Here is a 72,089-nt window from a genome sequence, read left to right on the forward strand (position 1 = left end):
CGGATAATGTCAATGTTAGTCAATGCAACAACAATTTCAGTAGTCCGTACGAAAATAATATTGGGTGTGATTGCAAAAATAATTGTGAATAGTCCGTTATATTTAATCATCACGGGATGGTTCAGTGGTTAGAAATGAATTTTAAGTTCGTATTCAACACGTTTTGGGTTTAATTTCTTGCGCTGGTGAATCGCACGATAGTGACTAGAGGGAGACTAAAATACTTGTGTGAGTCTCTTCTACCCTAAAAAAATGCACTGTCACTACGAAACCACCAATTGATTTTTTTTCTAAAAATAATAATAATAGTCAGTCATTCTTGTAGGGAATGCAACAACAATTATCCAAGAGTCAGGCCTGAGCTTTTAAAGGCTCGAGGCAACACCAAAAAGAAGGTCCTAGTATAAGTTTACATGTAAAAGTTATTTATATCATATTATCATATATGTGCATATTTATATATAAAACTGTTGGTTAGTGTTCATTAACAGTAAAATGGCGAAACTGCCCCTCTAAATTTTCGTCCTCTTCGTTTTAATTATGCGTTTCTACCCTTATATGACTGTTTTGCCCTTTTGGTTCTACGTGTCTTTCATCACTCGGTGCTTTGGCTTTGACTGTTTGGATTGTTCAAGCTTCTTCTTTGTTGTCCAGGCCGCCCACGCGTCGATCATCCTCGACTTCGAGCAAGTCCACCGTTGGACATTGCTCGAGGGACAGGCGACAGGAAATGGCCCAAGGGCCAGTGGGTTCGGCTCCAGCGTTGGGCAGCCTGAGTGAGGGTGGGAGCCCGAGGGTCAGGCCCGTGAGGGATTGACAGCCCTTTAGCCCGAGGGGTGTGACACCAGGCTGACGTCATGCCTCACGTCGGTGGTGGACTATGTAGCCTGTACAGGCTGTAGCATGACGATGACGACCTCGATTTTAATCCGTACGTACTGTCCGACTTGGAAGAAGAAACCCACCACTCAATTCGGAAGAACTGGAACTAGAATGCATCAGGAACTCTTTCTAAAGCTGCATCTCGAATTTTTCATCTCGAAACCTGGCATGGAATATCGTCGAATACGAAGTTCTCGACGGTGGGTTCGTCAATGGAACTGTAAATGGAGTCAAGAAGGGTGGAAGAGAGATGGGTTGTCTCTGCTGTGTCCTTTGGAGTGTTCGTCTCTATTTTCTGGGAGTGATTTGATATCCCATATCTCCATTTTTGTCTGGTTTTGTAGTGGTTCAAAATAGAGAAATGGGAAATAGATGTTCTGGGTTTTTCATGATGTTAAATTATGGAGCTCTCCTTGTTATGTTTGCTAGACCATTTTCATGATGTTAAAAAAAGAAAAAATAGTTTTAAAATTAAGAAAAGTTACCGTTGTGACACGTGGCATAATCTGAAGTGTTGGAATTTAATTTTTTTTTAAATCTAACGGCAGAGATTAATTATCCGAAATTATAAATAAATTTATTTAGTATTATTTTGTAAAAAAAAATTAATAATATTTTATTACCTATTGTCAGGGCTATTCAAGTGCAACGATGAGGATGTAAAATTCAGTTACTGTTTATTACGGCAGTTACTGTGTTCATAGGTGGATTGAATAGTAGATTGCGTGGAGGACTCCAAGGATGGAGTTGTTCTTCTAGATACTTCCTTTCCATTTCACTTCTATCTCTCTCACAATTCTCGGCTTATGTCATTCTGAATCCTGGATTTCTTTCACTCCCAAACGCTGATGTTCACGACTTGGCCATTGATTTGAACGCCACCAGCTTCAATGCAGTCCTTGGAGACACCCTGCCTCATTTGCCATAGTCGAATTCTTCGCTCACTGGTCAGCTTTTCTAATTTCTATGTAAACTATTGATTTTATTTGGGAAATAAATGGAACCTCTTATGTTTTTTTTCTTCTTAAAGTATTGATGTTTGAGTGTTACTCAGTAGATCATGGGTTTAATTTTGTTTGGGATTTAGTTTCAAGTCTTTAGCAGTATCGAATCCTTTATTGTTAGGCGTTTTGTTCTCATCTTGCGATCGCCGGGGCAGCAGCTTTAAGGTAAGTTTGTTTTTAATGATTTATCCTCATTTTACGATGTCTGGGCTAACAAATTTCAGGTCTTTATTTTTCTTTTTGTTGCGGATCTGCAGGTTTTGACAAGTTTTTTGTGAAATTGGTGGCTAATGGTATACTGCCTCTTCAGATTATTGGCAAACAAATTATACTGAGCTTGGGTATGTTTAAAACAACTGTCTAGTTTTCGATTCTAAGTTTGTTGCTTCAATTTCCATATAAAGTTACCATTTTTCATTATTTCTTGAATTTGGGTTTTAAACAATGAAAATACTGCTAGATTCTTATCATTATGTGCAAATTACTGGTGATTTGGATTGGTGCCTGAGATTCAGAGAATGGCTCGTAGCATTAATTTCTTTTTCCTTCATTATTATTGTTTTCAAAATTTTTATTGCTGGGTATTGATAATTTGTAGTCTGTGAGGGCTTCAATATGTTGAAATTTTGAATGGTTATTGCTTCATCGGAATTTGGGTGGTCCAAATTTTGAATTAGAAGAAACCCATTTGCTGTATCTCCATCGGCACCCGGATGCAGTGTTAAATGAGCAAGGGGACCATAGAAACTTCTTTTCGAATGACTCCACTTAAAGTTGTTTGGGAGCATATGCTCCTATCAACTTTACACAGGACACACAAAAGAAGTACTTTGATCCTATTAGACGGGGGAGGGTGAATAAGCTAGGACATAAGGGTAGAGTTCAAGAGAGTAGAATACGTTTAGGAACGTGGAATATAGGAACCTTAACGGGAAAATCTATGGAAGTAGTGGAAGTTATGGTGAGGAGAAGGATAAATATTATGTGCCTACAAGAAACTAAGTGGGTTGGTCTTAAGGCAAAGGATCTAGAAAACTCAGGGTTTAAACTTTGGTATTCGGGCACAAATAGAACGAGAAACGGTGTTGGCATCATCGTGTACAAGACCTTGACACAAGATGTTGTAGATGTCAAGAGGGTAGGAGATAGAATCATGGCAATCAAGATTGTAATAGGAAAAGAACTTATCAATGTGATTAGTGCGTACGCACCTCAAGTAGGGTTGGATACGAGTTCAAATGAGAAATTTTGGGAAGACCTTGGAGACTTGGTGCAAGGAATTGCTCAAACGAAGAAGTTATTTATAGGAGAAGATTTAAATGGACACGTGGGCAGGGAGACAGACAACTATGGAAGTTTTCATGGTGGCCATGGTTTTGGGGAGAGAAACGAGGATGGGGAAGCTATCTTCGATTTTGCAATGGCATATGATCTCTTCTTAGCCAACATCTTCTTTAAGAAGAGAGAAGAACATGTGATCACCTACAAGAGTGGGTCGTCAAAAACACAAATAGATTTTCTTCTAATGAGGAAATGGGATCGTATAACTTGTAAGGATTGCAAAGTTATATCGGGAGAGAGCTTGGCTAATCAACATCGCATGTTGGTGATGGATGTACATATCAAAAGAGTGAGAAAAAAGAACAAGACTTGGAAGTGCCCAAGGACTAGATAGTGGAATCTAAAAGGAGACAAACAAGCCATTTTCAAAGAGAAAGTAATCACCCAGTGTGTGTGGGATAGAGAGGGGGAAGCTAGCCAAATGTGGACTTCCATGGCTAGTTGTATCCGAAAAGTAGCAAAAGAGGTATTAGGAGAGTCCAAGGGCTTTGCTCCCCACCAAAAGGAATCTTGGGGGTGGAATGAGGAGGTACAAACCAAGGTGAAGGCTAAGAAGGAATGTTGTAAAGCCTTATAGAAGGATAGGACCGATGAAAATGGTGAAAGGTATAGAAGAGCGAAGCAAGAGGCGAAGAAAGCTGTGAGAGAAGCTAAGTTAACGGCTTATGACGATATGTATAAGCGACTAGATACCAAAGAAGGAGAGTTGGATATCTATAAACTAGCTAGAGCAAGGGAAAAGAAGACAAGGGACCTAAACCAAGCGAAGTGCATCAAGGATGAGGATGGAAATGTTCTTGCTACAGAAAACACGGTCAAAGACAGATGGAAAGGTTAGTTTCATAATCTTTTCAATGAAGGACATGAAATGAGTACTTCTTTAGGGAAGTTGAGTAACTCAAAAGAGTGTAGAAACTACTCATTTTATCGTCGAATCAGGAAGGAAGAAGTGGTTGTAGCTTTGAAGAAGATGAAGCATAAAAAAGCAGTGGGCCCAGACGATATACCGATCGAAGTGTGGAAAGTCTTGGGAGAGACAGGTATAGCATGGCTCACTGACATTTTCAATAGGATTTTGAAAATGAAGAAGATGCCAAATGAGTGGCGAAAGAGCACTTTGGTGCCTATCTACAAGAATAAGGGCGACGTACAAAATTGCATGAACTATAGGGGTATTAAGCTAATGAGTCATACAATGAAGCTCTGGGAGAGAGTCATTGAGCATAGATTGAGGCAAGAGACACGGGTTTCGGACAACCAATTCGGGTTCATGCTAGGGCGCTCAACCATGGAGGCAATCTATCTCTTACGAAGATTGATGGAAAGATATAGAGATGGAAAAAAGGATTTACACATGGTCTTTATAGATTTGGAAAAAGCGTATGATAGGGTCCCAAGAGACATTCTTTGGAGGATTTTAGAGAAGAAAGGAGTACGAGTAACATATATCCAAGCTATAAAGGATATGTATGAAGGAACAAAGACTACCTTAGGAACTCATGAAGGACAAACCGAAAGCTTCCCTATAACTGTAGGATTACATCAAGGCTCATCCTTAAGTCCTTACCTTTTTGCGTTGGTAAGGGATGAGTTAACAGGACATATTCAAGATGATATTCCTTGGTGTATGCTTTTCATAGACGATATAGTGTTGATAGATGAAACTCAGGAAAGGGTAAATGCGAAGCTTAACCTTTGGAGAGAAGTGCTGGAATCTAAAGGTTTTCGCTTAAGCCGATCAAAGACAGAATATATGGAGTGCAAGTTCAGTGCAAATGGAGGCCAAAATGAGTTAGGGGTGAGGATCGGAGATCAGGAAATACCAAAGAGCGACCGTTTTCGCTAGCTAGGATCTATCTTGCAAAAGAACGGAGAATTAGATGGAGATCTCAACCATAGAATACAAGCTGGATGGATGAAGTGAAAGAGTGCATCCGGCGTGTTGTGTGACCGCCATATGCCACTGAAGCTCAAGGGAAAATTTTATAGGACGGCAATAAGGCCGGCGATGCTGTATGGCACAGAATGTTGGGCGGTGAAGCATCAACACGTACACAAAATGGGTGTAGCGGAGATGAGGATGCTTCGTTGGATGTGTGGGCACATGAGAAAGGATAAGATTAGGAATGAGGATATCCGAGGTAAAGTAGGAGTAGCCAAAATTGTAGGAAAGCTGAGAGAAAATCGGTTACGGTGGTTTGGACATGTGCAAAGAAGGCCTACTGACGTTTCGGTTAGAAGATGCGACTATAGGACAGAGGTTTAGGGCCGAAGGGGTAGAGGAAGACCTAGGAAAAATTTGGAAGAAACTCTAAGAAAAGACTTAAAGTACTTGGATCTAACGGAGGACATGACATAGGACCGAGCACAATGGCGTTCTGAGATTCATATAGCCGATCCCACTCAGTGACTTGGATTTTTCAAGTCTCCAACCGAGAAGTTTTCCTCACTCGGTAAATTAAGGGAACACTACCTTATCCTACATGCTCCACTCACAAAGCTTCAACAAAAGAAAAATTCAAAAAACTTAGTGAACAAGGCTTTGGTGTATTTAACACAATACGTTGAAATGAAGCAAAGCTTATTTATTGATATCTCCGATAAGTTACAAATATGTACATATACATGAGTCAAAATAAAAAAACAAGAGGGAGCCTTCACAAAGGTTGCTTAGGAGAAGTCTCAGCAGTCGGTAGAGCCCGAGAAAGAGAAGGCACCGGAGGGGGATCATTCGGAGCCTCAGTACTGGACAGAACCCTAGAAGGAGGAGGCATCGTGATAGGAGCATATTTATGTGACTTAGTTGGCTTGTTCTTGTGCATTTATGTCGTGTTTCCTTAGTTATTTTAATGTTTAAAGTCATTTTCATGTGTTTTCAGATTTTAAGGACAAAGTAGGCAAGAAGATGCATTTTGGAGCATTTTGGAGCAAAATGGAGCTTGGAATGCATGTCACATATTTGGAACCAAGGTTTGGACGAAATTGAAGACTTAAAGAGGCTAAGAATGTGAAGAATTAGTGTACAAAGGATCATGAATTCAGCCACAAAAGGACACACATCCTTGCCGTGCAATCCACATTGCATTCCCTTTGGATTCCCATGCATGCTTAATCATCCTTGTCCCCTAAAATATTTCTGATTTCATGCCCCAATATACTCAATTATCACACTCAATTGCTGCATACCTCTTGTTCCCTTCACCCATCTGATTTCACACAACTTTCACAACCATTCCATGCACCAATTGATGCTCCATCATCCACATTTGGGATCCAATGCCGTGTGCAACACATGTTGCTGCACCTTTGACTAATTTCTGAAACATTTCACCTCCCCTTTTCATTTCCATGCAATGAACACAATCATTCATGCTCCCTAGCTGAAATACCACTCCATTTTACCCTCCATACTTTGCATCATTGCTCCATTTTCATCCTTGGACCATTGCACACCACAAATTCACCCTCCTTGCTGTGCATTTCCCCCACTGCCTAATCTGATTCTCTAGGGTTTTTGGGGCTTATATATACATGTTTACAACCCTTGGCAAAGGGTTGAACCTCCCATATTCATCATTCATGCAGAAAATTCGTCCATACTCACCTTAGGCAGCAAAACACCCCAAAAACACCATTTTAGTGCCCAGAAAACATAACAGCCACTCCACTTTATTCCACCCTCTTTGCCGAGTTTTCCACCACCCTCCAACCATCAAACACTCCTCCACACTCACCCTAAACCTTTCTATATCATTCCTCATCCATTCTACACCATAAAACTACCCAAAACCTGTCCACAAACCAATCTGCCGCAAGCAAGGGAAAGGAGAATTCTTGGATGCACTTGCTGCCAAGTTGGAGCATTCTAGGTGTTTTCTTTCTTTGGATTTTAATGTCTAATTCATGTAATCTTTGTTTTGCTTTAAGTATGATTGGCTAATTTTGTTTTGGCTAAGGGTGTATTCAAAACCATGATTATATATGTGAAATAAGTTGATTACTTCCAGTTATCGTTGCATAAGTTGTGAGTACAATTTGCTTAACCGTTGGATTTATAACTTATTCTTGCATGTTGATTGAGAGTGCACGCTTGATTTGCATGTTTGAATTTGGTGCTAGGATATAAATTTGTTTCACCTAATCGTTATGAATTTATATTCGCAAGTAGTGAAGGTCGCTAGTCACGATCGTGTTAAGTAGATTCCTGGCAAGAGTATCATGCTTTCCATAGTTACAAATGCCTTGTCGATGCTTATGATTTCCAAAGAACGTAATGATTCTAACTTGTGTCTTTATCATGCTGTTCATATAGAGAACTTGTTAGGAATAATTTGTTTGCGATGCATATTCATCCGATTCAATGATTCTAGGGAAATCTGAAGGTTAATTTAAGCGGACCTAATTAACTTGGAGTGTCGAGGTTCATAACTTATTCAATTGATAACTGGAAATCGATTTAGGTTGCATATATTTCATGTGTGGAGAAGAACCCCTTAGCCATTCCATCATCCATTGATTCTTCATAACTTTGTATTACAATCTGTTTCTCTTACAATCTGCCATTTAAGTTTATTTTCGTCCAAATCAAATCCCCAATTATTTTGAATTCCTAGATTAATTGGAAAGTGTGTTGGTTTATGTTTTTAAGTGTTTTGGTATAAGTTAAAACCCAAATTCGTCCAATTTGATGCTTTGTGTTCAAAACTGCCCAGAAAGTGGTTTTTAGGCAGTTTTGAGTGTTTGGTTGCTGTTTTGATTCTTTTGGTTCGTTTTAGTGTTTTAGAGTTTAGTTTTGCATTCTTTGAGTCTAGTTTCGTATTTTTAAACTTTGTTTCACAGATTTGAGTCAGTTTAGAGTGCTTTAGCAATCCCTCCTAATCCCCGGTTTAAGAACGATCCCTACTTATCCATACTACAATTGTCAACAAGAGGGTTAAATTGTGTGTTAACTTATTTTTCACATCACATCGGAGGTTGATCATTTGGAGCTTCATTACGCGGTACAGCCCCAGAAGATGAAGGCAATAAATGCCTTTGGAACAAACCCACAAACCTCTGATGATCAAGTAAAATCTGACCATCAGATTCCTTCATCTGGTCAAGCTTCCTCTTCATATTTGTAGCATAGTCATGTGCGAGCCGGTGCAACTGTTTATTCTCATGTTTGAGCTCTCTAATCTCCTATTTGAGACTCATCACTTCAGCCGCCAATGATTCAACTTGGCGGGTTCGAGCAAATAGGCGTTGGGCCATATTAGACACAGAACCTGCACACTGAACACTGAGAGCCAAAGAATCCTTAACAGCCAACTCATCAGACCATTTGGAAAGTAGTCTGTTATCTTTGGGAGTGAGAAGGTTCCTGGCCACCACCGCAGTGGTCATATCATTCTTTATCACGGAATCCCCAACGATAAGAGGACCAGTAAGGGATAAGAAAGATTGGCGCCATATGTTGTTTGGAGAAGGTGTGGCTGCCTCTTCAACAAGGTTCAAGTCAAAACGACGGTCGGAGGGGCCAGACATTTTCAAAGGTGTTGAAGAGAGAAGAGGTCGGACAAATCAAGATCTTAGAAGTGCTGGGCTGCTCAGAGACCACGAGGGCCGATCTCAGAAATCGAAGAGGCACCTGCTTTTTCAGCCTTGTCAGCACTTGTCACATGCACACTCAGCTTTGCGGAAATTACGAGCATTCTGTCGAAGATTTCTGATGAAGTAGAAAGCACGTGAATCTTACTGTTCAATCATCCACTTTCCACATGCACCATCAGTTTATGGGTACCACATATAACTTTGCCAAAGATCTTTGACAAAGTTTAGACACGTGAAGCTTGCAACTCCCACTACATTGCTATGACCGAGAAGGGTAAAAGAATAGCAAAGAAATAACACTAACAAAGTTTAGACACATAAATTTTGAAGGTCTAGCTACCATATTATTACCCACAAGGGTAAAGGAACAGCACCACTGCTAGATAATTGGAAAGTCCTTGTGTGTCAACCTATGTGCTCCGTGGCAAGGTAGACTAGCAAACATGCCCAACCTTTACTCACATTCGAGAAAACACTCCCAACAAGATTGCTTGCTCCAAAATCGAAGAAGCACCACCCTCCGAATCTCGAGAGCCAGACTCCTAACATGATTACTTTATCAAAAATTGAAGAGACACCGCTCTCTGAATCTCGAGAGCCAGACTCCTAACATGATTGGTTTCTCAAAAATCGAAGAGGCACCGTTCTCCGAATCTCGAGAGCCAGATCCGACAAGATTGTTTGTTCAAAAATCGAAGAAGCATCACTTTCTCAACTTCGAGAGCCATATCTCCTTGGATAAAGCTTGTCTGTAATCTTCACACGCAACATCAGCTTTCCAGATACCACAGACCACTTTTTCAAAGTGCTCTGATAGAGTTAAAACACGTGAAGCTAGCAACTCCCACTACCGTGCTATGACCAAGCAGGGTAAAGGAATAACATTACTACTTGTTGTGAGGGAGACTCCTATATATGTCGACCTCCATCCTCAACGGACAGGCAGACCTGCAAAAATGCTAACCCTTCCTCATATCTGAGAGGGCACTCCCAACGAAGCCTCTCGAAATACTCAGCTTTCTTTCCCCCCGATAATACCTCCGTAAACAAGCTACACCAGAGCAAGAATATCTCATATCATCAGGGTTAAAAGAAAGAGTATCCCATATCGTGCTTTTTCCCTATCTTTTCCTTTGGCCTTGTTCTTACCTGCAAGACAAGGAGAAAGAGAGCAATCAGTTATCACTTGGAATCAAGCTTCCAGTCAGGAACTGACTGCCTGGAACCCCTTACCTGATGACTTACCTGGAATTACTCTCGAGTACTCATCTTCAACATCTTATGCTTCCAGAGAAGATACCACATCTGCCTGAGGAACAGATAGGGCAAGTGAGAAGGATACAAGGAAGCATGTGGAGACAAGCGTAACAGAACACGTGTCGATACATCCACTACTTTGTCAACAACAAAAGTATCCCATATCAGCAGGGTCGAACGTACTCTAGATTTGATGAACTTGTTTTGACCCTCAAATTCTTCAGTCGGCCTTATACTCTGGAGGAAACCAGAAAACCCTCCAGCCCAGTTTAAGAATAAGCATGTGGAAAGTTACTTCTTCAAAAGCAAAAGTATCTCATATCATCTCTTCTCTTTTTTCTTCTCTTTATCCTTCATGCTGTCTGCAAGATAGGGAGAATAAGAACAATTAGCCGGAACTCGAAATCAAACTTCTGATCTAGGACTGATTGCTTGGAGCTCTGATTACTTACCTTGTCTGTCACCTCTTTCAGCAGATCCCCTAGCTCGGTGACTTGGGGGACTCCTACTACATGGTTTGTATTGCGCTTGACCAAGCCTGAAACTACAAGTAAGCTTTAAGTGAAATTGATGCATTACCTTGTGCATCTCCACCAGTTAAAGATACCACCCCTGGATAGAGGAACAGTACTTCCAGAGAAGATGTCACATCTACCTATGAGACAGATAAGGCAAGTGAAGACGATACCACACTTCGGTACTTAGAAGTTTCATGATTACGAGATCATTCTCCCACAATATTTCTTAATGTCATTTGTACTAAATCATTCACTTGTACTCACTAAAGGAGAGCTTGAACCTATGTACTTGTGTAAACCCTTCACAATTAATAAGAACTCCTTTATTCCGTGGACGTAGCCAATCTGGGTGAACCATGTACATCTTGTGTTTGCTTTCCTGTCTCTATCCATTTACATACTTATCCACACTAATGACCGGAGCAATCTAATGAAGATCACAAACTTAATACTTTCTGTTGTACCAAAGTCCTCACTGATTTTGTGCATCAACAATCCTTAAGTCCTTACCTTTTTGCGTTGGTAATGGATGAGTTAATAGGACATATTCAAGACGATATTCCTTGGTGTATGCTTTTTGCAAACGATATAGTGTTGATAGATGAAACTTAGGAAGGGGTAAATGCGAAGCTTAACCTTTGGAGAGAAGTGTTGGAATCTAAAGGTCTTCGCCTAAGCCAATCAAAGACAGAATATATGGAGTGCAAGTTCAGTGCAAATGGAGGCCAAAATGAGTTAGGGGTGAGGATCGGGGATCAGGAAATACCAAAGAGTGACCGTTTTCGCTACCTAGGATCTATCTTGCAAAAGAACGGAGAATTAGATGGAGATCTCAACCATAGAATACAAGCTGGATGGATGAAGTGGAAGAGTGCATCCGGCGTGTTGTGTGACCGTCGTAGGCCACTGAAGCTCAAGGAAATTTTTTATAGGACGGCGATAAGGCCGGCGATGCTGTATGGCATAGAATGTTGGGCGGTGAAACATCAACACGTACACAAAATGGGTGTAGCGGAGATAAGGATGCTTCGTTGGATGTGTGGGCACACGAGAAAGGATAAGATTAGGAATGAGGATATCCGAGGTAAAGTAGGAGTAGCCATGGTATAAAAAATCGATAATATCGGTGATATTTCGCCGATATTATCGTTTTTAATATCACCGATATTATCGATTTTTTCGGAGTCCGATATTTCCACACACATCCAATAGGTTTTCGTCAAAAAATCGAGATAATATCGATAATATCGATAATATCGCGATATTAGCGATATTATCGTGACATTGCTTGAAAGGCGACGTCGACGCCGATGGAGTAGACGGCGACGGGCATGAGGGCCTTGAGCATCTGGATGAAGGAGACGGAGAGGAAGATGTAGGTGATGCGAAATATATAAGCACACAAATTAAACCCTCTTTTTATCAATTGTAGTAAAGTATGTAAGTAGGGATCGTTCTAGGCCGGGGATTAGGAGGGATTTCTAAATCACTTGGAACTTGACTTGAAAACATAAAAACAAAGTTTAAAACACTAACTAGACTCAAAGAATGCAAAACTATATTTTAAAACACTAAAACAAACCAAAAGACTCAAAACAGCCCCTAAACACTCAAAACTACCTTAAACACACAATCTGGGCAGTTTTGGGACTCTAACACAAACTTGGACGAATTTTGGTTTTCTAATGAACTAAAACACTTAAAAACATAATCTAAGACAAGTTCTAATTAATATGACTCAAAGAAATAAGATGGGGTTGATTTTGGACGAAAATAATTAAATTAAGACAAGAACAAAGTAAACAAATTCTTAGACAAATTTAAGTGAATCAAAACAAATTGTAAAATGAATTTGAATGAAACTTATGGATGGAAGGCTAGCTAGGAGGTTCTTCTCCACACATGTCACACTTGCATACAAAACGATTTCCAGTTGCTTTTCGATAAGCTATGAATACTCAACGCCCCAAATTAACCGTGAATTGCACTAATTAACCCTCAGTTTTTCCACAAGTTATTGGGTTGGATGATTGCATACGACAACCCAAAACATTCCCTACAAGTTCCCTACATGAATTGCATAATAGAGATACAAGCAAGAATCATTAAGTTCTATGAAAAACATAAGCATTGACGAGGCACTCGTTACTATGATTTGCATGAAACTTATGCCAAGAATTTACTTAACGTGATTGTGACTAGCAACCTTCACTACTTGTGAATATAAGTTCATAATGATTAGATGAAACTCCCTTAAATTCATGCATGAAAATTAAGCGTGCACTCTCAACCAACATACACAAATCATTTTTTATACGATCGGATAAGTAAATTGAATTCACAACTTATGAATCACAACTGGATGTAATCAAATCATATTGCAAGTATGAACATGGTTTCGAATCACCCCCTAACTAAGAGGGATTTAGTTCCTCATACTCACAAAGCAAAGATACATAAAATTAGACATTAAAATCAAAGGAAAGAAAACACCTAAAATGCTCCAACTTGGGTAGCAAGTGCATCCAAGAATTCTCCTTTGCTTGCTTGCGGCAGATTGCTTTGTGGACGGATTTTTAGGTAGTTTTATGATGTAGAATGGATGGGGAATGGTATGGAAAGGTTTAGGGTAAGTGTGGAGGAGTGTTTGAGGGTTGGAGGGTGGTGGAGAGCTAGGCAAAGAGGGTGGAAGAAGGTGGAGTGGCTGTTATGTTTTCTAGGCACTAGAATGGTGTTTTTGGGGTGTTTTGCTACCTAGGGTGAGTATGGACGAATTTCTGTGATGAATGGTGAATATGAGAGTGTGAACCCTTTGCCAAGGGGTGTAAACATGTATATATAGGTCCCAAAAACCTTAGAGAATCAGGTTAGGCTAGGGAGAATGCATGGCAAAGAGTGTATGTGGTGTGCAATGGTCCAAGGGTGAAAATGAAGTGATGATGCAAAGTGTGAAGGGTAAAATGGAGTGGTCTTGTAGCTAGGGGGCATGAATGATTGTGTACATTGCATAGAGATGGAAAGGGAGGTGAAAATGTGTCAATAAATGGGTCAAAGGTGCAGCAACATATGGTACACAAGGCATGGGATTCCAAATGTGAATGATGTAGCATCAATTGGTGCATGTTATGGTTGTGAAAGTTGTATAAAATTTTGTGGGTGAAGGGAACAAGAGGTATCAAGCAATTAAGTGTAATAATTAAATGAATTGAAGCATGAAATCAGAAATTATGTAGGGGACAAGAGTGATCAAGCATGGCATGGGAATCCAAAGGGAATTCTATGTTGTTTTGCATGGCAATGAAGGCAAGTTGGGGTGACAAATTTTTGGGCTGAGTTCTTCATCTTTTGGACCATAATTCTTCACATTCTTGGCCTCTTTAGTTCTCAAATTCGTCCATCCACTTTGGCCCAAATATGTGACATGCATTCCAAGCTCCATTTTGCTCCAAAATGCTCCAAAATGCATCTTCTTGCCTACTTTGTTCATAAAATCTGAAAACACACGAAAATGACTTTAAACATTAAAATAACTAAGGAAACACGACATAAATGCACAAGAACAAGCCAACTAAGTCGCATAAATATGCTCCTATCAGTAGGCGGAGTTGGAGAGCCAGAGGGAGAGGGAGTAGAGAGCGCCGATGGAGACGACGGACGAGATGGTGATGGTGATGTTCCTCACACAGGGAGATGGGTGCATGCGATGGGTGCGTGCGTGCTGCGGTGCAGAGAAGAGAGATGAGGGAGATATGAGAGAGAGCCGAGAGGGAGACAGAAGAAAAAGAAAAGAAAACAGAAAGAAGAAGAAAAGAAGAAGGGAGTCACGGGGGAACAAAGAGAGAAAAGAAAAGAGTGGAGGAAGGGCTGCCACGTGGCCACTTCAGAAAGAAAGGGATCCAATGTTTTGGATCCTGATTGGTAGTCAAAGAGGACCAATTTGATATATTAAAATGTTTAGGGGATAATTACACAAATATATCTTTATAAATGGGGGTGGGTGTTACATATTGCCCTAAAAAACTCCAAGTAATTACAACATCGTATTAGAATTGTAATTGATCCTTGTTAGATTTGGTTTAGAAATTCTATGTAATTTAGTGATTGTTTCATATTAGGTTTAGATTTGAATTGTTTACTCCATTCAGATTTTAAAGGATTATAATAGATTTAAAAATTTATGAATTTTGATGAAGTTTAATCATTTTTAAAACTTTTATGTAAAATTTTAAGTGAATTCCCTCAAATTTTCAGAGAGCGATTTGAGAATGTTTAAAATATTATGTGAAATATTTCTAATTTTTTCAAGTTTCCCAACTTTTTAAAAATCTCTTCGAATCAATTTCTAAATGAATACATTTGGAATGTATGAATTTCTTAAAAATCATGATCGAATACCCCTTAAACTTTAAAGAATCACTTAAAATCCTGATTAAATGCCCTTAAATTTTTAAGGAGAATTAAAATGTTTATAAGCCCCAATTGGATGTACTGCTTAATTTAACTAATTGACACAACACAACAAAACCAGTTAAGATTACAAATTAACACAAAAGACGACTTGATGCGAGGTCATATCTAAAAAACTTGCCGCAATAAGCCCCAATTGGTGTGTTTAAACTTCTTTCATTAATTACTACATATTTTCTACATTCACAATGTTTGTCAGCTCGCTATATAATCAACTTGATAATGTTAAATCTATCATGCAATGCATTTCCTTCCAATTTTTTGTGATAAACTAATAGATAATTGACTAAATAAACATCCTGCAAAGTTTCAATAAAAATTTCCAAGTTTTTCTTACAATTTCCGTGGTTTCCATTTAATTTTTATCGATATCGATATTATCCCGATATTTCCATCGATATTTCCGTGTTTTCGGACTACCGATATTTTATTCCTTGGGAGTAGCCAAAATTGAAGGAAATATGAGAGAAAATCGGTTACGGTGGTTTGGACATGTGCAAAGAAGGCCTACTGACGCTCCGGTTCGAAGATGTGACTACGGGACAGAGGTTTAGGGTCGAAGGGGTAGAGGAAGACCTAGGAAAACTTTGGAAGAGATCCTAAGAAAAGACTTAGAGTACTTGGATCTAACGGAGAACATGACACAAAACCGAGCGCAATGGTGTTTTAGGATTCATATAGCCGACCCCACTTAGTGGGAAAAGGCTTTGTTGTTGTTGTTCTCTTTTTAGCTCTTTCATCAGTTCATTGGCTTTGATGTTGGGCCTAAGTAAATGGGAAATCATCAATTGGCATTGTTCAAGATATAATTCTGTGTTTTTGGATTTGTGAAACGATTTGGCTTATGAAGATGGTGGGTTTTTTTTATATAGATTGGGCTGATCTATCTTTCTTAATAAATTTCCCATCTGTTTCAGGTATAAAATTTTCTCATCTATTTGCAAACAAGTTTTGATTTTGTATTATTTATATTCCTGCCATTGCCAAAAAGCATGGGCTGCAGAGACAAAGAGAGGGAGATAGGCGGGGGATGGCAGGGAGGGGAAGGGAGAGGGAAGAGTGAGGTTGCCATAAAAGGAGGTTAAGGTTGATCTTTTCTCCTCAAATCAAGGGTTGGTGTCGGGATTGAGGGATGGGTTGAAATTGCCACTAGAAGCCTAAATTAATGGGTAGCTATCGGTGTTTGAGAGATTGATTTGAGAAGGATGGGAGAGAGACAGAAACACACCCACTGCTTTCATTTGTGTTTGATTTCAGATTTGCTCCAATATATGTGCTTAGTAATATTTCTGCAATTTGTGTTATGCTTTCACTCCAATACCTATGTAGATTAATTTTTGTGCAATTTTGGTGTTTGTGTTTCTGTCTTTATGGGTCTTATATCGTTGAAATCCTGTTCACTTATTGTGTATTGCTCAAATACCTCTGTTGGCTTCTACAGAGAGGTTCGAGTTCTTTACCAAACTGATGTCATGTCAATTCTATCTTATTTCTCTAATGGTTTTGTTTAGTTCTTATTATCCCTTCACTGTATTCAAAGATCAATTGTTGCTTATTAGTGTTTGTGCAAATTGGATGGAACTGATGTTTCTATGTTTCTTCTTAGATTCAACTGATATCATGGTAATTCTGCACTTGACCTCTATATTGTATGTTAATTTATCATCCTTTCACTTCCTGAGAGCCAATTGTTGGAGCTTAGTACTCAATCAGGTGAATTCCAAATGCAAGATCCTCTAATTTCATTTTTTGCAGCATAATTCAGCTTCTCAGTTCAGTTCTCAGGTGTAGGTTATCCTCATGTTCTAGTTCCATTAGGACTACCGGTGTTTATTTTGGTTTCATGTGTCTTTCTTCAGTTCTAAGTCCTTCGCATGAATGTGTACTGAAATGTAATGTAAATAACTGGTATGTGCTACGTCTCACTTTTCTATTTATATGTTTTTGGAATTTTCGGGTGATGGAAATCAACCTAAGTTCATGTTAAAACGATATCATAATTTTCGTTATGGTAAGAACTCAGAACTTGGAACCTTTTTTTTTCTTTATCTTTCCCCTTTTTGAAGTTAAGGAATTGAATTACCTTTTTATTCTTTTTTTGTGATCATTCACTGATACTTGGTTCATTCTCATCTTCTGAGATTGCTTGATTTCATATTTTAAAATAGTTTTAATTTCCATATTAAGTGTGTCAATATGTTTTTGCGGTAATTTAATTAAATGTGATATAAGTTGAGGTGTATATACATTTGAAACACAATTTTTCACACAATTTCTAATCCCGCAGTAACGCGCAGGCAAAACTTTCTAGTTACTACCTATTAAAAAAGGTTTTGCAGCTATAAATTAATAAAAACTTTACTATTAGCTATATATCAATGGATTAATTTTATTTTGGACTTAATTAATGAAATAGTTATATTAATTAAGTTTAGATCAATAAAACATGTTACATTTGTTGCATGCCCATATAAATACGTATTAATTCTACATTTATATCCAAGTCAAACTCCAACAACCGCTTATTCAAATTACACAAAATAAAACAAAAATATATCGCATGGGCTCGCTGCTGCTCTACGACGCGAGCCTAGGCTTGCTACTGCTCTGCTACGTGGGCCTGGGCTTACTGTTGCTCTGTTTAGCTTGGGTGGGTCTGCCCTGGCGTCAGCTGCATTTGCAAATTCCTGGACCGGGCTCTGGTCTTGCTCGACTAGTTTTTGTGCCCCTTGCGTGTGGGTTGGGGATGCTACAGGGCCAACTGCAATGGCTGATGTCGCTGTTGTCATGGACATGGTGGTGCTCGGCGGTGGCAAGGTTGCTATGGCAGCCGTGTTAAACCACGTTGAGCGGCAACATAGGGTCATGTCACGGTCTCCATCCTATGATTTCCATCCTTGAACATAGGGTGTTCCATTCGTCGTGGTTTTAGAATTTCTCACCATCGTAAGTTACTTCTCTTCAAGGCTATTTAAAAGAACTTAAAAAATATATATATATATATATAGGAATGTGTAAGAAAATTTACTGAATGGAAAATCCTAAAAAGTGAATGCGAGTCTTTTTCGAGATATTAAATGAAGCTCTCGATGAAAGTACCAATTTTTGGTACCAAATTCTCGCGTCTTCAATCTTAACAAAATTGTACCTACAAAACAAATAAACACCCTTGACCAAGGCAAAAGCCTTGCGCACCATGAGGTGGAGTGTTGGCCAATGAACCTCCGATACCTAAGTTAATTTCTCTAAAAAAGAGTTTAGGGCTTAAGTGTGTAGTAAGAGCTTAATTGGTAGAGATGAGGCATTTATAGAGCTAGGGTCTACCACATGTGTAGGAAATTGCCTGATATGTGGTAGCATTCGATTGGCCAAGATAATTCATCCGTAGGATGGATGAGAAAAAAATAATTCCAAAGATATTCATTATTAAATGATATCTTGAGATTATCTTGGAAGTATCATTGATTTGATATACTTGGATTCCTCATTTGCTTGAGTTGATCTTCAATTAGGAGATATTAAAGGTAGGATCAATTACTCGTATCTTTAATGTCTTTGACTTTTCTCCTTGTCATGGTCATGAGAGCTTAATGATGTTGTAGTTAGATGCTCCAGGCTCCATAGATGTTAGACTGTGCTTGTGAGTCTTTGTGGACCCCACCCATTTAATGAAGGTATTCTTGTCTTATTCTGAAAAAGTCCATGTGTGGTCTTTATGATTTTTCGAATTATTTTTGGCTCCACAGTCTTGCCATGGGGTTGCTCGTTTAGCTACTTTCTCTCGGGTCGGGGTCGTGATTGGTTCAGTTTGTTGATTTGTTCTTGAATTTTGGTTGTAGTGGATCAATAAGTAAGGTAGTGATTTTTCAACTTGACTTTTGGTTGAATCTTTAATCTTGCTGCTAATTTTCTACTGACTTAAAGGAACTTATGCTAATTTTCTACTGACTAAAGGGAGAAGATGAAATGAAGATGGGTGCTTAATCTCTGGTGAGGCCGAGGTCTTTTGAGGTTGAGGATCATCGAGGAGGGTGGCAGGGAGGGTGCTTGTGAGGGAGAAGGATTCTCTCCCCTCTTTTTTTTTCCTCCTCTTCCCTCCCCTTCTATTTGAATGGTCACGGTTAAGTCACGTCAACATCTTATATTAATTTTTTATAGAAAGAGAAAGACAAAATAGAAAATGTGAGAGGAGATGATGGAAGATGATAGAAAGAAGAGGAAAGAGAATCCTAGTCCACTTGTAAGGAGGTTCTAGGCAAGCACAAGGAAAGGAAGCGGACTATATGGGCCTACCTTTTCATTATTTTAGTTTTTATTTTTTATTTTTTAAAATTTGAATCCCAGCCCATGTGTCAACCAATAGAGGAGCCGAAGCGGACCCGCGGCTACTATGTCAACAGTCAACAGAAATGACCAACCAAGCCATAAACCTCTTCTTTGTGTAGGCTTTTCGTTCCCTTAAGAACAATGGTGGTTAAATTTGAATTGTGTTTTTATGGGTTTTTCAAATGCAATGAAACGTAAATGCAATGAACTTAAAGAAACAACAAAATAATTAAAGACAAGAATCTAAATTGTTTTCGGTTTCTTCAATTTCAAACGTTATGCCCGTTGTGTTTTCTATAGATTATTATTATTAAGTTATAACGTTGTTTGGTCTGAAAATATTCTAACACCTAAATTCATAACTTCAATATGAGCTATTTATCTCCTATATAAATATCTCAATATCCTCCGCCCCCATGATGAGTTTCACATAGTCTCCAAACATTGTTCGAGTTTTATTTGTTCTTTTCTCTATATCAAAGGAAATGATTGAGTTGTTCACCCGACCTAAGTATTTACAAGAGTCACACCGAAACATTGTCTTCGAAAAGCGAAATTTATTTTTAAGGATATAATACATAGTGATTACACCTCCAAAACAAAAATCTTGTTTCTACTAAAACATCCATGAAGGCCTACTTGTTTGCCCTAAAAGATGAGTATTTCATTGTATTTTTATTTATTTATTTTATTGTATAGTTATTTCTATTAAATTATTATTTACTAATATTTGTAGATTTTGATTGCTACTTAGAATACTATTACTACCCCAAGTATTAAAAACTTGGAGCAAACGTATGTATCATTTTGCTAATATTACATAACTTCACTTTCAACAATTTGCAGGTTTTAAAGGTGGCCTCAAATTTCATCCTTCTGTATAATGTGAATCCAGTTCTAAAAGGTGGAAGCGCATTCGGAGTAATCTCTTTGGGGGCATAGAGCTTATATTTGGTTGCCCATAAGAATGGTCTGTTAAGATTTATTCTTAAGGTTGGTATCCAACAATTCAGTTCCGCACGTTTTTGGTCATTTTTCCTGATTTAATGACTGAATATGTTTTTAATGCTTCAAAAAAAAAAAAAAAAAAATTGGTAATCCATGTTTCCAAGTATTTTGTCATTTTAAAGGAAAAACAATCATAATAGATTGATATTATTATTTGTCATCCACTAAATGAATGTTTAGGGTGGTCAAAATAGAATAACATAAGACAGTCATTGGCATCATCTTGATCATTTGGATGCCTGGTTCATGAAAATATTATGTATTGTACATGTGTGTATTCAATTATGTATGTGTGGGTGAATGCGTGTTTCTCTGTCTCTGTCAATTTGTATTGGTTTTCTGTTTTAGGTTGATTTAGTTAATGGGGTTTGTTTTAGGTTGATTTCGTTAATGGGGTGTATTCGATTATATATTGTTTTTGTTTTAGGTTGATTATATATAGTTGCTTCTTTGCTATGTTAAGACAACTTAGTTCAAATGAATGGAGTCTTAACTTCTAATTTGGTTCCAGTTCATGAATAATATTGTATCGATTTATAATTCTCTGCTTACCATTATGTTTATCTACCATTTATGTAATCTTGGAGCAAATAGGTTATAAGTGAATGGGCTCGAAAGGGATCTCTTAGTTAATGAGTTGGAAAGAAAAGGGTTTGGTGATAGGTGGAGAAAATGGATATTGGGCTGCTGGAAATCCACCAACTTTTCCATCATAATAAATGGCCAATCAAGGGGTAAGTTCGGAGCGTCAAGAGGACTTAGACAAGGTGATTCTCATTCGTTTTTATTGTTGAATCATGTCTACAACCTGATTGGTGCATTTTATGCAAGAAAAGTTCGAAGTCTGTTGACCATCTGTTTGTTCACTGTCCGGTGACTTTAATTCTCTAGTTGAATTGTTTAAGGAGTTCGGTATTAGTTAGGTTTTACCCAGGCATTGTTATTCTCTTATGGTAGAGGAATATAAATTATTAGGAAAGGGGAAGAAAATCAAGGTCTTATGGGATGTATAGTTTCAGCTATTTTTTGGGTCATTTGGATGGAAAGAAACAAGCAGATTTTTTAGGACAACGAAGGCAGTAGAAGGGAGGATATGTGGGATAATGTTCGGTTATGGTCATCTCTATGGGCCTCGATTACTATAGAATTTAGAGATTTGTCTTTTTCAAAAATTTGGCGTAACTAGAATGCGGCTATTAGTTAGTTTTGTGTTGTTTTCATAGTTTCTAAATGTCTGGGTGATATTGTTTCTTCTTCAAAAAAGGTTATAAGTGAAACTTCCTTGCAGTGATTTGGGTTATTATTGTATCTTTGCCATCTTGCCTCGCTCTCTCCTTCTCTCCCATGCTAAAGTACAAATTAATGGTTGCTTCCCACCCCCCACAGGAGGCGTCTTCAGAGCAAGGTTTGCACCTTCCCTCCCTCCCCTTTGGTTTTTATTAACTTCAGCATGATCATTTTGTTCATAATTACAAACTCTCTGTCAGGACCCATATTAAGGGCATACTGATAGTCTTCAACCTCTTTTTTAGGCTGCAGAGCTTCACGCAAAGAAAAGCAAGGTGAAGATATGGACGAACTACACACCCACTCCTACATATCCAAAAACAATTGATAACAAGAATTTGGCTGGAAAGGTAAAGCAACATTCTTGTTTTTTCTTCTTCCAGATTTGGGAGGAGTGGAGGTTCCATTAGCATACGTTTTTGTTTTCCTTTAATCCCTTTCATCCCTTCCCCATTTGGCAAAAAAAAAAAAAATTGAATTCTATCTTCAGGCTTGGACCGTCACAGTGGGAAGTCAGAAGCCTAACTTTGTGAATCACGTGGATTGGGGGTCTTTAATGCCACTGTTGAAGTATCAGGGAGATACCAACTTATGTTGGGCGTACTTGACAACAACGTGTGCAGAGGTCCTATACTTCATTGAGGCCGGAGAGCGCATATCAGTGAACATTACTAGCATGATCGAGAGTGCCAAAGACACCATGTTACCAGATGACACGAATTTGCCTGAGGGTGGCTTCGAAGTCATGGCAAAGGGTGCCCTTTGTCAGTAGGGCTAGCCCCCAAGGTAAATATATTTGCATATTCTTCGTAAAATAAATTATTAAATTTTGGATTTTGAATGTTGATAATAAGTTGGTTTTGTTTCTAGGGTAAGGAAGGGCTGTTTTTCTTGGGTGAAGTTAAGAAATTGTTGGGCGAACAAGTGATGAAACATGCACTTGATTTTGGCCCAATTTGTGCCATTTTGGATTGGCATCCATGCATGTTATCCTTTGTGAAGGTATTGTCTTGTTACTCTTGCTCTTTTTTGAATATTATGAGTGTAAAACTTTAACTTATATATGGGTAGGCTTTGACGAAAGTTTAGAGATTTGAGTTTTTGTACATATTCAAGGTTGTTGTGGATTTTCTAGGAGTTGGATGATAAAAAAGGGCAAGGCTTTGGGAATAGATGAGCTTGTGCCTTGTCTTTGGTTTAAGAGTGTTGGGTGAATTTCGTGGGGGCTAGGTAATAGAAATGCGTGAATAAATGAGAGGTGGGAGAGGTTAGAGATGTGGTAAAGTGAGCTACAGACATGTCTCTAGAGATTTCAAAGTCGAGCAAAAGGTCGTCATTTTGAAGATGCGGATGCCATTTGTCTTACAATGCGCTTGGTGTTGAAAAAATTCTGATAGAATTCTCTCTTTTAAACAGTTTTAGGAGACCATTGTACCCCCAATGCCTTATGGGATTGCGTTATGCACTGAATACGCGTGCGAGAATGAAGGGAAGGCTGTGATCAAGCGGTGTCACTTGTGTGGTTATGGATACGGCTTGCATCAGGCCTGCATAGCAGGTTATGGCAGCAGCTCTACAGGGAAAAAGTACTGGATAGTGCATGACAGCGCCTTTGGGAAGATTAGGGTGGAGGGGGGCAGAACGCTTTTGGCATTGGGTGTCGAGCATGCCTAATGATGAAGTTCGGGCATTTTGCGCCTTAGCAGGGGAGCATTGGCCATCACTAGGCCACTCCCTCTTGGCAAGAAGTGGGAGACATTTCTTGCAAGGGTGAAGAGAGAAGAGCATTCTAAGATTGTAGAGAGGAGCTGGTCCGAGGGAAGACCTGAGGACGAATGAATGATCCAACAATTGATACTAACAATACTTGACACAATTACAGGAGAGAGATGCAAAGCGAGCAAATTCAAACTCTGGTAATCAAATAGCTTCTTAATTTTGAATAGTGCCACATGTGTGACCCAATTACATGAGATGGATGGCAACACGAGCAAATTCAAACTCTAGTGATCAAATAACTTCTTAATTTTGAATTGTGTCACATACTTGTTCCAATAACATGAGATGAATGGCAACGGGAGCAAATTCAAACTCTAGTAATCAAATAGCTTTTTAATTTTGAATTTTACCATCTCATGTAATTGGAACAAGTATTCGACACAATTTAGAATTAAGAAGCTATTTGGTCACTAGAGTTTGAATTTGTTCCAGTTGCCATCCATCTCATGTTGGGTCACGCATGTGACACTACTCAAAATTAAGAAGCGATTTGATTATCAAAGTTTGAATTTGCTTACTTTCCATCCCTCTCCTATAATTGTGTCAAGTATTGTTAGTATCAATTGTTGGATCATTGATTCGTCCTTAGGTCTTCCCTTGGACCAGCTCCTCTCTACAATCTTCTGATGCTCATCTCTCTTCACCCTTGCAGGAAATGTCTCCATGGCCAGAGGCCAATGCTCCGTGCTAAGGCTGTCACATGCCCTCGCAAGCATTATTGTCTTTTTTCTCTTCGTTTTTATGAGAAACTGAATGTGATCTTCCCCTCCCACCACAAACTACATATAGATACAAGTCTTTCATTCACAAGTCATTGATTTGTAATTTGGTATTATTTCCATTCTAGTATTCGTATAACATCGGATGGGTTCAAAGATTTGTCAGCAAATATATTAAAATAAACGATTAAATGGGTACCTGTTTATAACCACGGGTAATACACCTAACCATCCATTTAAATTTCACGGGTAAATAACCGTTATTTTTTAAAACGGTTACCCATAACTGTAACCGTGAGTTTTAAATGGACGGGTAACTGCAGTTACCCATATTCGTGGTTATTTTGCCCATCCCTTTGTAACAATCAACATATAGACGCATCCCATTCTAACCCACTCAACTTTATAAATAAACCAAAAAATTATTTAATTTGACATCTTGATTAGGAAAAGAGAATTTGCAAATGAGCACGTATTGTCATGTGGGGAGCTATCATCTCAAATTTTGCTCAAACTAGTTGTCCTCATGAGTCATTGAATCTGTTCAACGACTATGTATTAGAATTGGCTTTTGTGGATTCTGCCATAATATTGGCTGTTCTGCGAGCCTGTTCTTCCTTTAGCCGTTACGCCTAGAGTCATGCAAATCCATGGGCTAATGCAGATGAATTCGGATTGTGATTTCCATTCTTTCTAGCATGATAACATAGTTGGATCAAGTTGGCCAAAGAGAACCGTGCTAGGAAGATTAAGAAATCACTGAAGTTTGCATTAAAAAGAAAAAATTAGCCAGCAGATTGGGATTTTTCCCTTTTCCACCCTCATTTAAACAAAGCTTTAGGTTATTGCAGGTTCATCTGCTAGAATATTAGGATACAGTACACTGTCATCTACTGAGTTTAAGCTTTCTTCAAAAGTTTGCACTTTACCTGTATTAGCGGCAAGGTTCTGTTGGCAGAGACCTTCAAAATCATCACATATATCCTTGATGTCTTCTATGTACTCCATAGCCTTGTAGTAGTAGTCCCCCTAAAGAAAATCCCACTATAATTAAATAGATATAAATTAGTGCCACTAGAACACTAGCATCATTAGTTTTACATGGAACGGTTAAAATTTAACACACGAGATACTCTGGCAGTAGTGTTCCACTTACCACCCAACGAATATTATAAGCATTGAACCAGTTGTGGTTTATGGAAATTGCATCTTCCTGAAAGTATTATGAACACAAATAAGATGAAAAAAAATCCGTTCATCAAGCATGAAGATAGTTGTTATTTTGATTGAAAAGAAGGGGTTGCAAGAGGCTGAAACGACAACTTGATTTACACTACATGAAGTTTTGAGATAAAACAAGATCCTGGATATTGAGATCATGAAACAAGCAGGGCCAAGTCCGTTTCAATCAGCCAAAGGCAAATGTAAAATGCTAAACAGAAGGCACATACTGCTATAAGTTTTCTGTTATACTGGCAATAAAGGTCACACTGCAAATGGAGAGTGATTTACTTGGAAAACCTCTTATAATCATTGCATGCTTTCATACTTCTACTTTATGATAGGGGCAAAACAAACTTGAAGAAATAGAAGAAATACCAGATTATGGACTTGATGACAATCACACATCACCTAAAAACTACTTAGCACTGAAATATTACACCAAAAATACAAGGCTTGAATCTTTAACTGCAGAAAACAAAACAGGGCTGATAGATTAGCTAATATCTAATTACCACATAATCAATCTTCTTAATTATGATTAATTCCTTCTAAACACACTTCGTAATTCATATTTAATTTCACTAAATCAGATTTCTGCAAGAAATTAGTACCTGAACTTTGGATTTTCCTAAATGGGTAGCGAAAAATTGAAGATTTGGCTGGCCGTTGTCGGTGACCCAATCTGCACTCTCCAATCGTCCATGAGACCTGTAAGCACCACAGGCTGGTTTTTCTCCAAGTACCTCCCCACGAACTCGTTGTACCCCAGTTTTTTCCCGCTCACCTTCTCTATTTGCCCCCCAATTTGAATACCCACGTTTTCTTCTCCCAGCTTATGCTACTTCGGCGAGTTAATTCGGATTTCGAACGTTCGGTTTCTCTGCGCGCCCTCTTTGATTTCGGGAGGACGACTTGAGTTGGGGCAGGCCGGGCTGGGGAGGCCCAAAATTAAAGGGCCGAAGTTTGATTTATTTTTAAAAATTTTTATTTTATCAAAAAAAAAAAAAAAAAAAAATCATCAAAGTGAAAAGCCACGAGAACACTGGTTTCCCATACTATCAAAATTAAAAGCATTAAGAGCAATAGAGGGTAAGCAATGATCCAAATGTGAGGAGTCTCAACCGAAGGACCTAGATGATCTAAGGCATCCGCGACAAATTTGCCTCCCTGGCAGATATGGTTCCACACCACTTGACTAAAGGAGCAAGCGATACAACGTGCATCCTCAATGATAGTTCTAATCTTCCAAGTGTCACGGGATGACTCTTTAAGCCTTCCGCCCGTGCGGCACTTAGACTTGAATACCTCGATGAACAAGCTAAGTAAGCCTTCGAAGCCTCGCTTCCCCGGATTGAATCACAAAGAAAGCTAAGATAGCTTGGAGAATGCTAAGATCACTTAGAAGATGGGAGAAAGGAAGTTTTGTATTGAAAGTTAAGAGAGCTTTACAATTGCTTACAATTCTTGGATGGTTTGGCCAAATGGCCTTACCTCCTATTTATAGGCCTAAGTCACCTCCTCAATGGAGGGTTCTAGAATCCTCTACTTACATCCAAAAATATCTAGCATAGTTCTAGATACAACTTGCCTAATCTAGATTATTCTAGGTGAGGCTTAAATATGTACACTTGTGTGGAATGTTCCGGAATGCCCTAGATTATCTTGAATGTTCCGCCACGTTCTTGATTTCTCCGGGACGTTCCAGAAGCTTCCATGAAGACATGGCTTCCTGGGCTTAGATATATGATGTCTTGGGCATTTTCTTTGTTTTTAACATGCGGCCCGTGACATCCTCCCCCACTTAAGCCGTCGACGTCCTCGTCGACTCTTGCCTCTCGAATGTCTGAATCAAGTCCTTATATTGCCATAAGGACATCTCCTTCTCCCATGTTGCTTCGGAGTATGGTAGCCCCTTCCATTTGACAAAGTACTCCACATGCTTTGGTTGTCTTGGTCGCACCACGACACGCTTGGCTTCAATGCTCTCCACTTCTTTGTCAAATGCCTCCGTCATCAAAGGGGGTGCTCGATGAGACTCACCTCGGCTTGGTTCCTCATTGTCTGCATGATAAGGCTTCAAGTTGCTTACATGGAACACCGGGTGAAACTTGAGGCGGGGTGGGAGTTCCACAACATACGCGGCTTTGCCAACCTTCTTGATGATAGGGAATGGTCCCTCATATTTCCGCAACAAGCTCTTGTGCAAGCCACGAGTACTCTTGTGCTGAGACGCATTGAGCTTCACAAAGACTTGGTCGCCAGTTTGGAACTCCACATTCCTTCGCTTGCGATCCGCCCATTTCTTCATCTTCTTTGAAGCCTTCTCCAAATGAGCTCGAGCAAGTTCGTGGGCTAATTGCCACTCCTTAGCGGTTTTGAAAGCGGCTGGACTATTCCCTGTGTAGCCAGTCACGACCGTGTTCGGGGTCAAGGGTTGTTGCCCTATAGCCAACTCGAACGGACTTTTCCCCGTCGACTCCGAACGTTGCAAGTTATAAGAGAATTGGGCAACATCAAGTAACTTAGCCCAATCTCGTTGATTGGCACTAACATAGTGCCGCAAATAAGTCTCCAACAATGCATTAACCCGCTCCGTTTGTCCATCAGTTTGGGGATGAAAAGCTGTGGAGAAGTCTAACTTCGAGCCAAGTAGTTTGAAGAGCTCCTTCCAAAATCTACCCGTGAAGCGAGCATCTCGATCACTGACTATGCTTCTCGGAACTCCCCAATACTTCACCACGTGCTTTAAAAACAAGCGTGCAGCTACTTCGGCTGTGCACTCCACAGGTGCGGGTATGAAAGTGGCATACTTGGTGAATCTATCGACCACGACGAAGATAGATCCACATCCATCAGACTTGGGCAAATGTGTGATGAAATCCATGGTTAAACATTCCCATGGTCTTGATGGGGTGGGAAGTGGTTCCAACAGTCCTCCCGGTTGCTTTTGTTCCACTTTGTCTTGTTGGCACACAAGACAAGTCTTCACGTATGAATCTACATCATCTCGCATTTGTGGCCAATAATAAGCATCGCTCACCAAAGCCAACGTGCGGTGAGTGCCAGGATGTCCTGCCCACATTGAGTCATGGCACTCCTTAAGGATTTCTTTCCTTAAGCTTCCCCACTTTGGGACATAGATCCGCTTGCCCTTGGTGTATAGCAAGCCGTCCTCAAGCCAAAACCTTCTTGTCTTCCCATCCTTGACAAACTCCACAATGTTCTTGGCTTGGACGTCATGTGATAAACCTTCTCGGACACGGCCCAAGAGATGGCTTTGCGGCTTGAGTACCGTAGCCATTAACTCTACTCGTCTACTCAGAGCATCGGCCACCACGTTCTCCTTTCCTTGCTTATACTCTAGCTTGTAATCAAACTCCGCTAAGAACTCTTGCCACCTTGCTTGCTTAGGTGTGAGCTTTTGTTGGGTTTGAAAGTAGCTAGTGGCAACGTTGTCCGTCTTGATGACGAATGGGGTACCAAGCAAGTAATGCCTCCAAACTCTAAGGCAATGGACGATGGCGGTCATCTCCTTTTCATGGGTCGTGTACCTCTTCTCGGCATTGTTTAGCTTGCGACTTTCATAGGCTATCGGATGTCCCTCTTGCATCAACACTCCTCCTATGGCAAAGTCGGAAGCATCAGTGTGCAACTCGAATGGCTTACTAAGGTCGGGCAACCTTAGTACAGGCTCCTCCATTAGGGCCTTCTTCAACCTCTCAAAGGCCTCTTGACACCGGTCCGTCCATTCCCATGCCTTGTTTTTCTTAAGAAGGTCTGTTAAGGGTGTCGCTATAGCTGAATACCCTTTTATGAATCTCCGATAGTAGTTGGCTAGCCCCAGAAAGGATCGTAGTGTTGGTACCTTGGTCGGCGGTTCCCACTCTTGAATGGCCTTGATCTTGCCCTTTTCCATCATAAGTTTCCCCTCCTTTATCTTGTGGCCAAGAAATTCTACTTCTTTTGTGGCAAAGGAGCATTTCTCCTTCTTGACATAGAGTTCATGCTCCCGAAGGGTCTTGAACACTATGCGCAAGTGCTTGACGTGCTCCTCCAATGTCTTGCTATAGACAACGATATCATCAATGTAAACCACGACAAACTTGTCAAGATAAGGATGGAATACCTTATTCATCAATGTGCAGAATGTTGCGGGGGCATTGGTTAGACCAAATGGCATGACTTTATACTCGAACGCTCCATATCTGGTCACCATCGCCGTCTTCGATTCGTCTCCAGGGGCTATCCTCACTTGGTAGTATCCCGATCGAAGATCTAATTTTGTGAAGTACCTTGCTTCACCAAGTTGATCGAATAAGTCGGCGATCAACGGAAGTGGGTACTTGTTCTTGATGGTAATCTTGTTCAATGCTCTATAGTCGATGCACAACCTTAGGCTACCTTCTTTCTTGCGTTGGAACAAGACAGGTGCACCATATGGGGACTTGGAGGGTTGGATGTAGCCAGCATCAAGCAGCTCGTTGAGTTGCTTCCTCAATTCCTCCAACTCGGGTGGCGACATCCTATAAGGTGATTTGGAGGGAGGCTTAGCACCAGGCTCCAACTCAATTGCATGGTCGACCTCTCTCCTTGGTGGCAACTTCTTTGGCAGTTCCTTAGGCATCACGTCCGCAAACTCCACAAGGACGTCTTCCACTTGTTTCGGCAAAGGCCCGTGCTTCTCCTCCCCTTCATTCAACATTAGGGTTGCAAGAAATGTGGCCTCGCCTTTCTTCCAAGACTTGGCAAATTGGATTGCCGACAAGTGCTGGGTACACTTCTTGGCTTGCCTTTCCAATGGCACCAGGCAAGGTTGTCTTCCGTCGGATAGGATACAGAAGATATTGTAGAATGGAATGGGAAAGGCTCGTACCTTGTCCATGAACTCTAACCCAATGACTACGCCATAGTCGTCCATCTTGACTACGGTGAAGTCGATTGTTCCCTTCCATGTGCCAATGTCTACGTGTACATTGCGCGCAACTCCAACAATGGGGGTGGCAGCGGAATTTACCGTCTTCACGCTACCGGGCTCCTTGGTGACTCGGAGGCCAAGTCTTGTGGCTTCCTCCGACGTCATGAAGTTGTGTGTTGCTCCCGTGTCCACCAACACACGCGTCGTCTTGTCACCAGTCTTGACGTCGACGAACAATGATCCTCCCCCAACTTGAGCCTTAGGTTGTGGGAGGGTTGTCTGGATGGCATTCAGTAGACGGATGCATCCCATCGTTGCATCGTTACTCTCCTCGGCCTTGTCCTCCTTGAAGGCCATGGCCTTAAGGGCCTTCTTTTGTGGGCAATCTCGCATCATGTGAGGGCCGTCGCATAGGTAACAAGTGGGTTGCCAAGACTTACCCTTGCCTTTGTCATGCTTATCGGCTTTCTTCTCCTTCGGTTTGCTTGTCTCGGCCTTGTCCTTCGGCTTATGTTCTCCCCCACTTCTCTCATGGTTACCCCTCTTCCCCGTGGACTTGGAATCACCTTGGTGGCTTGATTTAAACTCAATCAAGGATTCAGCGGCGGCAATGGCATCAGACAATGTTTGCACGTGCCTCCTTTGTAGTTCGAGTTTTGCCCAATTTTGCAGTCCACTCATGAAGTACATGAGCTTGTCTTCCTCTAACATGTTGGGCACCTCGAATAACAAGCTCACGAAGGCGTTGACATAGTCTTTGACGCTCCCCGTTTGCTTGAGCCACCTTAGTTTCTCCTTGGCTTCGTACTTGGCATTTTGGGGATAGAAGTGCAACATAAGATCTTTCTTAAATTCATCCCAAGTGGTGAGAGAGAACGTACCTTGCTCAATCTCCATGCTTCGGCGACGCCACCACATAAGGGCATTGTCAGCTAAGAACATGGTTGCCGTTGAGATTTTGGACTCGTCATCTTCAAGCTTTAGGTACTTGAAGTATCGCTCCACGTTCCACACGAATGTGTCGAGCTCCTTTGCTTCCCTCTTCCCATTATAGGATTTGGGTTTAAAGGAGTCTATTACCTTGGAGTCCAACGCCTTGATTTCCCTCGGCCCTTGCACGAATTGCTTCACGACTGCTTCTTTACAAAACGCCACATCTCCCTTAAGTTCCCTTGTGTCCTTTATCTCTTCTTGAAGCGCCACAAACCTTGCCTCTATGTTGTCAAGGTGAACTTGGACTTCCCTCCGCATCTTGTCTGCCATGGTGTTGAGAGCGCCAAGGAGCTCATCTCGTAGCCCTTCCACCAAGCCACGCAGTTCATCCTTACCATTGTCCACCATGGTTTGGATTTCCTCCTTGTCGACAACGTCCTCATCGAGTCGAGTATCGAACTCGAGTATGGTTCGTTCCACCTTCTCGAGTCGCTCTTCCATGGTCTCCATCGATGCTTGCAAGTCTTTTAACTTTGGCTTGCTCTTGGCAACGTCTTGGACCTCTGCAGTACGCTCCCTTAGGTCGGAGACTCCGGACACCATCTCTCCACTTGCCATATCCTACTTTCCTTCAAGTGATTCACGAGCTTGGCTCTGATACCAGCTGTCACGGGATGACTCTTTAAGCCTTCCGCCCGTGCGGCACTTAGACTTGAATACCTCGATGAACAAGCTAAGTAAGCCTTCGAAGCCTCGCTTCCCCGGATTGAATCACAAAGAAAGCTAAGATAGCTTGGAGAATGCTAAGATCACTTAGAAGATGGGAGAAAGGAAGTTTTGTATTGAAAGTTAAGAGAGCTTTACAATTGCTTACAATTCTTGGATGGTTTGGCCAAATGGCCTTACCTCCTATTTATAGGCCTAAGTCACCTCCTCAATGGAGGGTTCTAGAATCCTCTACTTACATCCAAAAATATCTAGCATAGTTCTAGATACAACTTGCCTAATCTAGATTATTCTAGGTGAGGCTTAAATATGTACACTTGTGTGGAATGTTCCGGAATGCCCTAGATTATCTTGAATGTTCCGCCATGTTCTTGATTTCTCCGGGACGTTCCAGAAGCTTCCATGAAGACATGGCTTCCTGGGCTTAGATATATGATGTCTTGGGCATTTTCTTTGTTTTTAACATGCGGCCCGTGACACAAGGAACCTCCCAATTTCCTTGAATCGCCTCAATAACAAGCTTGGAGTCTTCCTCTTATCATCACCTTTTGGAAGCCCTTGGACCGAGCAAACTTGAGTCCTTTTAAGCCCATTCTTTCAGCAAACAAAATAGTGATTCCATCAAGATTGAAGGCACCCGCATCCACAACTTGGCCATCATAATTTCTGATAGCAAAAGCCGTTGCGGCCCGATCCTTAGACACCGAACTATCAAAGTTCATTTGACCATGTCTTTCCCTGCGGGGGGAAGCCACTTGATGGTTCGAACATGAGGATCGGTACCCAACTTGACCCCCTTCACATTGGCCCTCAAGAAAGCTTTCCCGGTACCAGCAGCTATGGAAACCCCACGGGAGATCCCCTGGAAAACCAAGTTATTTATCTCCGGTGTTGGTCTCTTGCTTATGAATTTGGTTATAGAATTTTATGTGGACATTAAAGGACCTGCATAGGCGTATCTGCCCGTGCTTGCTTTCGAAGGAGGAATTAGGCAAAACATACCATAGTTTGAGTTACGTCTAAATATGTTGCATTTCTATGCTGCTTCTGCTTGTATTATTAATGAGTACATAAAAAACATGAGTATTTGAAGGAAAGAAAAAAATCGTACAAGTGCTTGTTATTGTGCACTCACTAATTATGTTTAATACTAAGTTTTAAATTTATTCAACTGTGAAAACGTACTGTTAACTCCGCATGTGTAAGTTTATCTTACATTGCCGGTCCCAAGCCTGGGTAAAGGAGGAGGGGGAGGGCGTCAGGTAGTCGACAGCCGGCACTCCACAGTTACGTCGAATCCTTATGAAAATGAATCCAGAACGAAATCGCGCTAAAGCTAGGGCGTCACCCGTAAGTGGCGCGCTGTGTGGCCCGATCACAGTGATAAGTGAGCAAGGGTCGCTGTATCTCCATCGGCACTCGGATGCAGTGTTAAATGAGCAAAAGGGCCATAGAAACTTCTTTTCGAACGACTCCACTCAAAGTTGTTTGGGAGCATATGCTCCTATCAACTTTACCCAGGACACACAAAAGAAGTACTTTGATCCTATTGGACGGGGGAGGGTGACGAAGCTAGGACAAAAGGGTAGAGTTCAAGAGAGTAGAATGCGTTTAGGAACGTGGAATATAGGAACCTTAACGGGAAAATCTATGGAAGTAGTGGAAGTTATGGTGAGGAGAAGGATAAATATTATGTGCCTACAAGAAACTAAGTGGGTTGGTCTTAAGGCAAAGGATCTAAAAAATTCAGGGTTTAAACTTTGGTATTGAAGGAAAAATTTTGTCTTAGCCAAGAACAAGTATGAACATTTGAATACAAAGGCAAGCTATTAACACTTTAAAGTAGACATGCATTAAAAAACAATTCATAAAACCCATGACTTTCAAAGCCTAGTATATGGTGAACCAATAAACTCTTTAACAACATTAAAGAGAAGTAAAGATTTAGAGTTTCTTTACTCTTGAAGCTCATCCTTGTTTACACAAGGGATTCACCCAAGTGGAGGGCCTTCAAGTCACCTCCAAGCTCCTTGAATCCTCCTTGTGTTTTCCTCCCTTTAGTGCTCCTTTGAAGATTTGAGGAAATAAGGATATGTTCTCCAAAACACCAAAAGTTTGATGTCTTTAAGTCTCTTCACCAAGGATGTATCTTGTGAAGATGATATGGATGACTTAGGGAAGTAGAGATTGCCAGATGTCCCTTCCCTTAGTGGCCGGCCTCTTGGAAGAAAAATGGAGAGAAAATGTTTCACCCAATTTCAACTAGAAAACCCTTTTTGAAAATAAAGCTATAAAGTTGAATTTATACTTCATTACAAGTGAGTGGCAAACTTGTAATTAATCCAAGTTTGCCCATCCACCCTAATGGCCGGCCTCTTTGATGTTATTGGGCTATTTGCCCATTTTGTTTTAGTTGTCATACAACTTAAACATAATGGGCCTTTTGGACCAAAACGCTTTTGGGCCCCGAAACCCAAAACCAACATATAAGCCCAACACGAACCTTTCGTAAAATTAATTAATCTTGACCATTCTTCAATTAAACCATTTAATTGCTTATCCATTTCATTTGATTTCTTCACATACATCCTTACTCAGTGTACGATCCATTCGGTTCCAATTAACGAGGCAGTGGGCGATTGTTACTCTTAACGATCGATTGTGAATTGAAACCACATTTCAATTCTCCCTTTATTGATTAGTGTTTGCTAACCATTAGGGCTTCCACAAACCATGAGTGACGCCTAGCAGAATATCATGGTTACCCAAGCTAAGTAGAATTGGTTGGAGAACCTATCCAGTTACAACTACAATGCAATACGGTCATTCTCTAATACAATACTCTTAATCACATTGTTTAAGTGATAGTTTGTTTCATGTCTACTATCCAATGTGATACTTTCCTATATGATTCCCTTGAATATGATTTGGAACAAACTTCCTAAGTCATATTCATTTGCTTTGGCCAAAGACTTTAGAATCATATCTTAGAGTATTCTCCTTCCACCATGGAAGGTTAGAGATCCCTTGTTGTGCATTCATATGTCTACATGACTAGATAGCTTGACCCCAACAATGCCGTGGACATTCCGATGGAATGCCGTTTGACATGATCAAAGATCAAGGACCTAACCATTAGACATCTATGATGCCTCTGGTCAAAGAACTACTTTGCATATTGCAACTTTAGAGTTCATACATGACATGTATGTTCGAACTCTCTTTTGATCGTAGTTCAGTGTACTCGATTACTCTTTTGAGCACCTATGTGTTTGTCTTAGTGTCCAACACCAAATGACTTGAGACTAGTCATACTCACGCTTGAGTCAACATAACACATACTAACCTTAGCGGATTGTCAATGCCCAATTGGCAATCCTATGGCTAGGAACGTTTTAGGAATGAACATAAGAGAATGGTCTCGATAATCTAACTGAAGGAATTATTTTGAAAAACATGTTCATTTGAGCAACATCATATAGCATGCAATTTAACAATTAAATGCGGAATCATGCTTGTATGTACTCAAAAACAAAACATGACCATGAAATTCAAAGCCTAGTAGATTGGTGAACCAATAATCAACTCAAAAACAAAGTGAGTTGATAAATTTACCTTTGTAGATTCCTCTTTGCATAAGCAAAGGCTAATCACCCAAAGAGATAGGGGCCTTCATTCCTTGCTTCTTAGATCCATGGATTTGGATGGAAGAATAGGTTCTCCAAGTTCCCAAAATTGAGAACCTCTAATTCTCGACACCAAGGTTCGATTGTAGAAGAAATGAGTGACCTTGGAGTAGTAGGATTGCTAGATGTACCCTCCAAGGTGTTGGCCTATTTAGAGAGAAAATAGAGAGACAATTCTCACCAATTTTCCCCCAAAATAAACCCTTAATATTTCCTTAATGAATTTTAGTTATAAAGTCATTTATATAGTCACTTCTTTAAGTGACCTAAACAACCAAAACCCTAATTCATTTCATCATGGCTGGCCATTTAGGGATGTTTGGGCTTTTGGGCTTTAATGAATCTTTATTCATTAAATTGTCATACAACTTAAGTTAATGGGCTTGACGTTCGAAGCCCATTGGGCCTTAAGGTCCAAAACTATCCCGAAGTCTTTAACGAACTTTTTCGTTTGATTAATTAACATATTAATTAATCCTTGCCATAAATAAATGATTAAACCATTTAATCATTCTTACTCATCTCCGTTTAATCTCCAATCTCCACCTTACACGGTGTGCGATCCTTTAGGTTCCTTTTAGCGAGGTAGTGGGCGATTAAAACCATTTTACATCGATTGTGAATTGAAACTATTTTCAATTCTCCCTTTAGTGATTACACACGTTTAGGGCTTCCACAAACCATGGTTAACGCCTAGCAGCATGTCATGGTTACCCAAGCTAATCAGAAGAGGTTAGAGAACCTATTCAGTTCGGGATTACAAATGCAATACGGTCTTTCTCTAATCTAATACTCTTGACCACATTGTTTGGTTTGATAGTTTATTTTCTCATGTCTACTATCCAATGTGTGTCTTGTGCTTATATGATTACCATGAATGTGATTCGGAACGCATTCCCTAATCTCATTCATACTCTGATCAGAGATTTAAATCATATCATAGAGTATTCTCCCTCAAACGGTTTGAAGGTTAGAGATCCCTTGTTGCGCATTCACTTGTTTCCATAGCTAAGTCACTTGACCCCAACGATGCCGTGGACACCCTCCTGATGGAGTGACTTTGACATAATCAAAGATCAAGGTCTTAACCACAAGACAACTATGATGCCTCAGGTCAAAGGACTACTTTGCATTATCCCAACCATGAGTTCTCATGTGACATGGAATATGAGAACCCTTCGTTGATCGCGTTCAGTGAACTCATTCTCTATTGAGCACCTACCGTACTTGTCTTGATGTCACACACACCAATGACTCGAGACTAATCACTCTCCCTGAGAGAAGACATAGTACGTACTGATCTTGACGGACTGTCAACGCCCAATTGGCAATCCTATGATCAGGAACGTTTAGGATGTGTCTACGAAAGAATGGTCTCATGAATCTAACTTCATTAGATTACATTCTCCCAATCACATATTCCTTGGACTTTATCGTTTAAGCATATAACATTTATATGAGACGGCTCAAACAATAATTTATGCCCTTTATATGTAAAACTAGATTAGTTTAACATGTGAAATGTCCGTAAAGTATCATCACATGGTTGGCTTTAGGGCACATTTCCAACAATCTCCCACTTGCACTAGAGCCAATCAGCTTGGTCATCTTGATGATACCTCTTCTGTAGTCATTTCATAAATGGCTGAATAGTAGGCCTAGACAGTGGACATCTATATGTGTTATCCATAGAAGCAACCTTGAGAATAACGACGTCACCATTATACATGATTCTCAATCATGTGGTTCAGTCTCTCATTTGTGTTCGGATCTTGATGAGACCTTGATTCCCAGGCTTGAGCTATCGCCCCATTAGTGTCATACACTTTCTGGTTGGAACCGAATAGAGAGTTTATAAATGAACTTTCCCATCCAAACAACATTGTTGTAAACTTCTATATGGCAATATATCTTGCATTCATAATGGAACACACTAAAGTCATTACTTTAATGTTTCCATCCAAATATCTCTTTAGTCATAATAAATAGATATCTGTTTATCTCTTCATTCATAATGAAGAAACATACAATGAAGGATTAGATTCATAATCTAATACATTTACGCTTCCATTACGTCACTTTGATTCTTCCTCGATCTTTGAGGAATTTATCCTTTAGTATTTCTTAAATACTTAAGGACTCACTTGACAGATGCCATGGTTCTGATCCTGGGCTTGCACTGATATCATCTTGTACCGTTCTAGGTACAACTCATATCAATGTTTTTCATACAATATGAAATACATAAATCACCTTTCTGCATATGCATAAAGGATTCAATTTACGCATTATTTCTTTGGGAGTCAAAGGGTACATTCCCTATGAGAAGGGCAACTTGCTAGTCTCACTAGAATCGTCCTTCTTATTGAAGTTTATCATCATATGAGAAACTTCCTAGCATCCATTGTCTATTATTAGGGATTGATATAATCCAATTATATCATGAAATATATCATTATAGATTTCCATCCCATGTACATAGACTATATCTCCCATATACATTCTATCTTCATATAATGTATTAAAGTCTTAACTTTAACGAAGAAGTATTCTTTTCATTTCCAAAAATTAATATATCATATATATTTAAATTTTTAGGAACATGATTAACTCCCACTAATCTTTTGTAAAACAAGTAAACAAAAGATTCATTTACATCTTTATGAGAAATCAAACGATTTGATCCTTTTCTCATAAAATGCAAATAGCTCCCACTAACTTGCTAAGATCCATGATGGATGGATCTCTACAACTTATATGTCTTGTGATTTATGGTTTTAGACATATATTATCAAGACTATCTTAATAATGGTTTCGGAAACCCATATTATGTCCAAACATTGAATCACCATTTAGTTGTAGCTAGCAATTTTCGAATTAATTGAAACCAAGACTATCTCAAAGATAGTTTCTTCAAAGTCAACCAATCTCTTTGATTGTAGTCACCTTAAGCTACCAATTAGCTATGAAGGTTTCATTATTTCGAGTCAAATGGTACTTTACCATTTCCTTGAGTATATATCGTATATGCACTCAATGTAGTCATAAGGATTTTCATTCTTATTTCTTTCGAATTAAGAGGTGCAACTCTATGACATAGTTATAAAGTTCAAAACCATTCAACTGAGACGGTTTTTAAATCCTTATCGACTACCTTGGAGCTTGTGGTATAGGAACTAGGTTGTTATATTTGTTGATTACTTTCTTGTCTCTCAAAGAACCCATTCTTTGAGTTCTATCTCTCGTTCATTTGCTTTTAGGCAAATCACATTGTAGAATTACAATGAACTACCCAACAAAACAACATTTGTTAGTTGGTTTATAGAAGCGATATCCAAAAGTTATTTTAAGGATATCCTACAAGATTGTTATTAAACAAATATTGCTTATTAGCACACAACCCCAAATCTTAACATGCTTAAGATTTGTCTTTCTTTCCAACTACATCTTATGGAGTCATGAAAATATTGGAAGATCTTCTCATTGACAATCATATTGTTTTAGAAGTATATATCCTATATATGGGTAATAGATAACATCTAACGAACTAAATCTTATTCAAGTTCGTTCTTCTCCTAATGGAGAAATACATTATCTTATGATGCTATTTTCCTTGATATCTTTCAAGGAAACTCATCTAAAGTGTTACCTTTCCTTGGATCAAATCTAAGGAGGTAAATACTTTAGACGTCTTACTCATCAACTTACATTTCTTGAATTCTTTGAAACATTTTGCAAAGTATTCGGACTTGTGTTTATTCAAAATAAACTATAGTCCAACCGAGAGTGATCTTCGGTGAATGTTATCCAACATGAGTAGTATTATGTTTGTGGACATGTGCCACTAACATTTAAGTGAATTAACCTCAACAACTTTGTGATTCTTTCTTCTTTCCAAAAGAATAAAGATTCGAACATTTCGCCTCTATACAATTTTAACAAGAAGGTATTGGATCCGGATCTAACGATCCAAAGCGTCCATCTATGACCAACTCGTAATTTATGTTTTAGAGGTATCACAACTTTAGTTGCGATTAGTCACTACCTTGCAACCTTTTGGGTTTTAAGCATCATTATTTTCTAAACAGTTAACACTACCATATTATCTCTACTATAGAGATAATTAATTAGATTACCATAATCTAATCATTGATTAATAAAGAACATTGTTTTGTCAAACAAAACATTTATCCATTTCACATAGTGACGGAATTTAGTTCCTTAAAATTGGAATATAAAGACAATCTATGTTTTTCCAATTTCTTTGGTAGTTCATATGAGGAAGTAAGTACCATCTGCTTTCGCAGAGATCTACATTTGATTCACGCTTCGAATGTGAAGTACTTTCTCTTCTCTCATTAATCTTCTACTTCTTATTAGCCACACTTTTACAACGATTGTAAAACATAGTTACTAATACGGAATCATGCATTCAAGTAGAAGAACCAACTGTTTTGAACTATTCAAGAACAATTTACAACACCTTCGAAAGGTGTGTCCTTGACACTTGCAAGACATTTCTTGCAAATACCCCTTCCAATGTCCATCCTTTCATAAAGAAAGTTTGTTCCCTTGGAGTTATTTATCTTCTTTATTTGACTTTCACCTTTGACTACATTAGTCATGGTCCCTAAACTCCCACTATCTCTCTTGAAACCTTTTTCAATTGTGTTATACACATCAAACAATTTTGGAGAGTATGTGGTTATTTTTCACTATATAGTTTACAATAAACTTAGTGAATGATTAGGATAGGGAAACAAAGGTGAAGTCCTTGCCTAGTTTCCGTCTCGTTAAGTGGTTTATCACTTCAACACTCAATGATTCAAAATCATCATAAGTCCATGTTGATGGACTATTTTTGTCAACCAACCATTATGTTCTAAACATAATTACAAACTTTAAAGAGTTGTACAAGGCAACTCTTATTTCTTCACACAACAAATTGTAAGTGAAGAATCATGGCACATAAAGTGTCCATGCCTTTGTGCTTTCTTCTCAATTTCCTTGTTCATGTAACAAAGAAACAAGCACTAAGTGTTTGCATTGACTAAGGGTTGTTCAAAGCAACTCCTATTTCTTCATACAACAATTTGTAATTGAAGAATTATGACATTAAAAGTGTTGTCCTCTTTATGATAGACCTTTTCTAACATATTCTTCTAATGATACATTATCAATAGGAAGATTGTGAGGATGAGACTACTTTGGTACTTTTACAAGCCATTAAAGACAATCTATGGTTTTGTAGTACCAAGTCCGTAAACTAAACGTTCGGCTTTTATTTGTCAAGTGTTGGATAGCGTTTGCAAATATATTGGTAAACAAATACATAACGAATATAAATTGATTGATTTTATGCCATTTGATTCGGGTCTTTAAATCAAATAGCACCACCCACTATTTTTGGCAAATTCCATATCCCTCATTGGAATTCGAGAGTTTTGGATGAAACTCCTAGTAGGTTATGGGAGGCTCACTATTACCAAGCCCACCTCAGAATTATATCATGTTGGCTAGCATTAATAATAATGAGAGAGTACGCTTACTCATTTGCAACTAATGCAAGTACCCATCTTATTTGGCCTCTAGAGAGTGATGCCTCAGAATTATATCATGTTGGCGTCATTGCACTTAGTTAAGTCATTCCCACCATGCCTAGTTCGTGTAGGGGTTCAAGCATAGCCTCAGAATTATATCATGTTGGCTAAACTCGTTGCCTACCTCACTTCATCATGTATGTATATAGAACTCCTCCTGAGTGTAAGCACGCACTTTGTACTCCCCCATTATAGGGTGAAGCCGGTGTACGAGTCACAAACGATCGGAGCCTACCACGGTGGAAGGCCACGAAAGAGTGTTCAAAGCACTCTCCGCTTATCAACTTAATATTGGTTTGGTTGAGGGTTTTAGGTCTCACCACATATAAACATACATTTTAATCTCTATTAAAACAATTTTGGTCCTATTACAACTATTGGTCCATCTCATTGTTTTAGTTGTACATAATACTCCCACTATGCTTTTAAAACGATTTTTAAGCAAGAGTATATGATACTACTAACATAAACTTTGCATTCATTTGATGGACTATATATAGTTGCCTTAGGGCCTAAGGATGATTATGAACCTTTGTTTAGATTCAACACGAGCCTTGTGTTGAATCTCGGTCTAGGAATGAAGATTGATTTTAGTTACGCGTTTAATCACATTAAGGCGTGTTGTCTTAGGGGCGTTGAACCCAACTACTTCATTTTCATGCATATCAAATAAAGCAAGAAAGAAGTACTTCAAAGTAAAGGTGAGCTTATGCTCATTACAACATTTGCATAATACAAATTACTTTAAAGTAAAGAAGAGCTTAAGCCCTTTTACAACATTTGATCAAATCAAATTACAACCAAAATCTAATCTACACATTCCCATGGTTCAAACAAATTTGAAACGCCTTTCACATAGCTCAATTATATTAGGCTTAGGTTCATAATCACCCTTTAATTAATTAACACTTTAACTAATTAAATGAATGCAACATTTTCATTTGGTTTTTGTATCCATAAGATTGATTTAAATGGAGCTAAACAAAATGAAAATCCAATTCTCATTTAAAGAGACAAAACAATTTTGTTCTCATCCTATTTGGGCCATCTTGCAATTAACATCAACTTTTGGGCCATATTGCAAATACAAAAACTTTTGGGGTCACTTTGTATAATACACAAAAGTCACTACTTCATGTAAATACAACTAGAACCCAAACTTTTAATAATGCAAAAACTTCATTAAAGGAACAAAACAATTTGTCCTTTAGCGTTTTTGGACCTAAACGTAAAAACGTAAACTTTTGGGCCAAAGTGCAAATACACAAAAGTATCAAAACTTTATGTAATTGCATAAAAGCCCCAAAAGTACTCCCTTTGAGGGAGTGGCCTGTTTTAGGGGAAGATAACATTGGTGTGTGTGTTGATTTGTGAGTTTTGTCAAAAGCATGCAAGTGTATGTGAAAGGATATGTTTATGAAATAATTCAATCACAATTATTTCAATCATCATTTATACAAATATCTAATACTTTAAATACATGATAAAACATTTAAAAACATATCACATATACTTTATGAAATAAATCAAAACTTTGAATCAAAACACCAAACCTTTTTGTTCTTGGCAAGAACATCAAGAACAATGAAGAACATCCATGAAAAACCCAAATTTTTCCATGAACCTTTTTCACCCAAAAACATTCCAAAACCATTCTTACTTAAGGGAAATAACATCTAACCAAACTAGGGTACTTAGGGGTTCCAAAGAACACATTAAAACACTTTTAACAAGTCAAACAAGAACCCAAAAATTCACCCTTTGATTTTGGCCGAATTTTCCCAAAAGCATGGCACCAAATTTTAGCTCCAATATTCATGCTCATATGAACAACATCTACAACATTTGAGATAGCAAATTTTCCAACAAAATTTACTTTCAAAGAAGCAAGAATAAAGCTTGTAACAATTACAACTTTTAGATCACAAACTTATGAACTACAAAACACAAAAGGATTCACCAACTACTAGACCTAGGCTCTGATACCACTTGAAGGAATTATTTTGAAAAACATGTTCATTTGAGCAACATCATATAGCATGCAATTTAACAATTAAATGCGGAATCATGCTTGTATGTACTCAAAAACAAAACATGACCATGAAATTCAAAGCCTAGTAGATTGGTGAACCAATAATCAACTCAAAAACAAAGTGAGTTGATAAATTTACCTTTGTAGATTCCTCTTTGCATAAGCAAAGGCTAATCACCCAAAGAGATAGGGGCCTTCATTCCTTGCTTCTTAGATCCATGGATTTGGATGGAAGAATAGGTTCTCCAAGTTCCCAAAATTGAGAACCTCTAATTCTCGACACCAAGGTTCGATTGTAGAAGAAATGAGTGACCTTGGAGTAGTAGGATTGCTAGATGTACCCTCCAAGGTGTTGGCCTATTTAGAGAGAAAATAGAGAGACAATTCTCACCAATTTTCCCCCAAAATAAACCCTTAATATTTCCTTAATGAATTTTAGTTATAAAGTCATTTATATAGTCACTTCTTTAAGTGACCTAAACAACCAAAACCCTAATTCATTTCATCATGGCTGGCCATTTAGGGATGTTTGGGCTTTTGGGCTTTAATGAATCTTTATTCATTAAATTGTCATACAACTTAAGTTAATGGGCTTGACGTTCGAAGCCCATTGGGCCTTAAGGTCCAAAACTATCCCGAAGTCTTTAACGAACTTTTTCGTTTGATTAATTAACATATTAATTAATCCTTGCCATAAATAAATGATTAAACCATTTAATCATTCTTACTCATCTCCGTTTAATCTCCAATCTCCACCTTACACGGTGTGCGATCCTTTAGGTTCCTTTTAGCGAGGTAGTGGGCGATTAAAACCATTTTACATCGATTGTGAATTGAAACTATTTTCAATTCTCCCTTTAGTGATTACACACGTTTAGGGCTTCCACAAACCATGGTTAACGCCTAGCAGCATGTCATGGTTACCCAAGCTAATCAGAAGAGGTTAGAGAACCTATTCAGTTCGGGATTACAAATGCAATACGGTCTTTCTCTAATCTAATACTCTTGACCACATTGTTTGGTTTGATAGTTTATTTTCTCATGTCTACTATCCAATGTGTGTCTTGTGCTTATATGATTACCATGAATGTGATTCGGAACGCATTCCCTAATCTCATTCATACTCTGATCAGAGATTTAAATCATATCATAGAGTATTCTCCCTCAAACGGTTTGAAGGTTAGAGATCCCTTGTTGCGCATTCACTTGTTTCCATAGCTAAGTCACTTGACCCCAACGATGCCGTGGACACCCTCCTGATGGAGTGACTTTGACATAATCAAAGATCAAGGTCTTAACCACAAGACAACTATGATGCCTCAGGTCAAAGGACTACTTTGCATTATCCCAACCATGAGTTCTCATGTGACATGGAATATGAGAACCCTTCGTTGATCGCGTTCAGTGAACTCATTCTCTATTGAGCACCTACCGTACTTGTCTTGATGTCACACACACCAATGACTCGAGACTAATCACTCTCCCTGAGAGAAGACATAGTACGTACTGATCTTGACGGACTGTCAACGCCCAATTGGCAATCCTATGATCAGGAACGTTTAGGATGTGTCTACGAAAGAATGGTCTCATGAATCTAACTTCATTAGATTACATTCTCCCAATCACATATTCCTTGGACTTTATCGTTTAAGCATATAACATTTATATGAGACGGCTCAAACAATAATTTATGCCCTTTATATGTAAAACTAGATTAGTTTAACATGTGAAATGTCCGTAAAGTATCATCACATGGTTGGCTTTAGGGCACATTTCCAACACTAACTCACTTAGATCACTTGTCTCTTAGAACAAATACATCCCTTGGATTCCCTTATTGCTTAAACACATGATACAATAAATAGTGATTAACAATAAGCTTTGCCCTCCATTAAACATATAAAAGTTTAATACATTAAGTATTCCAAAAAGCTATTACATCAAATGAGTGGCTTTGTGGGCATACTTCCAACAATCTCCCACTTGCACTCAAAGCCATCCTCCCATGTATCTAATACCCATCTTATCCATATGACGGTTAAGCTGGATTTGAGACATTGACTTTGTCAGTGGATCTGCTACGTTATCGGCTGAAGCAACTTTGAGAATGTTGACTTTCCCTTCGGCAGCATATCTTCTAATGATATTAAAGCGTCTGTCAAAATGCTTGTTCTTTTGATGTGCCCTGGGTTCCTTGGCTTGAGCTATCGCCCCACTATTATCACAGTACAAAGTTACTGGTGATGTAATGGTTGGAACCACCCCAAGTTCAGTGATGAACTTCTTCATCCAGAACGCTTCTTTGCCGGCTTCAGCTGCAGCGACATATTCAGCCTCTGTTGTGGAATCAGCAATTACACTTTGTTTCTTGCTCTTCCAACTGACAGCCCCACCATTCAGAGTGAATACATATCCGGAGTTGGAACTTCTATCATCGACGTCAGATTGGAAATCTGCGTCTGTATAGCCTTCCACTCGCAACTCTGTCGCTCCTCCATATACGAGGAACATGTCCTTAGTTCTTCTTAAGTACTTAAGGACCGTCTTGACAGCTGCCCAGTGTTCTGATCCTGGGTTAGATTGATATCAACTAGTAATGCTCACAACATATGCGATATCAGGCCTTGTGCATATCATGACATACATGAGACTTCCTATGGCGGAAGCATAAGGAATATAACTCATTTGCCGTATCTCTTCAGGAGTCTTAGGTTCCATGGCCTTAGAAAGGTGAATTCCATGTCTTACAGGAAGAAAACCTTTCTTAGATTGTTCCATTTCGAACCTACTTAGCACCTTATCAATGTACATAGATTGGGATAATCCAATTAATCTTCTGGATCTATCACGATAGAGCTTTATCCCAAGTACATAAGATGCATCTCCTAAATCTTTCATGTGGAAGGTTTTGGACAACCATACTTTTACAGAAGAAAGTATTGCAGTGTCATTCCCGAATAGTAATATGTCATCTACATATAACACTAGGAATACTACTGCTTCCCCAAAGACCTTTTGATAAACACAATTGTCGTCTTCGTTTTGAGTAAAACCAAACGTTTTGATTTCAGTGTCGAAACGAATGTTCCAGCTCCTGGAGGCTTGCTTAAGTCCATAAATGGACCTTTGAAGCTTGCATACCTTAGTCTTTTCAGACTTGGACACGAAACCTTCGGGTTGAGTCATATAGAGCTCTTCCTCTAGGTAGCCGTTCAGAAAGGCCGTCTTCACGTCCATTTGCCATATCTCATAATCATGGTACGCAGCTATAGCAAGCAAAATCCGAATGGACTTAATCATGGCTTCAGGAGAGAAAGTTTCTTCATAGTCAATCCCTTCTCTTTGCCTGTAACCTTTGGCTACTAGTCTAGCCTTATAAGTTTCCACGTTCCCATCAACGCCTATCTTCCTCTTGAAGACCCATTTGTTTCCAACAGGTACAATACCTTCTGGAGGGTCTACAAGAGTCCAGACCTGATTTTGATACATGGAATCCATCTCGGATTTCATGGCCTCTTGCCATCTCTTTGAATCAATGTCGGACATTGCTTCAGTGTAGTCCCTAGGGTCCTCCTTTGTGTCATTGTCACCTAGAAGGTGCAATTCCGCAAAGTCATTGTCTAAGCCATACCTCTTAGGTGGCTTACTAACCCGTTCAGATCTACGTGGAGCTAGGGGTTCAGGAACAGGGTTGTCAATATGTCGAGTGCTTGTTTGTGGTTCATTATTAATCTCATTAATTTCCATCTCTTTGCTTATAGTTCTTTTGAGAACGAATTCGTCCTCTAGAAACTTAACAGTTCTGGCGACAAAGACTTTCTGGTCGTCAGGATGGTAGAACTCATATCCCATAGTTTCTCTAGGATATCCCACAAAATAGCATCTTACTGATCTCGCTTCAAGCTTAGTAGCTTCAAGCTTCTTGACATATGCTTCACAACCCCAAATCTTAACATGATTAAGACTTGGCTTTCTTCCATGCCATATCTCATAGGGCGTTTGTGAAACTGATTTGGAAGGTACTCTATTAAGCAAGTAAGCTGCTGTATATAGAGCGTATCCCCAGAATGTTACTGGTAGATCAGCGGAACTCATCATAGAACGAACCATGTTCATCAAGGTTCGATTTCTCATTTCAGAAACTCCATTAAGTTGTGGAGTTCCCGGTGGAGTCCACTGTGATATTATTCCACACTCTTTGAGATAATCTAGGAACTCATTACTCAGATATTCACCCCCTTGATCCGATCTTAGGATCTTTATCTGTTTCCCAGTTTGCTTCTCAACTTCATTCTTGAATTCCTTGAACCTTTCAAAGGATTCTGACTTGTACTTCATAAGATACACATAGCCAAACCGAGAGTGATCGTCGGTGAATGTGATATAGTAGGAGAAGCCTCCTCTCGACGTAGTAGACATAGGTCCACATACGTCAGTGTGGATTAACCCTAGAATTTCAGTGGCACGCTCTCCTTTTCCAGTAAATGGAGATTTGATCATCTTCCCTTTCAAGCAACATTCACAAGTACCCATCTGGTCATTACCTAATGGGCGGATATATCCGTCTTTCGACATCTTGTGAATCTTATCAAGGTTCACATGTCCAAGTTTAAGATGCCACATCTTTTCTTGGTTAACTTCTTCTCTAGCCGTTTTGGGTTTTGAGGTATTCCCGCTTGCAATACAGTGCATCCCACTATTCGTCTCTAGGTGAAAAAGTCCCTCTATCATATTACCATGATAGATAATATGACCATTCAAGTATAAAGTGCAACTCATTTTGTCAAACAATACTGAGTGCCCATCTCGTAAAAGCTTAGAGATGGAAATCAAATTCTTTATACATGAAGGAAAATATAAACAATTTTTAAGTTCTAGGACTTCCCCAGAGGGTAGGTTAAGCATGTAGGTGCCTATTGCTTTTGCAGAGATTTTAATGCCGTTCCCAACTCGCACAACCATCTCCCCATTGCGCAGTGACCTGCTCCCTGCTAGTCCCTGCATCATATTACAGATATGTTGACTAGCGCCTGAATCAAATATCCAGGAATTGGAGCTCACTGTAAAAGCACTCTCTATGACAGAAATAGTCTATTCAAAAGTTCGTGTCATAAGGCTCGCAATGCGCACCCTGTATTTCTTCTTCCAACGTTCATCCTTTCCACAATGAAAGCATGTTCCTTTGGATTTCTTTGCCTTCTTCTTATGCAACCTTTTCCTTGTGTTTGCATTCTCACTCCCACTGTCCATTGTGAAACCTTTTTCAAATTTACAGCACATGTCAATCATCTCGTTTAAAGCATGATCGAATCTATTCACTTTATAGTTTACAATAAACTTAGTGAAATCATCCGAGAGAGATGCAAGGAAAAAGTCTTGGGCCATTTTCCCATCGATGGAAGTTTCTTTTCCATCTTTTGTCCATGTTCATGGACCGATGTCCCCTTTGCCATTTTGGCATTCATTAGACTACAAATATTTGAGAATCGTACATTACTAGTCTCAATGTCATGCATCTTATGCAAACTTTCAACCATGGCACAAGAAGTGTCCATGTGCTTATATAGCTTCGTAAGTTCCTCACTAAGTGAAGTGAGGATTAAGCATTTGGCTTGTAAGTCATCCTCATAGTGTCTAACATAATTTTGACACTCCTCCTTTGAAGCTAGTTTCGTAGGAGGTACATGAGGAGGGGATTGCTTAAGCACATACAATATGTCTTTCACCTTTGAGACATTCTCAATGTGGCGATACCAAGCAAGGAAACGTTGGCCCTTAAGGCCCCTTTTGTCAAGTATAATGGTGGGTATAATTTTAGGCATGTCGTTAACTACATAACATAACAGAAATCGTATTAGATTGTTTGTTTAAAACTATTTGATTGGGTCTTTGAATCAAATAGTACCACCCACTATTTTTGGCAAATTCCACATCCCTCGATAGAATTCGAGAGTTATATTGAACTCTTAGCGGGGTATGGGAGACTCACCATTACCAAGCCCACCTCACGATGATACGATGTTGGTTAGCAAAAATAATGATGAGAGAATAACGCATTATTCATTTACAACCTTTTGTAATTACCCATCCGTTTGGCCTCTAGAGAATGTTGCCTCACGATGATACGATGTCGGCTCCATTGCACTTAGATTAAGTTATTCCCACCATGCTTAGTTTGTGAAGGGGTTCAAGAATAGCCTCACGATGATACGATGTCGGCTATCCTCGTTGCCTACACTCACCTCATCATATGTTTATGAACTCCTCCTGGATGTAAGCACATACTTTGAACTCCCCCATGATAGGGTGAAGCCGGTGCATGAGTCACAAACGATTGGAGCCCACCACGGTGGAAGGCCTATGAAGAGATGTTCAAAACATCTCTCGCTTATCAACTTAATATTCGTTTGTCGAGGGAGTAGTTTTGGGCTACATCAAAACATTTTAATCACATTAAAAGAACTTGGGCCTATCACAACCATTGGTCCGAGTTTAATATGAATTAGTAGTTTATAATACTCCCACTATTTCGAAGAAATAAGTGAGACTATATGGAACTACTAACGAATGCATTGCATCCTCATATGGACTATATAGTCATATTAGGTCTTAGGATGATTATGAATCGATTAATTTGATCCAACACGAGCCTTGTGTTGGACCTTGGGTTTAAGGTAGATAGTTGTTGATTTTAGTTACGCATTTAATCCAATTAAACCGTTATTTCCTATTGGGCGTTGGACCCAACTATTCCATTTTGCATACATATAAACAAAAGGAATACATGAAATAATAAGAAGGGCTTATGCCCTTTTACAACACAAATCAAATGATGGACTTATGTCCATTTACAACAAATTGAATTAATCAAATTACATTCAAATCTATACTACTAAAACCCAAACATTCATAATGTAAAGCGGCCAATCACATAGCTCAATTATCGAGGCCTTTGGTTCATAATCACCCTTTTCTCAATTAATCACATTAACTAAGAAAGCAACTTAAACAATTGGTTTTTGGATCCATAGAATTGATTTAAATGGAACTAAATGAAATGAAAGTCCAATTCTCATTAAAGAGACAAAACAATTTTGTTCTCATTTTATTTGGGCCAAAAGGAAACTATGACCACAACAATTGGGCCATAATGCAAATACAAAAACTTTTGGGGTCACTTTGTAAAAACACAATAGTCCACAACTTCATGTAATTACAACTAGATCCCAAAATTTTATTAATGTAAAAACATCATTAAAGGATCAAAACAATTCGTCCTTTAGCGTTTTAGGGCCTTAACGTAAAAACGTAAACTTTTGGGCCAAAGTGCAAATACATAAAAGTATCAAAACTTTATGTAATTGCATAAACCCAAAAGTACCCCCACTAGGGGGTGGCCGGTTTTTAGAGAGGTAAAGTAGTGTGAAAGGGTTTTATGCAAGTTGAGCATGCATGTGCAAAATGCAAGTGGATTTTGGTGAGTGAGTTATTGGTGAAATTGATGGTTTGTAAGAAAAATAAAAGATCTATGACAAATCATTAAAACCATTTCATCACATCTCACCAATAACCATCAACCATCAATTAATAAACCAAAACTTTATGAAAAACATAAAACTTTAGAATCAAAACTTCAAACCCTTTTGTTCTTGGTAAGAACTTCAAGAACATTGAAGAACACCATGAAAACTCATAATAGCTCCATGAATGTTTTCAATCACCAAAACTCAATTTTTCACCTCTCAAAAGAGGGCTAATATCCTAGGGTACTTAGGGGTTCCAAAAGTCACCTTAAAACCATTTTAACAAGACAAACATGAACCCAAAAAATCACCCTAAGGATTTGGCCGAATTTCCCAAAATACATGGCACCAAATTTTAGTTCCAATATTCATGCTTAAATGAAATACATCTACAACATTTGAGATGCTAAATTTTCTAGCAAAATTTATATATTCAAAAGCAAGAACAAAGCTTGTAACATTTACAACATTTAAATCACAAAATATGAAAGTCACAAAACCCAAAAGGATTCACCATAAACTAGGCCTAGGCTCTGATACCACTTGAAGGAAAAATTTTGTCCTAGCCAAGAACAAGTATGAACATTTGAATACAAAGGCAAGCTATTAACACTTTAAAGTAGACATGCATTAAAAAACAATTCATAAAACCCATGACTTTCAAAGCCTAGTATATGGTGAACCAATAAACTCTTTAACAACATTAAAGAGAAGTAAAGATTTAGAGTTTCTTTACCCTTGAAGCTCATCCTTGTTTACACAAGGGATTCACCCAAGTGGAGGGCCTTCAAGTCACCTCCAAGCTCCTTGAATCCTCCTTGTGTTTTCCTCCCTTTAGTGCTCCTTTGAAGATTTGAGGAAATGAGGATATGTTCTCCAAAACACCAAAAGTTTGATGTCTCTAAGTCTCTTCACCAAGGATGTATCTTGTGAAGATGATATGGATGACTTAGGGAAGAAGAGATTGCCAGATGTCACTTCCCTTAGTGGCCGGCCTCTTGGAAGAAAAATGGAGAGAAAATGTTTCACCCAATTTCAACTAGAAAACCCTTTTTGAAAATAAAGCTATAAAGTTGAATTTATACTTCATTACAAGTGAGTGGCAAACTTGTAATTAATCCAAGTTTGCCCATCCACCCTAATGGCCGGCCTCTTTGATGTTATTGGGCTATTTGCCCATTTTGTTTTAGTTGTCATACAACTTAAACATAATGTGCCTTTTGGACCAAAACGCTTTTGGGCCCCGAAACCCAAAACCAACATATAAGCCCAACACGAACCTTTCGTAAAATTAATTAATCTTGACCATTCTTCAATTAAACCATTTAATTGCTTATCCATTTCATTTGATTTCTTCACATACATCCTTACTCGGTGTACGATCCATTCGGTTCCAATTAACGAGGCAGTGAGCGATTGTTACTCTTAACGATCGATTGTGAATTGAAACCACATTTCAATTCTCCCTTTATTGATTAGTATTTGCTAACCATTAGGGCTTCCACAAACCATGAGTGACGCCTAGCAGAATATCATGGTTACCCAAGCTAAGTAGAATTGGTTGGAGAACCTATCCAGTTACAACTACAATGCAATATGGTCCTTCTCTATTACAATACTCTTAATCACATTGTTTAAGTGATAGTTTGTTTCATGTCTAATATCCAATGTGATACTTTCCTATATGATTCCCTTGAATATGATTTGGAACAAACTTCCTAAGTCATATTCATTTGCTTTGGCCAAAGACTTTAGAATCATATCTTAGAGTATTCTCCTTCCACCATGGAAGGTTAGAGATCCCTTGTTGTGCATTCATATGTCTACATGACTAGATAGCTTGACCCCAACAATGCCGTGGACACTCCGATGGAATGCCGTTTGACATGATCAAAGATCAAGGACCTAACCATTAGACATCTATGATGCCTCAGGTCAAAAGACTACTTTGCATATTGCAACTTTAGAGTTCATACATGACATGTATGTTCGAACTCTCTTTTGATCGTAGTTCAGTGTACTCGATTACTCTTTCGAGCACCTATGTGTTTGTCTTAGTGTCCAACACCAAATGACTTGAGACTAGTCATACTCACGCTTGAGTCAACATAACACATACTAACCTTAGCAGATTGTCAATGCCCAATTGGCAATCCTATGGCTAGGAACGTTTTAGGAATGAACATAAGAGAATGGTCTCGATAATCTAACTCACTTAGATCACTTGTCTCTTAGAACAAATACATCCCTTGGATTCCCTTATTGCTTAAACACATGATACAATAAATAGTGATTAACAATAAGCTTTGCCCTCCATTAAACATATAAAAGTTTAATACATTAAGTATTCCAAAAAGCTATTACATCAAATGAGTGGCTTTGTGGGCATACTTCCAATAGGTATTCGGGCACAAATAGAACGAGAAACGGTGTTGGCATCATCGTGGACAAGACCTTGACACAAGATGTTGTAGATGTCAAGAGGGTAGGAGATAGAATTATGGCAATCAAGATTGTAATAGGACAAGAACTCATCAATGTCATTAGTGCGTACGCACCTCAAGTAAGGTTGGATATGAGTTCGAAGGAGAAATTTTGGGAAGACCTTGGAGACTTGGTGCAAGGAATTGCCCAAACGGAGAAGTTATTTATAGGAGGAGATTTAAATGGACACGTGGGCAGGGAGACAGGCAACTATGGAGGTTTTCATGGTGGCCATGGTTTTGGGGAGAGAAACGAGGATGGGGAAGCTATCTTGGATTTTGCAATGGCATATGATCTCTTCTTAGCCAACACCTTCTTTAAGAAGAGAGAAGAACATATGATCACCTACAAGAGTGGGTCGTCAAAAACACAAATAGATTTCCTTCTAATGAGGAAAGGGGATCGTATAACTTGTAAGGATTGCAAAGTTATACCGGGAGAGAGCTTGGCTAATCAACATCGCTTGTTGGTGATGGATGTACATATCAAAAGAGAGAAAAAAGAACAAGACTTGGAAGTGCCCAAGGACTAGATGGTGGAATCTAAAAGGAGAAAAACAAGCCATTTTCAAAGAGAAAGTAATCACCCAGTGTGGGTGGGATAGAGAGGGGGAAGCTAGCCAAATGTGGGATTCCATGGCTAGTTGTATCCGAAAAGTAGCAAAAGAGGTATTAGGAAAGTCCAAGGGCTTTACCCCACACCAAAAGGAATCTTGGTGGTGGAATGAGGAGGTACAAACAAAGGTGAAGGCTAAGAAGGAATGTTGTAAAGCCTTATACAAAGGACAGGATCGATGAAAATGGTGAAAGGTATAGAAGAGCGAAGCAAGATGCGAAGAAAGCTGTGAGAGAAGCTAAATTAGCGGCTTATGACGACATGTATAAGCGACTAGATACCAAAGAAGGAGAGTTGGATATCTATAAACTAGCTAGAGCAAGGGAAAAGAAGACAAGGGACCTAAACCAAGTGAGGTGCATCAAGGATGAGGATGGAAAGGTTCTTGCTACAGAAAATGCGGTCAAAGACAGATGGAGAGGTTATTTTCATAATCTTTTCAATGAAGGACATGAAATGAGTACTTCTTTAGGGGATTTGAGTAACTCAGAAGAGTGTAGAAACTACTCATTTTATCGTCGAATCAGGAAGGAAGAAGTGGTTGTAGCTTTGAAGAAGATGAAGCATAGAAAAGCAGTGGGCCCAGACGATATACCGATCGAAGTGTGGAAAGTCTTGGGAGAGACAGGTATAGCATGGCTCATTGACCTTTTCAATAGGATTTTGAAAACGAAGAAGATGCCAACTGAGTGGCGAAAGAGCATTTTGGTGCCTATCTACAAGAATAAGGGCGATGTACAAAATTGCATAAACTATAGGGGTATTAAGCTAATGAGTCATACAATGAAGCTCTGGGAGAGAGTCATTGAGCATAGATTGAGGCAAGAGACACGGGTTTCGGACAACCAATTCGGGTTCATGCCAGGGTGTTCAACCATGGAGGCAATTTATCTCTTATGAAGATTGATGGAAAGATATAGAGATGGGAAAAAGGATTTACACATGGTCTTTATAGATTTGGAAAAAGCGTATGATAGGGTCCCAAGAGACATTCTTTGGAGGATTTTAGAGAAGAAAGAAGTACGAGTAGCATATATCCAAGCTATAAAGGATATGTATGAAGGAGCAAAGACTGCCGTAAGAACTCATGAAGGATAAACCGAAAGCTTCCCCATAACTGTAGGATTACATCAAGGCTCATCCTTAAGTCCTTACCTTTTTGCGTTGGCAATGGATGAGTTAACAGGACATATTCAAGATGGTATTCCTTGGTGTATGCTTTTTGCAGACGATATAGTGTTGATAGATGAAACTCAGGAAGGGGTAAATGCGAAGCTTAACCTTTGGAGAGAAGTGTTGGAATCTAAAGGTCTTCGCCTAAGCAGATCAAAGAAAGAATATATGGAGTGCAATTTCAGTGCAAATAGAGGCCAAAATGAGTTAGGGGTGAGGATCGGAGATCAGGAAATACCAAAGAGCGATCGTTTTCAGTACTTAGGATCTATCTTGCAAAAGAACAGAGAATTAGATGGAGATCTCAACCATAGAATACAAGCTGGATGGATGAAGTGGAAGAGTGCATCCGGCGTGTTGTGTGACCGCCGTATGCCACTGAAGCTCAAGGGAAAATTTTATAGGATGACAATAAGGTCGGCGATGCTGTATGGCACAGAATGTTGGGTGGTGAAGCATCAATACGTACACAAAATGGGTGTAGCGGAGATGAGGATGCTTCGTTGGATGTGTGGGTACACGAGAAAGGATAAGATTAGGAATGAGGATATCCGAGGTAAAGTAGGAGTAGCCGAAATTGTAGGAAAATTGAGAGAAAATAGGTTACGGTGGTTTGGACATGTGCAAAGAAGGCCTACTGACATTCCGGTTAGAAGATGCGACTACGGGACAGAGGTTCAGGGCCAAAGGGGTAGAGGAAGACCTAGGAAAACTTTGGAAGAGACTCTAAGAAAAGACTTAGAGTATTTGGATCTAACGGAGGACATGACACAGGACCGAGCACAATGGCGTTCTAAGATTCATATAGCCGACCCCACTCAGTGAAGAAGACTTTGGTGTATTTAACACAATACATTGAAATGAAGCAAAACTTATTTATTGATATCTCCGATAAGTTACAAATATGTACATATACATGAGTCAAAATAAACAAACAAGAGGGAGCCTTCACAAAGGTTGCTTAGAAGAAGTCTCAACAGTCCATAGAGCCCCAGAAAGAGAAGGCACCAGAAGGGGATCATTCGGAGCCTCAATACTGGACATAACCCTAGAAGGAAGAGGCATCGAAGGTTGATCATTTGGAGCTTTATTACGCGGTACAGCCCCAGAAGACGAAGGCAATAAATGACTTTGGAACAAACCCACAAACCGCTGATGATCAAGTAAAACCTGACCATCAGATTCCTTCATCTAGTCAAGCTTCGTCTTCATGTTTGTAGCATAGTCATGTGCGAGCCGGTGCAACTGTTTATTCTAATGCTTGAGCCCTCTAATCTCCTGTTTGAGACTCATCACTTCAGCCGCCAATGATTCAACTTGGCGGGTTCGAGCAAATAGGCGCTGGGCCATATTAGACACTGAACCTGCATACTGAACACTTAGAGCCAGAGAATCCTTAACAACCAACTCATCAGACCGTTTGGAACGTAGTCTGTTATCTTTGGGAGTGAGAAGGTTCCTGGCCAACACCGTAGCAGTCATATCATTCTTCATCACAGAATCCCCAACGGTAAGAGGACCAATAGGGGATAAGAAGGATGGGCGCCATATGTTGTCTGGAGAAGGCGTGGTTGCCTCTTCAACAAGGTTCAAGTCAAAACGACGGTCGGATGGGCTAGACATTTTCAAAGGTGTTGAAGAGAGAATAGGTCAGACAAATCAAGATCTTAGAAGTGCAAAAAGGGAGCTTCTACTGGTGAGGATTCAAGTGTGCTTTGGAACTTAATGCCAGCCTCTATAAAAATCTGCACTCGACGGAGCTTCAGAAATCGAAGAGGCGCCTGCCCAGAAATCGAAGAGGCGTTTACTTTCTCAAAAGCTGGGCTGCTCAGAGACCACGAGGGCCGATCTCAGAAATCAAAGAGGCGTTTGCTTTCTCAAAAGCTGGGCTGCTCAAAGACCACGAAGGCCGATCTCAGAAATCGAAGAGGCGCTTGTTTTCTCAAAAGCTGGGCTGCTTAGAGACCATGAGGGCCGATCTCAGAAATCGAAGAGGCACCTGCTTTTTTCAGCCTTGTCAGCACCTGTCACATGCACACTCAGCTTTGCTGAAATTACGGGCATTCTGTTAAAGATTTCTGGTGAAGTAGAAAGCACGTGAATCTTACTGTTCAATCATCCACTTTCCACACGCACCATCAACTCATGGGTACCACATATAACTTTGCTAAAGATCTCTGACAAAGTTTAGACACGTGAAACTTGCAGCTCCCACTACATCGCTATGACCAAGAAGGGTAAAAAAATAACAAAAAAACAGCACTAACAAAGTTTAGACACATAACTTTTGAAGGTCTAGCTACCATATTATTACCCACAAGGGTAAAGGAACAACACCATTGCTGGATAATTGGAAATTCCCTGTGTATCAACCTCTGTGCTCTGTGGCAAGGTAGACTAGCAAACATGCCCAACCTTTACTTACATTCGAGAAAACACTCCCACCAAGATTGCTTGCTCCAAAATCGAAGAGGCACCGTCATCCGAATCTCGAGAGCCAGACTCCCAACATGATTACTTTCTCAAAAATCGAAAAGACACCACTCTCCGAATCTCGAGAGCTAGACTCCCAGCAAGATTGCTTTCTTAAAAATCGAAGAAGCATTGTCCTCCGAATCTCGAGAGGCAGATCCCTGATAGGATTGCTTGTACGAAAACCGAAGAGGCACCACTTTCTAAACTTCGAGAGCCAGATCTCTTTGGATAAAGCTTGTCTGTAATCTTCACACGCAACATCAGCTTTCCCGTTACCACAGACCACTTTTTCAAAGTGCTCTGACACACGTGAAGCTGGCAGCTCTCACTACCGTGCTATGACCAAGTAGGGTAAAGGAATAACATTACTACTTGTTGTTAGGGAAACTCCTATATATGTCGACGTCCATCCTCAACGGATAGGTAGACCTGCAAAAATGCTCAACCCTTCCTCATATCTGAGAGGGCACTCCTAACGAAGCCTCTCGAAATACTCAGCTTTCTTTCCCCCTGATAATACCTTTGCAAACAAGCTACACCAGAGCAAGAATATCTCATATCATCAGGGTTAAAAGCAAGAGTATCTCATATCATGCTTTTTCCCTGTCTTTTCCTTTGGCCTTGTTCCTACCTGCAAGACAAGGAGAAAGAGAGCAATCAGTCAACACTTGGAATCAAGCTTCTAGTCAGGAACTGACTGCCTGGAACCCCTCACCTGATTACTTACCTGGCATTGCTCTCGAGTACTCATCTTCAACATCTTATGCTTCCAGGGAAGATACCACATCTGCCTGAGGAACAGATAGGGAAAGTGAGAAGGATACAAGGAAGCATGTGGAGACAAGCGTAACAGAACACGTGCCGATACATCCACTACTTTGTCAACAGCAAAAGTATCCCATATCAGCAGGGTCGAACGTACTCTAGATTTGATGGACTTGTTTTAACCCTCAAATTCTTCAGTTAACCTTATACTCTGGAGGAAACCAGACAATCCTCCAGCCCAGTTCAAGAATAAGCCTGTGGAAAGTTACTTCTTCAAAAGCAAAAGTATCTCATATCATCTATTCTCCTTTTCTTCTCTTTATCCTTCATGCTGCCTGCAAGATAGGGAGAATGAGAACAATCAGCCGGAACTCGAAATCAAACTTCTGATCTGGGACTAATTGCTTGGAGCTCTGATTGCTTACCTTGTCTGTCACCTCTTTCAGCAGATCCCCTAACTCGGCGACTTGGGGGACTCCCACTACATGGTTTGTATCGCGTTTGACCAAGCCTAAAACTATAAGTAAGCTTCAAGTGAAATTGATACATTACCTTGTGCATCTCCACCAGTTAAAAATACCACCCCTGGATGGAGGAAACGTACTTCCAGAGAAGATGCCACATCTACCTATGAGACAGATAAGGCAAGTGAAGACGAGAGCTTGAACATATGTCATTTGTACTAAATCATTCACTTGTACTCACTAAAGGAGAGCTTGAACCTATGTATTTGTGTAAACCCTTCACAATTATGAGAACTCCTCTACTCCGTGGACGTAGCCAATCTGGGTGAACCACGTACATCTTGTGTTTGCTTTCCTATCTCTATCCAATTACATACTTATCCACACTAATGACCATCAATCTAGCGAAGATCACAAACTTAATACTTTCTGTTGTACCAAAGTCCTCACTGATTTTGTGCATCAACAATCCTTAAGTCATTACCTTTTTGCGTTGGTAATGGATGAGTTAACAGGACATATTCAAGATGATATTCCTTGGTGTATGCTTTTCGCAAACGATATAGTGTTGATAGATGAAACTCAGGAGGGGTAAATGCGAAGCTTAACCTTTGGAGAGAAGTGTTGGAATCTAAAGGTCTTCGCCTAAGCCGATCAAAGACAGAATATATGGAGTGCAAGTTCAGTGCAAATGGAGGCCAAAATGAGTTAGGGGTGAGGATCGGAGATCAGGAAATACCAAAGAGCGACCGTTTTCGCTACCTAGGATCTATATCTTGTAAAAGAACGGAGAATTAGATGGAGATCTCAACCATAGAATACAAGCTGGATGGATGAAGTGGAAGAGTGCATCCGCCGTGTTGTGTGACCGTCGTAGGCCACTAAAGCTCAAGGGAAAATTTTATAGGACGACAATAAGGCCGGTGATGCTGTATGTCACAGAATGTTGGGCGGTGAAGCACCAACATGTACACAAAAGGGGTTTGGACATGTGCAAAGAAGGCCTATTGACGCTCCGGTTCGAAGATGTGACTACGGGGTAGAGGTTCAGGGCCGAAGGGGTAGAGGAAGACCTAGGAAAACTTTGGAAGAGACCCTAAGAAAAGACTTAGAGTACTTGGATCTAACGGAGGACATGACACAAAACCGAGCGCAATGGCGTTCTAGGATTCATATAGCCGACCCCACTTAGTGGGAAAAAGGCTTTGTTGTTGTTATTGTTGTTGTGAAAACGTACTGTTATGGATCGACTGTATGATCTACATAACATCAGTAGTGTCAATACTTCACTCATAATCGAAACATCTTGTTTTAGACCAGTTGTTACTACTCCCAAGTAAAATCAGAAGTTGTATCTCTGTGTGTGTGTGGTGTTTTGGGGGGGGGGGGCGGTAACTTGTTGGGAGCTTTTATGAAATTATTAGTGACTGATTCTAACTTACTGCAACTTAAGTGACGTTCATAGTCACGTAAAACACGTAATTAGAACATTATTAGGCTCCAGTGTAGTTAGAAAATGTTTTTTAGAAAACAAATAAGTTTTCATAAAAATGATTTTGTTTCGTTGTGGGGCATGAGGGGAGAGAGACGAGGAACAGGGTTACATCTCTTCGATAGAAGTTCAATTGAAAGCTTTGAAACTATTGGAAAAGATATTCACCAAATCTAGGATTCTCTGAGATTGTATGGGAAAAGATTTGTATTTAATTTGTAATTCATTTTTTATTGTGAGTCTTATTAGATTAGATATTTATTAGGAGAATGCTCCTGTATCTATTGTATTATTTAGATCAATGAAATAATTCATTCGAGACAATTCTTTATTGTAATATTCTTTCTTCACATGGTATACAGAGCAGGTTTAAAACCCTAACTTTTTTTTTCTTCTCCGCTGCAATCTCTTTTTGCTGCACCCTAATTTTTCTCGTGCTGGAAACTTCGAAAAACAGCCTGCCATCTTCCATGGGTGACCAAGAAGTTTCAAACCCTTATTTTCCTCATCACTCCGATCATCCGGGGTTGATGCTCGTTCCAAAGCCTCTGAATGGGGATAATTATGCGACATGCATGGCGCAACGCCATGACATTTTCTTTGAATGCCAAAAATAAATTGGGTTTCGTTGATGGAACTCTCAAAGCTCCTTCACCGAATTCTGGTGAATACCCGACTTGGTAGCGTTGTAATGACATGGTTGTCGCCTGGATCGTCAACACTCTTGAACTTGAAGGCGAGATTGGAGACAGTGTTCTTTACTAGATGGCTTGTGTGATATGGGAAGATCTCCGAGAATGATTCTCTCAAAGCAATGCTCCCCGTATCTTTCAACTTCAACGGGAGATTACTTATTTGACTCAAGAGCAGTTGTCTACGGCTGCTTATTATACGAAGTTGAAAGCCTTATTGGATGAATTGGCCTCCTATACCGAGTCATCTACATGTGCTGCACACAATGATTGAAACAAACTTATGCAATGTTTGACGGGTCTTAATGAGTCTTACAGTACAATCCGATGACAAATTCTTCTAATGAATCCACTCCCATCAGTTCATCAAGCATATGTATCAGTTTCTCAGGAGGAGAAACAACGCAATATTGGTGCGACCAAGGCCACGATAGAAGCTGTTGCCACGGCTGCTCGATTTGGCCGTCCTGATTACAGTTGCTCCAAGGGAGATCGACAAGATTTTTCCAACAAAAAAGATAGACAAACAGGTTCCTCTCGTAATCATCCACATTGCTGTTACTGTGATCAACTTGGTCATGTTAAGGATACTTGTTGGCAACTCCATGGGTATCCACCAGGTCATAAGCTTCACAAGCCGAATCAAACTCATGGCGGTGACCATCATTCTAAGGCAAATGGCATGAACCCATTGCAAACACGGAAATTCTGCAGCGAATGAAACGAGAACACGTGTACAAAGTAAATTTGTATTAATGGATTTGATGTAGATGCGTAGGTTGTTGATCCAAGGATCATGATAACTTGAGCTTGGACGAATGATGCATGGGTAGTCTTCACCCTAGGTTTTAGGCTGCGACAAAGGTATTGGTGATGTAGGATTTCATTGATTCAAGGGTCTTGACGACTTGATCTTGAATTGAATGTTGTTATAAGTTTTGAAGAAATTGGCACAAGTGCTTGTTGATTCTTCAAGAGAATGCTTCGGCTTTGGTCGAAAGAAAGCTTCAGCTTTGGTTGCACGTTCTTCGAAGAGAGCTTTGACAGCATATTAGTCTTCAAAGATTTGTGCAAAGGTTCTTTTGGATGTAAGAATTTTCGGCCCTTATGCTTGTCTGGGGACCTTGTATTTATAGACTTCCAAAGCCATACCTTTGGATGGATTTGACCTTGATTTGTGTCTTGATTCGTCCATGAGAGAATCTAGGCATGTTTTGTGTCTTGTTTCGCCACTTTCCCTTTGGCCGAATTATAGGGCTTTGTTACCCATTTTGTGAGCAATCTTCAATTCTTGTTTGTTTTATGAATATGCTTTAGCTTTCTTTCCGGTTTTGGGAGTAATTTAGGCCCTTTGCCGATTTTAAGATAGATTTTCTCCCTTTTGCCGAATTTTGGGAATGTTTTGTACTTCCTTTGCTTGATTTGTGCCACATGTCATTGATGACTTGTCTATTTGTGATGAGTCATATGCCACATGGAGCTTTGTGATGCATAATTTGTATGCAATAAAATTTACATGTCTACAAATGCCCCCACTTCAAGGCATGTTGTAGTCATGTGCTTGTCACATGTAGGAAACGTGTTTTGAAGTCCTGCAATGTGAATGTTCTAACTCAAGAGTCGTCGAGATTTGATCTTGAATGAAATGAATTTTTTTTTTCAAGGGCCGTAGAGGCTTGCTAATGAAATGAAAATTTCTTCAAGGGACGTAAATGCTTGATCTTGAATGACAATTTTGAAAATGGATAAATTGGCACATATTTATTGTGTATATTGATTTTCCATAATTTTTAGCAAAATACATTTGGTGTATTTTGAGGCTTGATTTTTTTTCCTTGTGGATGTGGAAAAACAATATTTTTTCCTTCCTTAAGTAGGAACCTCCTTCAATTTTGGCAATGAGGGTGATTTCAAAGTGTTGAAAGCTTTGGTGATTCCTTCAAGGTTTTGGAAAGTTTTGGTGATTTCCTTCAAGATATTAGAAAGATATAATGCTTATCCTTTGGTAATTAGGATTTGTATTTTTTTTTCCTTTCCCCTTTCATTTTCCACAGCAAAGAATGTTTTTTCCCCTTTAGTTTGGGAAACTTGAAGACTCGTGATAGAATTTTTACCACATGAGCAAAAATGGTTAAAACACCTAAAATCAATTCTCAACTAATTAATTAGAACAAAGTTTTGGAAAAAGGTAATTTAATGACCTAAATTAAGCAAAACAAATTTAAGTAAAAAGGTTAACTAAAATCTGCAATTTTAAAGAAGGAAAAAGGAAACAAATTTTATAATTCAAAGTGAGAAAGTACTAGGGTTCCGCCGTCACCTTAATAATCCTATGTAGTTTTACCAATTACTTATGAATTACACATGCAACTTTGAAGGTTAGGTTTTCCTAATATATATCCTACTTGTGGCATTCAAGCTAGAATGTATATCAAATATGCAATCTGTCTGTGGCATTCAGATCAAATATAAACATGCATGACTCATTACGCTCTGTGAAAACCCTTTGAAAAACCATGCAACCCCTAAGACGTGGCATTCGCCCTAGGTGAAATTACAACTATCAATCACAGGAAGCAATACTCAATCCCCCGGTGGCATTTCAACTGAATTGCATCCGATTACTTGTCTAAACATCCTAATAGTTGCAAATCATTAAGACACAAAGATAATTTAAAAACGGTGATTAATAATTCAAAGCATACATGCATAATATCATAAGCAATTAAATGAAGACTAGATATTCATAATAGAAATCACAAAGGAATTGGAACAAAATAGGAAACATAATCCTAAATTAACTTGGTGAATTAGTTACTCTAATTCTCAATAAAGGCTTATTTATACTACTCCAATTAAATCATCCTAGTAAAAGGTCTTAGAATAAGACTAGGAAACCAAATAAATTGAAATAAAATAGGAAACATAATCCTAAATTAACTTGGTAAATTCGCCCAAAATCCTTCAGAGCCACATTTTGGACCCATATAGACTCCAAAACTGGCCCAAAATAGCTGGATTTGAAACTTGGACTATTTTGAACACTTCTCCAAAAGGCCATGAACCCATATGAGATTATCTTGGGCTCCAAAAACTGCATTTAAGCCTAAAAACGTCACTTTTCAGCAACGTGTACTGCTCCTTTATTTAATCGCCAGAAAATAACCACTTGGTAGAAATTTCTGAAATTTTGATACGAGCACGCCAAGCGATACAAAAACGTCCTCCAATTTGAATTACTCTAAAAGTCATCCATTTGATCATGTTTTGCTCTAGAGGAAGTTGTATGTCTTATATTGAAAATATAAAACAAAGTATCAAAATTCTACCAAAATAATTACCAAAATATACTAAGAATGAGGTAAAATATATAATAAGAAATTGACTCATCAACTTGTCCTTGCTTTGAAGGGATTTTCTTTTGTATTTTGGCAAGGAAAGGTACTTTCCTTTGATGTTTTGGAAATTTTGAAGCCCTTTCCTTATTTCTTTGTTTCCTTTTCTTTTCTTTGCTGATTTTTTTGTTGCAAAAACAGCATGCTTTTTTTCTTGTGGCTGAAACCACCTTGTCCTTTTTTTGCTTGGAATTACTTCCTTCTTGCAGCTGGAATGTGCTTCCTTATTTTGATTTTCCTTTTGCTATTTGGCATGTATTCTCCTTATAGCATTAGGAAGCAATTGACCCTTATTTATAGGACAATTGGGTGTGTGTTTTTTGTGACACAATCCTTGCTGTGCACATTAACTCTTCTTCCTATCTTGGCCTTTTTACTGCTACTGCCGTGTGAATTGCTACTTGGTGCTTGTTGCAGTGTGTCACCTTTTACCGTGTGGTGTTGTACAAAAGACTGTAGTGGGGTTTCGCTGTGTAGTGCCTTTTGGTCATAGTTTTCCTTTAGTGGTGATGTTGCTGTGTAGCGCAAGAAATTGCTTGCGTAATCGTTGCGGGGTTGCGTAGTGTGATTGCGTAGCATTTTGGTTTTCTTTGCTACTGTAGCATGCTTTAAAGGACCGTTCTGTAGCTGCCCTCTTTGCCGTGCTGCTCAAGCTATTGTGGCTAGTTTCTTCTCGTTGTTGTGACTTTGTCATTGTCATTCTTCAACACTCACGAGGTTGTTTTGCACGTCTTTTGCTTTAGCTAAGCAATTTTTTTCTCTCTTGCCGTCCCGCCTTATGCTTATGTTGTCTTTTTTTTTTCTTTTTTTCATTGTAGCCATGGTATTTTTCAAGTGCTTTAAGAGCAATACCATCATTATCCTTGTGAAGGAAGGTGACTCGCAAGATAGGGGAACGATGTTGAAACTTTGTGCGCTATTGACTAACCCTAATGTGCTTATTCTTCCTGCAAAAGACAACTTGATGCATATCAAGTCGTGGTCTTTTGAAGTATCTTGGGAGGTGACAAATTTTGGTCAACCAAATACAAAGAAGAAGGCGTGTACATCAAAGATTCTTATCTTGAATCCTTCGCACCATGTTCATGACAGTTCACTGGCTTCAATTGAGCTTTTTGGTGATCGCATTTGTAGCGGAGCTATAATTTGGAATGACATATTGTCTACTACTGGAGAGGCCGTTTTTGTGAGTTTTATTGGGAGTGGCTTAAAGATGTTTTGAGCCGATTCAAGGATGTGCTTACCAACATGGACCTTTATAACACTGTGTACGCATCTTTGTTTAGTTATGATTGACATCCTTCCATCCTTCATGCGTTCTTTGAGCGTTGGTGTTCAGCGACCAACACACTTCACACGGCTCAAGAGGAGATGTCGATTTCACTTTAGGATCTCCATAAGATAGGAACTTGCCGATCCAGGGTAATTTTTACGACGAGGTTGTTTCTAGCGTGGAGGAATTTTCTCATCGCAATAGCCAAGGATTGCCTATGAGTTGCCGCTATTTGTTTTGTGTGACATCCCATCCTGAGATTTATTGTGTTTTATTCTTAGTAGTAGTGAAATTATCAAAATACCTCAAAGATGCCACATAGGCCTTCCACGTGGACCTCGACTTCCCTTTCACCTTTCCAGTTTTATTTTACTATTTTCGAATAATACTCATTTTTACAAACACGTGGCCTTAAATGGAACTCAATTTGGAGTTATAACGAACAAGCTATGTTCAAAAGAGTACAAATTCACCTGAGATAGGTTCAAACTTTAAAAATCAACCTCGTGCAATGTGCACCACTTCCTTGGTCTAGTGTGGGAAAGCTGAAATAAGCCTTAAGTAGGCTTTGTGTAGACTGTACATATTATTTAATCTTTAGAGTGTGCAAGTGGACTATCAAAATATTGTTTTCGGTTTTTCAAAAACTCACTCTTTTCAATCTATCACACATCACTGACTTTCTCTTTTGTTTTTAGCCGGCTCCTTCCCTTTCTTTCTCCAACATTTCACTCATCTCCCTCACCTCTTAAACTCTCTTATCTTATATCGTAGCTATCTCTCTCTCTCTCTCTGACACACAAACAAATCAAACCCTAAAACCATGAAACCTTAATCTATGGGATGAGAATAACCCAACAATGCCTTTGCATGTGCTACTAGAGAACTGGGCAATGAGTTGCCATGAAACTCAAGAGCTTTGAGCTCTAATATTCAATCCCAAGTGAAATTCTTTCATTTTATTTGAGTTTTGGGTACCTATCTGTGTTGGAATTGAGGTTTCTGTTAAAGTTGAGCTTTAATTTATGGGTTTTTAGCCCCCGCCGTCCTTTGTGCATGCATGTCCAGTCCTGGCGATGAACTCCGGCAAGAGCCATTGAGTTGGAGGCCAATTGGAAGTCCTTTTCTCTGATCTTAATTAGTATGTATTGGGCAAGAATTATGAGTGGTTCTTGACCCACATGGCAGACTCTAACTTGTGCATGCATCTCATTTCTATTTTCCAGAATTTGGTGAGCACATTCAAAGAAAATTCGGCGAATTTAAGGTGGATTCAACCTCTTCCCATATGAAATGTTGTTTGGGTACGAATCTAAACCTTCTTTTAAGACTTGAATCTGTGTTTTTCACTTGTAAATGCATCGAAATCAAACTCAAGAACCTCAATGGTATATTTCATTAATCAAGTTAGGTGTTAGAAATTGTACAATGTTAGAGTGTGCTTGTTTGGTGGGAAATTTAAAAAAAGAATGATGTTGTTATACTATTTTTACAACAAGGACCAAACAGCAAAAGTTGTTGAAGCTTTAGGGCTGTTTGGTAATTCTAGGAAGTTGGGGGGTAAAATTACCTCTAATTTTAGGGGCAATTCTGTAAAATGTGAAATTTGGACATATTATAGTTAATTTTTCCATTTTGGGTATGATTTATGTTTAAATACTTTTCTAAAGTCAACATGACTTGGTATAGGAACAAGCCTATTTGGATCGACAAACGACAAGGATTACCGAGGGCGAGTACGCTTTGGTTATGTGAGTGGGTCTTTTTCTTTTTATGTATATATGTATATGTATATGTGTTGTGTTCCTTTTAAGTACAAATATAAGGATAGTATAACAGCACAAGTAAGAGTGTCGAACCACAGGGGCTGATTAGAACTCTACAAATTACTAGCTCTATGAGAACTCTAACTACATAATGCAAATGCAAACTGAATTTAGATTTTTCAATTGAAAACTAAAATAACTTATAAATGCAAGAAAGATAAAGATAAATGATAGGTTGATTAAGAAATGATGTGAATGGAACTAGGGATACCGATTTCACCATTACAAGTCAATTCCATGAAAATTAAGTCAAAACGCATTCAACTCTCCAATCTGCAACTAGGGTTCATTTTACTTATTTATGATCATCCATTTGATGTGTGGTTGTGATCAAGTACTCCTAATCTGCAACCTAGTTGTGATGTTCAACTTAGATTAGCAAGTAAGAATCCATTAAGAATAAGAAAACTTCAAAGAACCAAAGAAATCACATGGCAGGATGTATGCATAGCAGTTTCTTCATTCATTCACATGTCCACCAAGATTAAACTTGATGTGTACTATAACCTTGATCAAATAATTCATAAGCAACCCTAATGGTGATCAAACAGTAAGATTAACAAACAAATTGGTAGTTTGAATACTTTAACTTAATAACACAGAGTAGTTTTGCAAGGCTACATCGAAATCCTCAGCTATAAACTTAATTACACAACATGATTACATAATATATAAATATCAAGAACAACATGAGTGAAATTAAAGTTCATAGAAAAAAAACCCCCTTGAAGCAATTCTGATGTTGAACTTCTCTAAGAACAGCGCGGCTGCGTGGTTTCTTAGGTGGCAGTGGATGGTGAAGGGAAACAGGGTTTTGTTTTATGGAAGAAAGGCTAAAGAAAGAGAAGAGAGAGCTCTAGGCGACCCCCAAGGGGAAGCTTTTGTAAAAGTGGCTGAAACTCCCAGTTTTATAAGGTTAAAGAGGCTGTTATAGAATGCCAAGACATTGGAGCATTTATTTCAGACATTTTTTGCTATTATTGGTCTCTTAAAGGGCCATATTCATCTCCATATTCAACTGTACACTATGAATCTCTCTCTACATCAGAATCCTTATTCAATTCTTCACTTTCAACACCATTTTGCTTTATTTTCCCTCAAATGGCTCTAAAATACAATTAAGTGCACATTAACACAAAAGGGAGTAAAACGCAACCAGTTTAACTCAAAAATATCACAAAGAGACTAGGAATGGATGGTATAAATGTATGAAATATATGAGTTATCAATATGTGATTTTCCTAACAGCTGTTTTTATATATTATGATGTGACATGCCATGTTTAGCTTTACAAATAGACTTTCCGTAAAATTTATGTTTTTAATATTATTTGTGAGCATAAACTTGTGGCATGACATCCTTGCGTTTTACCTGCTCATTATTATATATTTGCATGTTGTCTCTTAGTTATTTGTATTGTCCTAGGCTAAGGACTAGCTTTACGTGTAGTTCACATGCACCATTTACATTCACTTTGGATCCAGAGTTAGGTGCTAGCTTGTCCTTTTGTATGATGTGTTGGACTCGTATGTGATGCGACTAGTGTATCTCACATGATGTAGTACTAGAATGTAAAACCTACACCCAACCTGTTCCACTGTCTGAATATCTCTGCAGTGGACTTCTGTGCCTACATAAATTAATGAGCATTGTTTTCTTGTGATATCGATTTGAAATTTAATGTTGTGATATCTTGTTGGTGTACCCTACATCTTTTCACTCACTTTTGCTGCAGGGTATCGTATTACATACTAATATTATACTATTTTTGGGAAACAATATACTTGTTTTACAACGAGGGGTTATAATTTTTGAAAAGGTTTTACAAAACTTTATTTTCAGGCTTGCCCTTGTTTTTCGCCCTTCCAGGATTTTAGTGAAGTAAATATTTGTGAAAACAAGTTCATTTGAGTAACACCTATGCATGCAATTAACAATTAAAAGGCGGAATCATGCTTGTAAGCACTCAAAAACAAAACATAACCCATGAAATTCAAGGCCTAGTAGTTGGGGTGAACCAAGACTCAACTAAAAAACAAAGTGAGTTGAGAAATCTTATACCTTTGTTGATTCCTCTTTGCATAAGCAAAGGCTAATCACCCAAGAGAGAAGGCCTGCATTCCTTACTTCTTAGCTCCATGGATTTCTTGGAGGAGGATGTATGAATATATTCTCCAACTTCCCAAAATAGAGAACCTTTAAGTCTCCACACCAAGGAGAGCATTAATGAAGAGATGAGTAACCTAGAGGAAGGAAGATTGCTAGATATGTTCCTCTAGGGTGGCCGGCCTCTTAGAGAGTTGAGAGCTTTCGTTCTCATCTTTTCTCCAAAGAAAAACCCTAAGAATGAAATGGCTATAAAGTTGCCTTTATACCACCTCACAATGGAGTGGCAAACTTGCAATCAAGACAAGTTCACTACCCATCCTTATATGGCCGGCCATTGTAGGTTATTTGGGCTTTGAAGCCCTTTGTGTTTTCAAGTTTTCATACAACTTGAGTTAATGGGCTTGACATTCAAATCCCATTGGGCCTTGTGGCCCAAAACCAACCCGAGGTCTATAACGAACTTATTTGTTAGATTAATTACCATATTAATTAATCCTAGCCATAAATAATTAAACCGTTTAATTATCCTTACCCATCTCCGTTGTTTCTTCAATCTCTACCTTACACGGTGTATGATCCATTAGGTTCCTTTTAGCGAGGCAGTGGGTGATTAGAACCCTTCAAATCGATTGTGAATTGAAACATATTTTCAATTCCCCTTTAGTTATTATACACCTTTAGGGCTTCCACAAACTATGAGTGACACCTAGTAGTATGTCATGGCTACCCAAGCTAATCAGAAGAAGATGATAACTTATTCAGTTTAGGATTACAATGCAATACGATCTTTCTCTAATAGAATACTCTTGACCACATTGTTTGGTTTGATAGTTTATTCATGTCTACTATCTAATGTGATTCTTTTACTTATATGATTACCTTGAATGTGATTTGGAATGACTTCCTAAATGTCATTCATACTTTGGCCAGAGATTCTTAATCATATCATAGAGTATTATCCCTCAAACGGTTTGAAGGTTAGAGATCCCTTATTGTGCATTCACTTGCCTTTATGGCTAAGTTGCTTAACCCCAACTATGCCGTGGACACCCTTTGACAGAGTGACTTTGACATAGTCAAAGATCAATGACCTAACCACAAGACAACTATGATGCCATAGGTTAAATGACTACTTTGCATTATCCCAACTTTGAGTTCTCATGTGACATGAGTATGAGAACTCCTCGTTGATCGTGTTCAGTGGACTCATTCTTTATTGAGCACATACATGCTTGTCTTGGTGTTGGTCACACCAATGACTTTGAGACCAGTCACTCTATTTAAGAGAAGACATAACATATACTGATCTTAATGGACTGTCAATGCCTAATTGGCAATCCTATGATCAGGAACGTTAAGGATATGTATACGAAAAGAATGTTCTCGTGAATCTAACTTCTTTAGATCACATTCTCCCAATTACATATTCCTTGAACTTATCGTTTAAGCATATAACATTTATATGAGACGACTTTAAACAATAATCTTTCCCCTTTATATTAAACTAAATTAGTTTAACATGTTAAATGTCTATAAAGTATCATCATATGATTGGTTTTAAGGCACATTTCCAACAATTTCCCACTTGCACTAGAGCTAATCAGCTTGGTTATCAGTGACGATACCTCTTCTGTAGTCATTTAAAAAATGGCTGAGTAGTAGGCCTAGACAATGGATATCTATATGTTATCCATAGAAGCAACCTTGAGAATAATGACGTCACCATTATACATGATTCTCAATCATACGGTTTAGTCTCTCATTTGAGTTCGAATCTTTATAAGACCTTGATTGCCTGGCTTGAGCTATCTCCTCATTAGTGTCGTAGTATGGGTACACTAGAGACACTTTCTAGTTGGAATCAAATGGAGAGTTCATAAATGAACTTTCCCATCCAAACAACATTATTGTAAGTTTCTATATGGCGATATATTTTGCATGATGGAACAAACTAAAGTCATTACTTTTAATGTTTCCACCCAAATATCTGTTTAGTCATAATAAAGAGATATCCATTTATCTCTTCATTCAAAATGAAGAGACATCCAATGATGGATACGATATTAGATTCATAATCTAATACTTTTACGCTTCCATTGCGTTACTTTAATTCTTCCTCATTCTTGAGGAAACTATCATTTAGTATTTTTTAAATACTTAAGGACTCACTTGATAGTTGCCATGATTCTGATCTTGGGCTTGCATTGATATCGTCTTATACTGATCTTGGCACAACTCATATAATTGTTTTTTCATACAATATGAAATACGTGAATCACCTTTCTGCTTATGCATAAAGGATTTTATTTATGCTTTATGCTTCTTTGGGAGTCAAAAGGGTACATTCCCTTTTAGAAGAGCAACTCCCAGTCTGACTGGAATTGTCCTTTCATTTGAAGTTTATCATTCGAGAAACTTCCAACACAACTGGCACATTTTGATTGTGCGAGTGCAGCTTCTTTGTAAGATGGACCTGCGACACTAGCTCCTCAACATTCATGCTTGTC

The 72,089-nt window shown here is 39.0% G+C and overlaps 2 protein-coding genes and 1 long non-coding RNA gene across 6 annotated transcripts; 2 read left to right on the forward strand and 1 right to left on the reverse strand.

Annotated features, from left to right (window-relative positions):
- The first annotated feature begins 21,822 nt into the window (after positions 1 to 21,822).
- Positions 21,823 to 23,929, forward strand: LOC126600273 (uncharacterized). Its single transcript, XR_007615406.1, has 4 exons — positions 21,823 to 22,032; positions 22,173 to 22,468; positions 22,553 to 22,684; positions 23,099 to 23,929. It is a non-coding gene; the product is annotated as an uncharacterized LOC126600273 (long non-coding RNA).
- Positions 23,930 to 24,566: 637 nt separating this feature from the next.
- LOC126600271 (arginine-specific demethylase JMJ20-like) lies at positions 24,567 to 26,618 on the reverse strand. 4 transcript variants are annotated; one of them, XM_050266856.1, is made up of 5 exons: positions 26,016 to 26,618; positions 25,780 to 25,869; positions 25,337 to 25,393; positions 25,110 to 25,209; positions 24,567 to 24,873 (listed from the first exon to the last, which is right to left on the reverse strand). In XM_050266856.1, the coding sequence occupies exons 2-5, from the start codon at positions 25,807 to 25,809 to the stop codon at positions 24,836 to 24,838; spliced, it is 225 nt and encodes a 74-aa protein (XP_050122813.1). In that variant the 5' UTR covers positions 25,810 to 25,869; positions 26,016 to 26,618; the 3' UTR covers positions 24,567 to 24,835. The 4 variants fall into 4 exon arrangements, 1 of the variants encoding a protein (XP_050122813.1); XR_007615404.1 differs by lacking the exon at positions 25,780 to 25,869 and having other exon boundaries at positions 24,567 to 24,939; positions 26,016 to 26,609; XR_007615405.1 differs by lacking the exon at positions 25,780 to 25,869 and having other exon boundaries at positions 24,567 to 25,224; positions 26,016 to 26,615.
- Positions 26,619 to 33,217: 6,599 nt separating this feature from the next.
- LOC126600270 (uncharacterized) lies at positions 33,218 to 54,078 on the forward strand. Its single transcript, XM_050266855.1, has 2 exons — positions 33,218 to 33,741; positions 53,220 to 54,078. The coding sequence occupies exons 1-2, from the start codon at positions 33,281 to 33,283 to the stop codon at positions 53,833 to 53,835; spliced, it is 1,077 nt and encodes a 358-aa protein (XP_050122812.1). The 5' UTR covers positions 33,218 to 33,280; the 3' UTR covers positions 53,836 to 54,078.
- Positions 54,079 to 72,089: the final 18,011 nt, after the last annotated feature.

This window comes from Malus sylvestris, chromosome 14, assembly GCF_916048215.2.
Source record: "Malus sylvestris chromosome 14, drMalSylv7.2, whole genome shotgun sequence".
In the NCBI taxonomy this organism is placed as follows: domain Eukaryota; kingdom Viridiplantae; phylum Streptophyta; class Magnoliopsida; order Rosales; family Rosaceae; genus Malus; species Malus sylvestris.

What these genes read in the sequence shown, in the direction of transcription:
- LOC126600270 (XM_050266855.1), top strand. Translation starts at nt 33,281, where the DNA reads ATGAAAATGAATCCAGAACGAAATCGCGCTAAAGCTAGGGCGTCACCC. An exon ending in AATTCAGGGTTTAAACTTTG is followed by an intron (nt 33,742 to 53,219) that starts GTATTGAAGGAA and finishes TACTTCCAATAG; the next exon opens with GTATTCGGGCACAAATAGAA.
- LOC126600271 (XM_050266856.1), bottom strand. Translation starts at nt 25,809, where the DNA reads ATGTGTGATTGTCATCAAGTCCATAATCTG. An exon ending in CTTATAATATTCGTTGGGTG is followed by an intron (nt 25,210 to 25,336) that starts GTAAGTGGAACA and finishes GATTTTCTTTAG; the next exon opens with GGGGACTACTACTACAAGGC. An exon ending in GAACCTTGCCGCTAATACAG is followed by an intron (nt 24,874 to 25,109) that starts GTAAAGTGCAAA and finishes TTATCATGCTAG; the next exon opens with AAAGAATGGAAATCACAATC.